This window comes from Notolepis coatsorum, assembly GCF_963971535.1.
Source record: "Notolepis coatsorum genome assembly, contig: SCAFFOLD_406, whole genome shotgun sequence".
Taxonomy (NCBI): Eukaryota; Metazoa; Chordata; class Actinopteri; order Aulopiformes; family Paralepididae; genus Notolepis; species Notolepis coatsorum.
The window spans coordinates 117269-189357 of record NW_028169430.1 but is presented as its reverse complement, the minus strand read 5'-3'; the positions used below and the strand labels follow the sequence as shown (position 1 = coordinate 189357).

The following is a 72089-nucleotide window of genomic DNA, read 5'->3' as shown; positions in this document are numbered from 1 at the left end:
TCCACCTCCCCGCTTTTTACCAGAATATTTTGGATCCTTCGATGTCCCAGCTTTCATGTAGAGATGCGTACATCGGATTCTGTCATAGTGAGCCAAGAGTAGAAGCAGCACATCTGTGTCACGCGCTGACACAACGATTGTTTCTACTGGAGCCTGGATGAGAAAATCAGACGTGTATCAGCTTCCTCATGGTCAGCACTCAGAGAGGAGACTTCAAGATCTGGATCTGTTGACTTGACAGTTGTCGCTTCAGTAAACCTCCCTGATACTACAACTACAGGTTCATAATCCGGGCTGTGTTCTATCAGGTGGTTTGAGAGCGATATCTGATTTGTTGTCTTCAAGGGCCATGAAGCTCGACTAATCGGCAGGAAGTGGAACAGACTTGCTTTTGATTTCATGACGTACTGGTCTATGGCGCTGTTTGCGTTTCACCCTTGTGCCTGTTTTGATGGATTGGTCATGGTATCTGTCAAAGACGACATCTACCCTCTGGTATTTTGCTCCCATCTTCAACACGGTGTCAGTGAACTTGTTGGCATAGTCACCAAATGTTGTAGTGTCAGGTGGCTTTCCGAGTGCCATTACCAGAGCTTGGCCATCAATGACCAGGCAGCTGGGTCCCTGAAGGGTAAGATCGGCAGGGGTTTTAATAATAATAATAATGGCTTGGATTTATATAGCGCTCTTCATGACACCCAGAGCGCTTCACAGAGTCCATTATTCGTTCATACACAGTCATACCGGTGGTGGTAAGCTACAATTGCAGCCAGAGCTGCCCTGAGGCAGACTCACGGAAGCGCGGCGAATAATCATCGCCTACGGCCCCTCCGACCACCACCAACATTCATTCACATGCATACACATTCATACGAGGCAAGTAGGTTAAGTGTCTTGCCCAAGGACACAACGGCGATGGGATGGACATGGGCTTGAGCGGGATTCGAACCACCAACCCTTCGATCATTGGACAACCCGCTCTACCCCTGAGCCAAAGCCGCCCCACAGCCGTTTTAACTTGTTTCGTCAGTATATTTGCTAACACAGACTTGTTGGTGGAATGTAGACTCCCGTTAGTTGTGGCCAGAGATGGCGGGATGGGCATGAGCTCATGCTGGAGGATATTGTCAAGATCTACCTTACGACCTGCTCTGTAAGCTGTGATGAGCCTTTGTAGAATCTGCCTGTCCACTTTGATGGTGTTTTGCTTGTTCTTGGAAAGTTGCACAACTTCATACAAAGAGGCAAATGTCTTGGCTTTGTTCTTTCGAATGGGTGATTTCAGGTTCAGGTGCTGGTCACTATCTGGAGGTTCACACAAATGTTTGTCCACAAACATTTTCAATTGTGCCTGTCCAAGGTGTTCTGCGCCAAGTATGGATTCTTGAATCTCCGGTGTGACTACGTCCTTGTTGATGTATGTAAGAAAACTTACAAAAGCACATTTAATTCAGGTTTGTACCTTGTGTAGGCACACTTAACTCATTAAGCCCCACCATTTATTTTTAGAAAATTCGCCTAAAACAGCATGCTTACATTAAAATGCTTATATATCCAGATTTATAAGAGCTACTTGCATAAACTTGGTACCTGAAGAAAGCTAAGACTTGGGGGATTCTAATGTTGGTGTCCAACACTGTACAGTTATTACCAAATTGCTGTAGTATTCCTGCAAACACTGAAGAAATGTAATTTTTTGTATCCTCGCCTATACAAAGATTACAGTTAGACAGTCAAAAACACCCTGTTACTCATGGTTGCACCCCAGCTATATTCCTACTTTCTTCCTCCATAGGTGCAGATGTTCTGTGCAAAGTTTCATGTCAGTAGAATAAAAACTGTGGGTTTAGCACCTGTTTTTGTGGAGAGAGGGCCTGGTGCTGGCGGCCATGTTGGATTTCTCAATTTTGAGGCCTTATTTGACATTTTTGAGCTTGGTATACAGCATATTTGGATTCAGCACCCCTTAATACCCCTAGAAATGTTGTGTACCAAAAATAAACACGAAATGCCTTCAGCACTTTATACAAGCACATTTTCTGAAATTCTGCCTAGTCTATAGATTTCACCTGTAGTCCCTGGAGCCAAGATGTTAAAAAGGGCATCAACCTAAAGTGATAAAAAAGGTTAGCACACATAACATACATCAAACAGGCCTACACAAAATACAACTCATCATCACAATATACACATTTTAACAAAAATACACATAAAACAGAATAAAGCTGAATTGCATACACACACCGTTAATGAATTTAGCTGTGGGTGCAGCTCTGGAGAGAGAGAGAGAGAGAGAGAGGGAGGAGAGAGAGAGAGAGAGAGAGAGAGAGAGAGAGAGAGAGAGAGAGGGAGGAGAGAGAGAGATAGAGAGAGAGAGAGAGGAAGAGAGAGAGAGAGGGGGAGGAGAGAGAGAGGGAGAGAGAGAGAAGGAGAGAGATAGAGAGAGAGAGAGAGGGAGGAGAGAGAGGGGGAGGAGAGAGATAGAGAGAGAGCCGACCATTTAAAAAGAGATGCATCTCCGCACCTTATTTAAATTATATTTCAAACAATTCAAAGCCCCTCTAGAGCCGCATTTAACAGAAAGGATATACGGCATAATTGTCCAATTAGTGGGAGGAAAAGATTTCAGAGGGATAGAGAAAGAGAGGGAAGAGGGATAGAGAGGGACAGAGAGAGAGAAAGAGAGGGAAGAGGGATAGAGAGGGACGGAGAGAGAGAAAGAGAGGGAAGAGGGATAGAGGGACGGAGAGAGAGAAAGAGGGACGGGAGGGACGGGAGGGGAAGATAAAAAGGATTTAAACCAATTAAAACAGTCTAAAAAAGCATCGGGGCGAGCGGAGCAGGATGGCGGAATGGCTCGTCAGAGTGTGCTTAAGAGCTTCTCTTTATGTGGATCTAGTCAGACAAACAGCGAGGGGCCGAGTTCAAGACGGAAAAGCGACAGAGCGTATTGTGAAAAGGGCAAATATTGTTTGCCCTTAACAAGAAAACGTCAATAGAGAGCAAAGAAGAATTATATGGAGGGAGAGAAAAAAACGCAACTGGCTTTTTAGTCCAATAAAGCTCAAGTCAATGACTCAGGCTCGGGCGGTGCGGGGGCGGGTGGTAGGGCTGAGCCCAAACGTTCGAACGTTCAAACCTTCGTTCGTTACGTTGGCATTCGAATTCTAAATCAACATTCGAAATTTAATTTCTTTTTTTTTATATTGTTTTCTATTAATTCTGTTTAAACCAATGGGGTTTTTCTTCACAGTTGCAGATAAAGGCTACACTAATATTATAAGAAACTGATGAGTTATATTCATTAAAGAAAGTTGATTTAATTGATTTAGTTGGGCTGGGGGGCTTCTCCCTGGGCTGGGTCTGGGGCTGGAAAGTTGATTTAATAAAATAAAAAAAATACTAATTTAATCAGATTAATCACTATTCAAATTGAGGATTTAGTTTGAGGATAGTAAAAAATATATATATATATAACTTTTTTTTATTTTTATTTTTTATTAAAAACGAAGGTTCGAACGTTCGTTCGAAAAACCCTGACGAAGTTCGAATCCCAAAAACAGGGTTCGGGGACAACCTTAGTGGGTGGGAAAATGAGTGTACGCCGTGTCATCTCGGACCCCCGCTCGCGTCTCGGAGTAGTAGATTTAGACTCTGATGCGTTGCCGGGTGTTTGAAAAATCCTAGCCAGGCATTACAGAGAAGCACACGCGTGTGTATCCAGCCAACGTGATGCGATGTTCCTGGCTGCTCAGAAGGATCTATCCTCATTCATACACATGAGTTTATACACAGGGGGGCTCTCCTCGACTGCTGCTTCCCGAGCTCCTGATCCACACACACACACACGCGGAGCTGATCCATCTAGGAGAGCCACGGTGGAGCTCTCTCTGGCCTCCTGACTCACGCCTCCTGTACAGAGACCCGGGGATGTCCTCTGGCGCTCAACACGGGCTCATCAGAAAACGTGAATAAGGTACTAATCTCGACCACGGGAAAGAAGGTACATAATGTTTTCGTTGTGTTATAGCCATACGTAATATATTTGTACGCCTTGTGTAGTGGCCGACTGTCATTCCTGGGTTGTTGACAGTCGTCCACGATGCACCTGCTATTGTGCCTTTTCACTCTGTACCAAAGTTGTAGATGTTGAATGAATTGAATGTCCACAGTTGCTCCTCTTACGGTTTACAGGGTTTACAGTCGTCAATTGCTCCGTGTGGTCAGTTCCAACAGTAAAACAGTAGCATTTTAAGGTAAAACCTCGGCAGGTGCACAAGATTCCAGTGATCACCTTGGCTATTTATAGGAGTGGGCTGTAATGGGTGGTGAGCCCTCTAGTGTCCAAACATAAATAAGACAGTCTAAAGGTTAAGACAGTCTAAACAGTGCATGGTTCTAATATATAATATAATATATATATATATTATAATAATAATATAATAATATATAAATCCACCAAGTCGGTTTCTGCCTCTACATCTTGTATACGTAATCTATTTACGTATCGTATCGGCGAAAGTCCTAAGGAAAACAGTGCGAAACAGCGAGATTGGGAGGTGAACTAACGGTGCTTGTGGTGGGGGACCCATCGTGATTCTAACACAGCAATACTGTGATGGGTAATTTTAACAGGTTAGGGTTATGGTTAGTTTAATATGGTAACAGTGTTGTTACGGTTGGGGTTATGGTTCGTTTAAGGTAACAGTGTGGTTAAGGTTGGGGTTAAGGTTATGGGTAGTTTAAAGTCCGGACGTCAAAACTCAGTACTGCATCCACATCCTTGTAAATCATCTGCCCTTTGTTCATTTGCTTAGATTTATTGTGCACTTGATTGGATGGTGCTACTCACCATCAAAGATGGAAACAATATTCTCTTTTGGTTCATTACAATTTAAATCAAGTAACAGACACAATATTTCTGACACTGGGAATACATTCCATATATGTCACTAGATACCAAGAACATGCAAATGGACCTTGTAGAAGTGGAGCAATCTTCCATTTACTTGGGTATGTACTTTTAGGCAGATTTTCTGAAAATATGGCTAGGGCTCAACAGGTTATGGTTATGGTTAGTTTAAGGTAACCGTGTGGTTAAGGTTATGGTTAGTTTAAGGTAACAGTGTGGTTAGGGTTATGGTTAGTTTAAGGTAACAGTGTGGTTATGGTTATGGTTCGTTTAAGGCAACAGTGTGGTTGAGGTTATGGTTATGGTTCGTTTAAGGCAACAGTGTGGTTAAGGTTAGGGTTAAGGTTATGGTTCGTTTAAGGCAACAGTGTGGTTAAGGTTAGGGTTAAGGTTATGGTTCGTTTAAGGCAACAGTGTGGTTGAGGTTATGGTTAAGGTTATGGTTCGTTTTAAGGTAACAGTGTGGTTGAGGTTATGGTTAGGGTTATGGTTAGTTTAAGGTAACAGTGTGGTTATGGTTATGGTTTGAGTGAGGCTATCAGAAAGGTGTGTCTTGGCGGTCTTGAGCAGCCCGATCTTGTTTAGTATAGTGGCACTCCCATATCCATTAGGGCTGCTTGATTATGGCAAAAATCATAATCACAATTATCCTGAAATCACAATTATTAAAACACGACTACTCATTGACTTGAGAATAATAATTTGATCTTCTACAGGTGACCAATCACTGGAGAAACACGCCTCCCTCTCAAGACGAGCTGAGACTACTGTCCTGCTGTGAAAGAAGGGCATGCTGCGTTTACAACACAAGACGAAATGAGAGCGACGCGGCACGATAATAGTTTTATCTCGATTATCTCGTTTTCATGACCGTGGGAAGACGAAATCCTAATTGAAATTGAATCTCGATTAATCGCCCAGCCCTAATATGCGGCAGGGATGCGGTGTGATTAGAGAGAGAGAGAGAGAGAGAGAGAGCGGGAATCCCACGTTTGCCTCGCTGTCCCCCCGCCCTGCCCCCCCTCCAAACAGGATCAGAGCGGTAATAAGAGCAGAGGGAGAGGGGCCCGCATGCACCGCTTTACGACTTAGGAGGAATTCTGAGGGATTTGCATCTAAGCTAATTATCAGGCACATCAGGGGCAGCTAAGTGCCATTGTCGTGCAGGATGCCGCAGTGGCAGCTGCTGGTGTGCCACCTTGCCTGGCACCTCTGGGGGTGCCGCTTCTTCTCTGGGTGGCGGTTGGACCCAGTTTTGTGTGTGAGAGAGAGAGAGAGAGAGAGAGAGAGAGAGAGAGAGAGAGAGAGAGAGAGAGAGAGAGAGAGAGTGAGTGAGTGAGTGAGTGAGTGAGTGAGTGAGTGAGTGAGAGAGAGGCTTCTTTCTGCGTCTAATGTTGAATATGGATTAAAGCCTTGCCTAGAAACATGTAACATTTTTATGTTTTCATTTCAAAATTACATTCAATTACATTATGACTTGTGTGATCCTGTCGGTAATAAAGGCTACAGAGGAGTGGAACCACCTAAACCTGCATAGTCTACAACGTATATATTGTGTACACTGTTTACTTTTACTCACTCATAGTATTTAATTCAGATTCTAATTCTTTATTGCCTATATTTATTTGAATGTGTAATATAACCGATAGGGCATACAGACCCTCATCTGCACCTTTGTTTATTTTCTCATATTTTTATATTCAGAGTTAATTATATTGTTTAGACTGTTTATTTGTTCTCATATTTCTATATTCCTCAGATGAAATTGTATTGCCTAGATTTACGTCGCCCTGAATTTCCCCAAGGGGATCAATTTTATTTTATTTATTTAACCAGGAAGTCCCATTGAGATACAAGATCTCTTTTGCAAGGGAGACCTGGCAAAAATGACAGCAATAACATTTGCAATACATCAGACAATATCAATAAAGGAATATCTTTTGAATATAAAATTCACAATAGCCGTTTGGATTATCGTCTCGCAAAACAAATAACCGCGTATAAACAATCCATAATATATGTCCCATTCTTCATAGAGCGTTCCACCAGCAGAGACACACAGGCAAACGGACGTGAAGCACAACGAGTTGAAGGCCAGGGGCTCAGCTAGCTTTGTGCTGACCTCCATCAGACTGCTGAACGCCAAGGTCTGATGGAGGCCGGACTAACAGACTCCCATCAGACTGCTGAACGCCAAGGTCTGGTGGAGGCCGGACTAACAGACTCCCCTTCCACCTGATGGACGCATTATCATCTGTATTATTATTATTTATATACATATAGAATTGCTCCATATGGATTTTAATATATCATGCTTTTAAGTACCGTACTTTTCGGACTATAAGCCGCAGCTTTTTCCCCCATTTTCCGACCTTGCGGCTTATATAACGGTGGGGCTAGCTAATCTATGGATTTTTACAGCTAACTGGGCGCGCTCCCTCAGCTCTGTGACCGTCAGATCAGACTCCTAAATCTGCTGCAGCAGTGCACGTCAACCACGTCAACAAACCATTATGGCAAGAGTCTAGTGTATGAGCAGCTCAGAGCTCCTCTTTCAACATGCTGCCTACCTACTGTACCCGGCGCTGCTAACTGGCTAACGTTATGAGAGCTAACGTTGCTACCTACTGTACCCGGCACTGCTAACTGGCTAACGTTATGAGAGCTAACGTTGCTACCTACTGTACCCGACGCTGCTAACTGGCTAACGTTATGAGAGCTAACGTTGCTACCTACTGTACCCGGCACTGCTAACTGGCTAACGTTATGAGAGCTAACGTTGCTACCTACTGTACCCGACGCTGCTAACTGGCTAACGTTATGAGAGCTAACGTTGCTACCTACTGTACCCGGCGCTGCTAACTGGCTATCGTTATGAGAGCCAACGTTGCTACCTACTGTACCCGGCGCTGCTAACTGGCTAACGTTATGAGAGCTAACGTTGCTACCTACTGTACCCGGCGCTGCTAACTGGCTAACGTTATGAGAGCTAACGTTGCTACCTACTGTACCCGGAGCTGCTAACGTTGCTACCTACTGTACCCGGAACTGCTAACTGGGAGCTGCTAACTGGCTAACGTTATGAGAGCTAACGTTGGTACCTACTGTACCCGGAGCTGCTAACTGGCTAATGTTATGAGAGCTAACGTTGCTACCTACTGTACCCGGAGCTGCTAACTGGCTAACGTTATGAGAGCTAACGTTGCTACCTACTGTACCCGGCGCTGCTAACTGGCTAACGCTATGAGAGCTAACGTTGCTACCTAATGTACCCGGCGCTGCTAACTGGCTATCGTTCCTGTTTAAACAAAAATGTTAATAAATGGGAGCTTCCTCAAACAGCCATCTCTTTCCCGACAATCCCCTCTGTGCACAAACCCTTACATATGGTAATTAAACATTAAAACACCTGCGGCTTATAGTCCAGTGCGGCTTATATATGTACACATCATTCAATTTAGCTGCTGCGGCTTATATTCAGGTGCAGCTTATAGTGCGAAAAGTACGGTACTGTAGTTTTAATGTAGTTGGTGTTTTTTTATAGTATTGAGTGTCTATGTATTGTCTGATTCTGATGACAGCAGCAGAGAGGGTAGGATCTTTGAACTGAATAATACTGTGTACATCATTTTGAAGTGTGTGACTAAATTGTGTTGTGGAAATAGTTTGTAATTAGTTTCACCCAGCTGACAGAAACTGGAGGTGTGGCCTTTGTGCATGTGGCTTTTGTAAGTTAAGTGGGCACTTGTGACAGTTTTTCTTTTGCTTAAAGACCAGCTTTTTCTCTGTTGGAATCATTCTGATGACAGCAGCAGAGAGGGTAGGATCTTTGAACTGAATAATACTGTGTACATCATTTTGAAGTGTGTGACTAAATTGTGTTGTGGAAATAGTTTGTAATTAGTTTCACCCAGCTGACAGAAACTGGAGGTGTGGCCTTTTGCTGCAGGTGTCACTCATCAGTAATTAGTGATAGTGATTTAAGGACTTGCTGGCCTAGCGTCAGCGAAGCGTCGAGAAACGAAGAGGGACAAAGAGGAGTTTTCCTGGAGTTCTCAGCAGAGGGATCCACCGATCCACCCAGTGCTAAGCACACCATAATCCTATATTTCCCTCCCACTCTGCTATTTCCCTACTATCTCGCTTCCTCCCTACAACCTTCTCCTTGCCACTCTTGACACCACAATGTGCCTCATACCTATATCCACAATATGCTCCTCCAGAACTGACTCTACCCATCCACGCCAGTTTGCTAGCAACCCGGCAAATCTCTCCTACCCTCCTACAGCCACTAATACACCTGTCACAGTACGGGGAGGCTTATGGAATTGTCAATCAGCAGTCAAGAAAGCTGACTTCATTACTGCCTACGCCCATAGTCTAAATCTGCAGCTCCTGGCTCTAACTGAGACCTGGATAACTCCCAATAACTCATCAACACCTGCAGCATTATCTACAAACTATAACTTCACTCACACACCTCGACCCTCCAGACGGGGTGGAGGCACTGGCCTCATGACATCTCCTTCATGGGCTACAAACCTAACACAACTCCCAGAACTGTCACTATCCTCCCTCGAATATCATGCAATATCTGTCTCTAATCCTTTCAATCTCACCATTGTTACACTCTATCGCCCTCCAGGTCCCCTTGATCACTTCATAGATGAGCTGGACATGCTTCTAAGCTCCTTACCGGAAGATGGTACCCCGCTCCTTCTATTGGGCGACTTCAACCTGCCTGACTCATCTCAGTCGGTCCCAGTGGTCTCCCTCCTACAACAATTTGACCCGACTCCCACTGCCATGCCTCCCACCCACAAAGCAGGCAACTCCTTGGATCTCATATTTTCCCGTAACTCCAGCATCATTAACACCACGGTAACTCCCCTACATGTATCTGACCATTCCTTCATATCCTTCTCACTAACTCTCATGCTTAACCGAAAGGTCTTCACCCCAACTCAAACCGTCTCACTCAGACGTAACCTGGCCTCCCTATCCCCCTCCACCCTCTCCTCTGACATAATATCATAATATCTTCTCTCCTTTCTTTCTAAAACACTTGAACGTGCTGTATCCAACCAACTTACTGCTTATCTCTTACAGAATGACCTCCTAGACCCCAATCAGTCTGGCTTCCGGACTGGCCACTCCACAGAAACGGCCCTCATTGCGGTCACAGAGGCACTTCACTTAGCAACAGCGAAAGGCCTCTCCTCTGTCCTGATTCTCCTAGATCTATCTGCAGCCTTCGACACAGTCAACCATCAGATCCTCCTCGCGGCCCTCGCAGGAATGGGAGTGGCTGGATCTGCGCTGACATGGCTGACATCATACCTCAACGACCGCTCCTACCAAGTGTCATGGAGAGGGACTCTGTCGGCCACCCGCCCCCTCCGGACGGGTGTCCCCCAGGGCTCGGTCCTAGGACCCCTTCTCTTCTCCCTCTACACTAAATCACTGGGTAACATTATCACGTCTCATGGCTTCTCATATCATTGTTATGCCGATGATACTCAACTCTTCCTCTCCTTCCCTCCCTCAGATATCCACGTCTCTGAGCGGATCTCGGCCTGTCTGTCCGACATCTCCGCCTGGATGACGACCAACCACCTCAAACTGAACCTAAGCAAAACAGAATTGCTCCACCTGCCGGCCAAATCCTCCCCCCTGACCGACCTCTCCATCACAGTCGAGAATGCAGCTGTGACCGCGTCCCCGACCGCCAAGAACCTTGGTGTTGTCCTCGACGACCAGTTGAACTTCTCTGCTCACATCGCAGCGACAACCAGAACCTGCAGATTCCTCCTGAGCAACGTCAGAAGGATACGCCCCTTCCTGACAAAAGAAGCCACCCAACTCCTCATCCAATCAACAGTCATCTCCCGCCTCGACTACTGCAACGCACTGCTAGCTGGCCTCCCGGCCACTGCCACCAAGCCTCTTCAACTCATTCAAAACGCAGCGGCCCGCCTGATATCAAACCTACCGAAGTCGGCCCATGTCACCCCACTTCTTAGGGACCTGCACTGGCTCCCCATTGCTGCACGTATCCGCTTCAAGGCCCTCGACCTAGCATACCGTGCAGCAAAGGGAACCGCTCCCGCCTACCTCCGGTCAATGGTCTCTAACTACACACCCTCAAGACCCCTACGCTCTGCATCTTCTGGCCGCCTCAGACCTACTCCTATCCAAGCTCCCGGAGGGTCATCAAAGAGAAGCCGCCTATTCTCAGTCCTTGCCCCACAATGGTGGAATGAACTACCCATCCCAGTTAGGACAGCCGAATCCCGTCCAATCTTTCGCCGTCGACTAAAGACTCACTTCTTCAACCATTATCTGAAATGATTAAAAAAAATAAAAATAAAAAAAAAAATCTAACCCTGACTAACCTTACTGTCATGCACTTGTCCTAATAAACTAACCTACACTGTAACACGCAACACTTGATGAACATTGTTACTCAGCTGATAGAGTTGTACCCTTCTTGCTGTCTTGTCGTACAGAACTTGTAAGTCGCTTTGGATAAAAGCGTCAGCTAAATGACTAAATGTAAATGTAAATGTATTGTGACTAGGGATGTCCGATATTATCGACCTACCGATATTGGAATGTTATGTCAGTCTTTTCATACGGAGCAGAAGCATGGACGCTGAATGAAGAGGCAAAGAAGATGATAGACTCTTTTGAAATGTGGACGCTGAGGAAGATGCTGAAGATAACATGGAAGGATAAGATCAAGAATGAGGAGGTACTGAGAAGAGCGGATATGCAAGGAGGACAGCTGCTGGAGAGGTTGAAAAAGAGAAAGATGGAGTTGTGCGGGCATGTTCTGAGAGGATCCAGCGGGGAGATGTTCAAGAAGGTGGTGATGGGGAAGGTGGATGGAAAGAGAGGAAGTGGAAGACCAAGAAGAGGCTGGGTAGACGACGTCTGTGATTGGAGTGGAGTGAGAGGCGGAGTCACGGAGTTGGAGAGAAGAAGTGGGGACAGAATGGGTTGGAGAGTGATAGGCAACCTTCGGAACGAAGAAGCCACCTAATGATGATGATGATAGTATCGGCAGATATTGGCATTAAAATGTAATATCGGAAATTATCTGGGTTTTTTTCTTTATTTTTTTTGTATTTTCTTTTTTTATTATTTTTTAAACAAACACATAAACAAACATGACAACACACGATAAGATATACAAGCATTAGTTGTCAGTGCACATCCAATGAAATCACATTTTAGTTAATTATCTTATATAGGATATACCCCTAATACCTGTTATCTAAAAACCTACACACATATGCTCCAGCTCGTACCCCCCCCTTCCGGACCCCCCATTGGATAATCCATCCATTTCTTTCTTTTTTTTAACATTTATTTAACCTTTATTTACCCAGGCAAGCAAGTAAGAACAATTCTTATTTTATTAATTGTCAAAAGTATGCATAATGTTGTATGTAATGTTAATTACCTGAAATTATCGGTATATATCGGTATCGGTTGATATCGGTATCGGAAATTAAGAGTTGGACAATATCGGATATCGGTAAAAAAAAACAATATCGAACATCCCTAATTGTGACTGTATGTTGTCTTTTAACCACTGCAACAAATGAAGTTGCGAAAAGGAAAATAAAGTGGTTTTGAAGTTGAAGTTGAAGGGAAAGACTCACCGATCTGCTTGGCGGCCTGCAGGATGCTCTTCAGCTCCCGAGCGGCCGCCTGCTGCCCGGCCTTGTCCTGCTGCTGCTGGGTGCAGAACTGGACGATCTTCTGCCACGTCAAGCCCTCTCTGGCAAACAGCTCCTGCCGCTTCAGCCGCTTGGTCTAACGTGAGAGGGGGGGGGGGGGAAGCAACGTGTTACACACAGCCATCACATAATCACACATTTGCTCAATCATGTGGGTCAGTGTTGTAGTGGTCGAGTCACAATATCTCGAGTCCAACTCCAAGTCATAGAGGTTGAGTCCACTCCACTCTGGCAGTCAAAGAGCCGACTACATTAAACATAAATGACACAGCGGTAACCATTTCTTAGGCAATTTGATTTGTTTTGTTATTCTTATTCGTGACCCGTTCTGTCTAAATGTTTAATGTTGAGCGATTTGCAGTGTAAAATGTCCCTCGGGATAATAAAAGTATTTCTATTCTATTTCAAAGGGAGTTTCTTTACTTTGTGACACAATAGCCACACAAATGCACTAGCCATCAATAGCTTATGCCAAATGATTAGGGCCCATTACAAATTTTTTTTATAAACTGTATTCATCAATTAACAAGTCCGAGTCCGAGTCTGCACCTTCCGAGTCCGAATGCAGTCAATGCTCGAGTCCAAGTCGAGTCATGAGTCTTGGACTCAACACTGTGTCACACACACAGCCATCACATAATCACACATTTGCTCAATCATGTGCGTGTGCACCAGCGGCCGTGACCGCGTGAGGGAGCGTGCTCCTCGCAGCTCTGGTGCGACCGCGTGGGTCTCGACTGGGCATGATCCCATCTCTGCCGCCGCGGAGGGAGGGAGGGTTTCAGAACAGCTGGACCGGAGCCCCTGCTGCAATTCTGTACCGTCTTTGTGTCGCGTTGCACAAATTCCAAGTCTGGCCACCGATCGCTTGTTTTGTCCTTTTTGTTGTTGCCCGTGGCGTATGGCTGTGTTTTGGACTGATTACATGGCTACTGTGTACATGCAGCTGTGGATAATGGGACAGACAGAGTAGGAGCATTTGTCTGAGTTCGTATTATCTACGTCTGTTTCCGTGAGTAATGTAATTGTCCCTGTAGGATAATTCTAGCTTCATATGGTTTCTTTTAGATAACATTCTAGCTTCATATGGTCTCTTTTAGATAACATTCTAGCTTCATATGGTCTCTTTTAGATAACATTCTAGCTTCATATGGTTTCTTTTAGATAACATTCTAGCTTCATATGGTCTCTTTTAGATAACATTCTAGCTTCATATGGTTTCTTTTAGATAACATTCTAGCTTCATATGGTCTCTTTTAGATAACATTCTAGCTTCATATGGTCTCTTTTAGATAACATTCTAGCTTCATATGATCTCTTTTAGATAACATTCTAGATTCATATGGTTTCTTTTAGATAGCATTCTAGCTTCATATGGTCTCTTTTAGATAACATTCTAGATTCATATGGTTTCTTTTAGATAACATTCTAGCTTCATATGGTCTCTTTTAGATAACATTCTAGATTCATATGGTCTCTTTTAGATAACATTCTAGATTCATATGGTTTCTTTTAGATAGCATTCTAGCTTCATATGGTCTCTTTTAGATAACATTCTAGCTTCATATGGTCTCTTTTAGATAACATTCTAGCTTCATATGGTCTCTTTTAGATAACATTCTAGCTTCATATAGTCTCTTTTAGATAGCATACATTTTCAAGGAAAGTGACTTTAACCCTTTCACTACCACACTATAGAAGGTTAACCCTTTCACTACCACACTACAGACAGTTAACACTTTCAGTGCCCAGCAGAGGGCGCACATTTAGTGCTTGAATGCCCACCATCAACTTCAATGTTAGCATTAATATCGCCTAATCTATGTTTTAAATTATGGCTATGTGTCTAATCTGCCCGTCGCTTATCAATGACTCATTTCCAGTCAACATTGTCGAAGCGGATTGTTTTTTTATCGGTTCATTTCCGTTTTATAGCATTTTGAAAAACCCTCGTTTTCAAGGGGGAAAAAAAGAATCTGTGATAAACGCCCTGTACTGTAATATTCTAGAACGTTGTCATTTTTCGGCCTATTTATGAATAGTTTTCAAATAAACGCTAGATTATCGATAGTATATGTGTACGTATGCACGCTGGTGCCGCAAGCTGAAAATCGATTCTCTTAGTTCCTGATCGCTCTTACAGTCAAACAGCCATATCACATATAGGGGAAAACCTTATATCTCCGTGAAAACAGGTCTGAAGACTGGTAAAATAGATTCCTTACCTGAGATCAGATGGTATCCAAATGGATTATTCCAATTCCTGATCGCCATTCCAAAAATCAATCCTTTTATTGATCCAACGCGTATACTGTAAAACACATATTACACGCTGTGCTGAGGGTCCAGAATGAATCTGATCGGCTCCGGTTACATGCGTGAGAAGTAAAATGTGGATTCCGGAGTTTTTTTTTCTCATCCATTTTCATTGAGTCCAATCCAAAAGGGTGCATTACCATCTGGGAGACGATAGGGGGCGCTCTTTTCACATCTGAGCGCCTGGCGGGGCAGGTTTACCAACGGTAGACTCGGTTGATGAAATATGAATTCAGATCGCTAATAAAAAAAATAAAACAAGAATTCTCGTGATGGGCATTCAGGGGGCGGGCTGATAACCCGAGTTATCTCGTGATGGGCATTCAAAGTGTTAAGGGAAGTCACAATTTCTCAAGCACGATACAAATGAGTTTGTTGAGTATTTGAAAGTTTGGTCACTTTCAAATACTCAACTAGACAATTACCTGTGCCCGTTAAATTATGGTATGGATAATATCTCATCAGTTACCAACTAGGGATGGGCAAAACTCACAAAATTACTATTCGATAGTCACTGGGAACTATACGAATACTAATCAACCCCCCTCCCCCGCCCCCCACATTAACATATGATTTTGTTTTGACTTAATAGCAAACGTAACATAATCAAACAAGCGAGCTAGCCGGCTGCGGTCATTGCTAACAGCTAACATTAGCGGACCAGGCAAACGTATTTCCGGGAACAAAAGCATTCGTTCTGAAAGTTACATGACTGATGCTTGAAATGTGTGAGCTTAGTGAAACAACATGGTAACATCTCTGGTCCCTCTTTCTTCATATTTATTTTATGTTCTCCTAGCTGTTAACAGACTGTTATGCTACCTGGCTAGCTAGCTACCTGTAACCTGCATGCCATTCAGCCGTGTAATAGTTAATAGGGTCTACTACACAGTGTAGGTGCTGGTAAAAACAAGGGAAAATCAATGTCCATCCCTAACAATTACATAGTGTGCCCGTTAAATTATGGTATGGACAATATCTTATCAGATATACCAACATAGCCTTGTACGTCAATTATGGAGCTCCGAAGCAGGTAGATGTCGTTGTGTTACATGGCTGAGTGTATGGCGTTCATGAAAGCCTATAGACCTAAATGTAAATGTAATCAGCACTGTGGAAATTAATCATGTTGGACATTCATCCACTTCACATCAAATGCCGGCTCCGCAAGCAGCGACTGTGCACTAATCAACAGCAACGTCAAGCATTCACTATGTATTCCATGTTGTGGCGAAAGGTACAGTAGGTGTTGTTGTTATATTAATGTCTGTTAATGCATGTTAATGAACGTGTCGCGTGAACGAGGTTGCACCTGGGGAAACAGCGGGCGTACGAGTGGCAAGGTTGATAAATGTAGAGTAAGGTTTTAGCAGGGCTGCATTTTACAAACATACATACGAACAACATACGAACGGAATGATAAATGAGACCAAATGAGTGGCACACACAACCTATATGCACACGTACGCACCCACACAGTCATCCATAATTCAAGGGAGTTAGCCCTAGGTTCTTCAAAGGGAACGTGGCTTATGGTTATTGTCAGTCAAGCAAAATGAGATTTAATGTAATGGATTTCTCGGAACAACAAGTTCAGTGCAGTGCAGTCTATGTCTCTTTATGCTACTGTATAGGCCAGGTTTCTGTTTGTGGGGTGACTCTCTGGAATAGATATGATGACGAAATTAAACTGAAATTACAGTTCAAAATGAAACGCAAAAGAGCGATTCTAGAAAGGAACAGTAAAGAGGGAGGTTGTAACTCATTATTGGAGATGTTGAGCCTATTGATTGTAAAATAACTTAACAGCAATGATATAACAACAAACGTGATTTTGTTTGCAGATGATTTTGTTGAACACTTAAAGGGTTTATTCATTTATTGCAATAGGACATGTAGTACCTGATAAGGTAATTGCTTCTTCCTATTCCTTTTTGGACAAGACTGTTTTGTTTATTATTTTATTTATTTTTCATAGCAAAGTATCTTTGTTTTAAAAAATAAATGTTACTTGTGTTACACTTTTGAGTGCATATAGTAGTATAGACATTAGCATGATAGGTAGTAGTATAAGGATATATAGCACAGTAGTAAGGTACATAATAGTAAGTAAGTAAGATGTTTTCTTTATATATATATAAATTATATATACACATTTTTATATATATCTTTTTTTATATATTTTTTATTTGAGATATTGTTTGAAGAGGTGTGTTTTCAGTCAACGGTGGAAAATTGGCAGGGTTGACTGTGGTGGCAAAACTAACAAGTGAAATAACAAGTAATACTATTCAACAAGCTTTTTCTTTGTAACATTTAATTTCAAAATCGCTTTTAGAGCCATCAGACAAACACCATTAGGAAGGCACAAGATAAATGGTGTGTCCGGCACAGTAACAAAGCAAACGTTTTTAAAATGCCATGTGCACATTACGATTCCACCCTCCCGGGTTCAATTTAATAACACATCAGAAAATAAATTATACATTTAAACTACTTAAATTTTTTTGGTGTCGCACCATTTAAAATTGTTTTCAGGGACATTATTTTGTGTGATCATCAAAAGTCCCCCCCCCCCCCCACCCCCTGTGGAATAATGACAGGAAGGTTGAAAGGTAATAAAATATTTACTTTATATTGTGGCGCAGCATTTTGGATCAACCGCTATGCCATTTGGTGGGCAGGTTTATCCAAAGCTCACTGAGGAATCCTAATTGCATAAACATGTAGCCTATTTTGGTGTCCGCTGGGGGCGTTGCCCGAGGCAGACATAACATTTTCAGTCGCGTCCGTGAGAGTGTGTGTGTGTGCGTGTGCGTGTGCGTGTGCGTGTGTGTGAGTGTGTGAGTGTGTGTGTGTACTACTACCGGGGCCAATCAGCCTGTGCTCGGGTGCAGAAAGTCACAGCCGTGCCAAGGATGAGCGTGTGGGAATACGCTTTACATCAGGAAAACGAGAAGTCTTTTTTTGGCCTACATACAGTTCCGCGGAGAGTTTACCGTATACACCTTTTTAACGGCCAGAGGGACGACGACGACGATGACAACAACAACGGCTTCTAAATGCTGCCACAGAGACTACTTCCGCTCCCTCCGCTCCCTCCGTTCCCTCTGTTCGCTCCCTTCCCTGCTCTACCACAACGACTCGCGCAGAAGTAACATTAGCTTAAATCAGGGGTTCCCAAACCTTTTCAGCTCGAGACCCAAAAGAGAAATTTGGTGTTTCCCCGGGACCCAAACTTACAAAAATACATCATGAATTGCCATAACATACATTTATAAACTACTGATAAAGAACACAACAAACCATGAATTTCAAATGTATATGAAATGTATTTATTTAATTATAAAAGTACATCACAGCAATAATCAGAGTGTAATGTTAAGTTGCTCACCACATAAGATACAATTTTGTAACACTTAAATGAACAAACATGTTCTAATCTCCTTTCCATTTCTTACCCCCTCCCTCAGTCCCTCAACCTTAAACCCCAACATTGAGCAACATTCTGATTAATTTGTACTGACTTATTTTAAAATTCTACTGACCTGACATCATGATAGAAGGGGTATAATATTTCATCTATGGCACAATGAAATCTAATGAGAGGTATGTGGCTGGTTGAAGTTTTCAACCAGCAGATCTATTCTGGGCCTGGTTTTTGAAAGTGCTATTCTGAGGTCATGCTGAGCATTTAGTCTGTTTCTGTATTTGTTTTTCAGGTATGCTAGAGTAGAAAACCCAGATTCACATAAGTATGTGGTGCCAAACAGAATCAACACATCTACAGCTTTTTAATCAAAAATAATAATAATACAAAATGTAATATATCTTTTTGTTTTACTTTTGATTGGCGACCCAATAAAAACGGGACCCAGAGTTTGGGAAACGCTGGCTTAAATTATTGCGGGAGGATTCGGCTGGAACAGAATATAAAAATACCAGAGGGATTTATAAATGGTTGGAACAATATCAGATGTGATGGGGGGGGTGCTATCCTTATGGGTAACGGCTGCTAACTTAGGCTACGTTTAGACGGAGAGAGTCTGAACAGAAACCGCAAAAGTCGTCTTACGGTCTCACTTTTAATTTTGCGTTTAGACTAGCGTTTTGGGATGGAATTCTGCGTGCAGACGACGCTGTAACGACTCGAGACGACTGAGCCCCACTGTAACACGATTGGCGCATATGTCACATGACGTGCTGTGAAGACCCGCCCTACTCTGCCTCTGATTCGCAGACTGTGGGTGGGGAATGTGATTGGACCAAAGCAGAGTCACTCACAGACAGTGGGTCCAGTACTAATAGTTGTGATAGCCGCGGGACAGATTCTTGTGTATTTAAAAGTACTGCCAATGTAGCCTTCAGGTGATCGCCATGGATAGAATCAGACATGCTTTGTTTAGGCTACTGGCGCATGCCTGTGATGTAAGCAGTACGCGTGACGAGAGCCTTGACAACCCTTTCGTCATTGTTTTATGACGAAATGAGATGATAGCGCAAAGGTTTATCGTTTCTAGGAATTCCACCCTGGAAGGTGGTCTCACTTTTTTACGGTTTCACCCCGTAAAAACGCTGTGTCTGTATAAACGAAAGGCACATCCGAAAAAATATTTTTGCGGATTCACCAGCTAGCGTTTCCGTCTAAACAGGGCCTTAGTGTGTAGCTGTCTCGTACATTTGTTGCTGCACAGATGTTACGTTAGCACTAGATAGCCAGTCTAACCGGTTAACGTTAGGTCATTGGCAGCTTGGTCTGAACATCGCTGACTCTATGTTTGGGGAGCCAGTGGCTCAGGAGGTAGAGCAGTCGTCTGGTAATCAAAAGGTTCCCGGTTCGATTCCGGCTCCTCCCGGGCAGCGTGTCGAAGTGTCCTTGAGCAAGACACTTAACCCCTAAATGCTCTCGATGAGCAGGTTGGCACCTTGCATGGTTGCCTCCTCCGTTGGTGTGTGAATGTGTGAGTGAATGGGTGAATGTGAGGCATACATTGTAAAGCGCTTTGGATAAAAGCTGCTATATATAAATGCAGTGCATTTACCATTTATTTATTAAGAGCAGCTAACGTTAACGTTAACGTGTGTTGGTCAGCTGGACAATGCTATGGTGTGACTTTTATTTGATACAACACAGCATTGGAACTGTGGTCACAGCAATGTTAGCTAGTTAGTGAGACTAGCATGCCATGTACTACCTGGGGTGGACGGTATGGTCTAAAATTTATATCACGGTATAATTTGAAGCAAATAAAAAAAAAAATTATTTTATATAATTTTTTTTTTTTTATAAAATATATATATTATATAATTAGACTTGTACTTGTATTATCTGCGAGACATCGCCACCACGCAACAAGCTCACTGTCTGTGTGTACTCTAGTAGCCTCCAGCTACGGCCAGGATTCTCCGGAGCTGCACCTGGACCTATACTCGAGTAGCCTCGAGCAGAGCTACGGCCAGGATTCTCCGGAGCTGCACCTGGACCTATACTCGAGTAGCCTCGAGCAGAGCTACGGCCAGGATTCTCCGGCGCTGCACCTGGACCCTATTGGCATAACGTTACTTAACTGTGCTCAGCAAGCCCTCAGCTCGAATACGCATCGAATCAGTGTTATAAGACATTGATATCAGGAGCTATCTGTAGCTACTGCTAGCCGGATATATAACGTTAATACAACGCCTCAGTGAATTATTTAGTTCAATGGGACATTTCGTTTTGAACGGTGAACTAACTTGCGCTAACGTGAGCTAACAGGTAGCATACACGTCTCTACTAGACTTTGTGGAGCGTTTGTTGATGTCAGGAGCTATCGGTAGCTGGCCGACTAGATACCGTTCGGTTAGACAATGCCTCATCATGTATTAAACTAAAAGTGAATAGTTGACTGGGTCTAGGCCTGCCACGATAACACATTTTGCTGAGCGATTAATTGCCCCCGAAAATATCGCGATAAGCGATATTATTGCGACCGGTTAGAGAATTTTTTTTTGAGAAATTTATTTCACAAAACTTTTATTTTGAAGCCCACCGCTCCGTCTTTTCCGGTTTTAGACTTTTATTTTGAAGCCCACCGACCGGAGCGGAAGTATTGTTGTTATTATCCTAGCAGCATCTCGTCCGGTTCTGTGTTTTTGAGCTAATGATAAAACAAATGTTGAGATTGTTGGTGAACAACTAACTTTAGGTTAGTTTTAACGTTAGCTACTAACGTTAGATGCAGCTACTACAGGCAATCAACGATGAGGAGGAAGCGCCAAAGCCGTATAGAATAGAATAGCCCTGTGGTGCGTAGGCACGGGAGCGCAACTCGATTACCTGTTATAATAAATGTATTCATGTTTAACTTGTCCCCGTGTCCAGTCCTTTGACTAGTCCCACCCGTTCATTGTAAACAATGATGCATGTAATTGTATTAACGTTATTCTGTGTTGTAGCTATGCTATACGTTGTATTTCGCTTGTTAGCTATTTAGCTAATGTTGTTGGCATTGAATGAGCATCAACACTAGATCTTTAATCTTTATTTAGCAGTCCAGTTTCTCCGGGCAGTAGCGAGTAACTACTTGGGTCTAAAAATAGCTAACGTTACACTACAAAGAACGCTATTTGGTTAAAAGGAGCAACACTATTGAGAAATGTAGTTAAGCTATATGTGGCGTTGCTAGTGCCCCACGGAGCTCCCGTGCTGTGCTCTGTAGTAAGGCCAGCGGCCCCCCACACGGAGTGACTGACGAGGGGTACTGGACTGGTTCCGCCTCATTAAAACAAACTCGCAAATAGCAATTAATCGCGCCCGTCAAAATCATTGCATTAATTTTAATTATCGCGGCAATTAATCGATTTATTGCTTATCGCGGCAGGCCTTGTCTGGGTCATTTTGTAACGGTAGCTAAGCTAACGTTAGCTCAGGGAGACGCTGCCTTCCTCCCGTGTCCCATCCCACTAGACTACTAGACCCGTGTTTACATGCGTGCGGTAGGGGCTGGCACGCCCACTGCGCGAAGCCTCCTAAATAACTTTTTCCAGTTCGCACATATCTATTATCTATGACTAATTCTATCTATTTTTAGGGGCAAATGCGAGTGAAATAGTCGCGCTGTGGTTACATGACGTCATTGCTATTTTAGAGCTGCCCAACCGGTTACACGGTATAGTCAAAATCCATACCGTAGAGCAAATTCATACCGTTTATACCTTATACCGTTTATACCGTCCACCCCTAGCAGTGGAGCTACAATGCTACCATTAGCTGTACAATGCTATGGTGAAAACAACTTATATTTAATGCCTCACTAACTGCAAACCATGCAGCTTACAGTTTATGCAGGATTAGCTATGTTACGTTATATTGTACTGTCCTAGAGCTGTATATAAAACATGGTAACATTAATGTGAAAACCGTCATAAGGATTGCATCTTTTGCTATGCCCACATTGTAGATAAAGGCTACTCATGAGTAATGTTTGTTGCAATTCTGGTACTCCAATCTCGACACAACTTGAACTGCACTGGTTGAATTGGTTTTGCAGAGCAATGAGGATGGAAACAGCTAGTGTCTGGTAGGGGTGTAACGGTATGCGGATACGTACTGTACCGCCTCAATGTGGTCCTCCGGTACAGTACGCGCTGTGCACCGCGATTGCAACGGTATGGAACCTTTTTTTTTTTATTAAATCCCCCCGGCCCTAATATAACGTGCACAACTAACCGGATGTTGTTTGTTCATCCCACGCAGTGCGCAGCTACACTGAACGAGAGCTGTAATTCAGCATAGCATATTAGCCTTAGTATGGCGAGTCAATACTAACTGACCAGCCAGAGCTAGTATGGTATGGTATCATTAAACCACTACCGCTTTATGTACTTTAACTACTGGCCATACAGTACACGATATCTAAATATGATGAACACTTTCCACAATGAAATCGGTTCCAGTCAAAGGTAATAATCAAATATTTAATGGAGCAAAAGGTACATAGAATATTTATCTTACATTTATCATTTGAATGCACTTGTAAGGCAAATGAGTACTCGTAGGCAAATCAACACTGAATGTCCAATCTCTGGTTACGCAGGAAGCAAGTATACAACCTGGCTCTTAGGGAATTATATCTATGGTACACTTAATGATATAGCGGGATATTCTGGAGGGGGTCCTCCCGGTTGTAAGCCGGTAGGGGGGGTAGGAGAGCCGTCGGTAGTAGACCGTCTGGTCAACGATATCTATGGAGACTTCAAGTACAGAAGACAGTGCAATAGACTCTTGATCCGCAGATGAATACACCTTGGTTCTCTTGTAGGCTGTAGCTCCACAATGAAGAAGAAGCTAGGCGACCTCAGTCTCTCTGAGCGCCGACTCAACTTGACTCCTCTCGGGGGTAAATCCAACACTCACAGGCGTCGGCGATTATCCGCTCCACAAATCACAGTACCAAAGCAAATATATATTCCAGCCGCATAGGGCTCAGCAGTCGTCGGGTAGGTAATCCAGTGTACATGTCCCTCGGTCCTCGCCTAGATCTCCTCGGATGAAAGCGCCATGTGGTCGGCCCAACCTGGATAAGACTCTAGATAACACGAGGAAGCGTTGGAGATGCTGGTCACTTTAGAACTCTAACCGCACGATGCACCATACACGATAGACTATTATTACTTGATAGAAATACGTCGCACTCGACGGTACAGTGCCAAACTCTGACAATTCAGTTATTAATTCGCACGAGGTCTCAATGCTATTCTAAGGCCAAACAGGCCATACTTCACCGCACGTCGTATCGTGGGTGAGGCTTCGCGTTCTGTTACTAAGTTGGGAAGAAGGGTAAGGGACTTCTACATTTACTTGCGCCATATTTATATGCACGGTGAACAAATAGTGCCACTCTCATTTCGGTAGCCGTATCCCTGAGCGGAGCCGGGGCTAGTACGGACATGTCTCGTCGGTACCTTTGAACTTGACGCCAGGGGCTGGTCCCCTGGCGCCTGGTCCTTTGTCCAATAAGAGAATGAACTATTATGGGCTATAGTAGGCTAAAGGGATATTCCGTGTATATGTACAAGGAATATACAAGGGATATCAAACGATATACAAATACTATTCAATATATATCCATAAATAAATATATATATTCGGTTTAATCTGATCCTTCGTAACAGTGACTGTGATGCACAATTGTGATGCGAGCCTTGCATCACAGTCACGAAAGGGGCTACACGTTGCCGGCATTGTTCAACTTTATTGCAAACTTTATCACGCATTTGAAACGGCATCACCCTAATGTAAATATCACTGGTACACCGAAGAAGCAAACCCAGCTCCCCGTGGCATTCAAGCAGCATCTCGCTATTAATTAAGACCGGGCCAAAGCAATAACAAACACCATATGTGTTTTTATAGCAGCAGATCTGCGACCATACTCCGTTGTCGACAACACAGGGTTTAAGCACATGTTAAAAGTAATAGAGCCCCGCTACCTAGTTCCCTCTCGTCCGTATTTCAGCCAGCAAGTCATACCAGCTCTGTATAAACTAGCCCCTTTCGTGACTGTAGCAAGCCCTGCCCCTGTATTCAAGCAGGGCTTGCTCATGAAAGGGGCTCTGTATAAACAAGCACACGCTACAGTTGTCCAAGGCATCCGCTATATAATAATCTTCAGATTTACATTAAGTGGTATTAGTAGGTTACAGCAGTAAGCATTAGTTTTGCTCAGTAAATTATGGCCAATTCGTTTTATATCGTTTAATACAGTTAAATAAATAAATAGATAAATGAAGCAATTCTTTTTTACTGTACCGAAAATAATACCGAACCGTGACTTCAAAACCGAGGTACGTACCGAACCGTGGATTTTGTGTACCGTTACACCCCTAGTGTCTGGTGAAGGAGCATCAATCTCAATGAAAAGCCACAAGGACTGCATCAGCAGTGGTGACAGACGCACCCTAGAGACACAGCAGCGGAAGACATGTGCTCCGCTCCAGACTAGCGTGCGTGTGGTGGTCCATTTGTAGATCATTCTGCTAGTTCACCTTGGGGTCTAGCAGCCAAACTAGCAGCTGGTGCTGTGGAGAGAGAGAGCTGAATGGATCCCAGAGCTAGTCATAGTAGATGGTAAATGGTGCACTTTACAATTTTGTTCCTCACTTTCACCCATTCACACACAGATGGCGGAGGCGACCATGCAAGGTGCCAACCTGCTCATCGGGAGCAATTGGGGGTTAAGTGTCTTGCTCAAGGACACTTCGACACGCTGCCCGGGAAGAGCGGGATTCGAACAAAATAATGCCATTTAGAGAAACTGGCGTACATTTGTGCTCTACTGAGCACACTTTCTAGTAATAGAATGAAATTAAACCTTGGCAGCACTGGTATCATGTTCTACCATTGAGTTAAGGATCGCAAAGACTTTGTGACTTTTAATTGGCTTTTAACATGCACTGCTGTAGTCCTTATTTTTGGATTCAACGTAATTACCTTTGTAAAACCTCAGTAATTCTCTCTAGTGCTCTGTCCTCCAGGAGTACCAGTGTTAGGTCAGGTGGTCGGCTGCACCAAAGGACGGTGTGGCCTGGTATACAATGGCTTCTGGGTCGGGTCTCTTGTTTGCAGAGTAGCCAGGATTTCCTCATGGCCTTTCCTTTTGATTCGTTTGTTTTGATTTATACACCCCACACTTCACCCGTTGACACACGCCTTACACCACTGATACTAGGGACGGGGAAAAACTCACAAAATGTGTTACTATTCGATAGTCACCGCCGGAAACTATTCGATATTCGAAAATCGCTACCATGTTACCATGTAACATCTCCAGTCTCTCTTTCTTCATCTTTCTTTTCTGTTCTCCCAGCTGTGTTAACAGACTGTTATGCTACCTGGCTAGCTAGCTACCTGTACCCAGCATGCCGCTCAGCGGTTTAACAGTTAACATGCCGTTCAGCGGTGTAACAGTTAATAGGGTCCCCTCTCAATACACTACACATTGTAGGTGCCGGTAAAAACAAGGCAAAATATATTTTTCAAATAGAATAGAATATTTGATTATGCAAAAATCAATGCCCATCCCTAACATTTCGGTAGAATTCGGTTAAATAAATATTTTTTTAAACTTTCACCAGTGTGTGGACTCTCACTCATTTGTTTCAACTCCTAAGCCTAAAGGTTTGTATCAGAGGAAAGAACCAGAATCACGATTCGCTTCACCGATGCCGTAAAAAAGAAAAACCCACATCATGTCACCCGGCCCATACGCCACATTAGTGCAGCGCGGTGAGAGGATTTGATATAAGCCTTTCCCTTTTGCAGTGAGGTATTAGAGCTCATCAGGTCAGAAAGTTGAGTCTCGGGGGGAAGGAGGGGGAGATTTAATACAATGACTCCATTACAATCTGCACGCTTGTGCCCTCTAAAACTAAGCATTTTAACAACGCGCTCTCAGATAATCTCGGAGAAAGTCACGGCCTGTTTTTTTCCCTGGAGCGGCGGTTTTACCCACAGAGGGTTTAACGTGGCGGGGGGGGGCAAGCGGGGGGGGGGGGGGGGGGGGGGTCAAAGGTGACTGCCAGAGGACCAGCCCCAATTTCCTTTCGAGTCACCAGAAGGACCCTGTAATCACAAAGAGGGGGGGGGGGGGGGGCATGAGGACCGGAGCGGCGACATGAGGAGTTAAGAGAACAGAGATACGAGAGAGGGGGGGAGACGGGGCGACGGCCGGAGAGCTTAAAGCGTGGCGGGAAGAGAGAGAGAGAGAAAGGGAGAAAAAGATTTAAGACAAAAAAAGTGTAGAAGATGGGGTTTTACAGCGTATGAAGACTGGAGTGACCAGAACAAAGGAACACAGAGATGATGGATGTTCAGTCAAAACCTACAGCAGCGATAGCAATTACGTTAGCACATTTGTAATATAAGCAAACCCTTATTGGCTTAGTTGGATTTTGTACCCAAATCTACATTTACATTTAAATGTATTTAGCTGACGCTTTTATTCAAAGCGACTTAAAAGTTCTGTACAACAAGTCAGCAGGAAGGGTACAACTCTGGCAGCTAAGGGTCAGTATTGTTCGTCAAACAGTGTTGAACTTGGGTGCTACAGTCTTGAGTGCATAGTAGTATCTAATATTAGCATAGTAGGTCGTAATATAGGCAAAGTAGACTCCTTGGTAGCAAAGTGCATAATAGTAAAAGACAGTATTGAAGGTTAGTACTGGAGTGTTACTTTAAGGTTATAGAATAGCATAGTAGTAAGACTAGGTCTACATGTGTTTTTGATGAGGTTATTTGTCTGAACGCAGTAAAAACATCTTGTTTGTTGATTGTTTTGTTTTTACTGTGCCTCGGTGTGTGTGTGTGTGTGTGTGTGTGTGTGTGTGTGTGTGTGTGTGTGTGTACTATTTCAGGAGAAAAAGGAGGAAGTTGTGCAAGAGCCATGACTCAAACTCAAACATGGATGACTGACCAGGTGCCCATCAGTCAACCTAATCATCCAAGCACCACAGGAAACTCCCCTCAATCCATTCAGCAGCACCATCCCGTCTGCCAAGGGTTTGTCGTTATCGTCCCATCAGGACGTGGAGGACGGCCATGTGACCCGTACTGTTTAGGGAAAAAAAGCTGAGTGCCACTCGGGTGGCGTGGAGCGGTGGCTCTACTGCCACACTGGCGCCCCAACGTGGGGCCTTCCAGCTCTGGGCAGGGATGAAGATGGGCAGCGCCAACGACCAGCCACCTCACAACAGCAGCAACCAAACCCAGGGGCCCAGCTCAGCATCAGGCAGGGGTGACCAGCAGAGGATGGGGGAGGCAGTGGCAGCAGGTGGGTGAGAGAGCAAGCATGTGCAGTTAGCTACCCCTCCAAGCAACGTGCAGTTAGCCACCCCTCCAAGCAACAAGCAACAAGGAGGCCAGCTGAGTGGTTTCCCCTCCAAGCAACAAGGAGGCCAGCTGAGTGGTTTCCCCTCCAAGCAACAAGCAACAAGGAGGCCAGCTGAGTGGTTTCCCCTCCAAGCAACAAGCAACAAGGAGGCCAGCTGAGTGGTTTCCCCTCCAAGCAACAAGGAGGCCAGCTGAGTGGTTTCCCCTCCAAGCAACAAGCAACAAGGAGGCCAGCTGAGTGGTTTCCCCTCCAAGCAACAAGGAGGCCAGCTGAGTGGTTTCCCCTCCAAGCAACAAGCAACAAGGAGGCCAGCTGAGTGGTTTCCCCTCCAAGCAACAAGTAGGCCAGCTGAGTGGTTTCCCCTCCAAGCAACAAGCAACAAGGAGGCCAGCTGAGTGGTTTCCCCTCCAAGCAACAAGCAACAAGGAGGCCAGCTGAGTGGTTTCCCCTCCAAGCAACAAGGAGGCCAGCTGAGTGGTTTCCCCTCCAAGCAACAAGGAGGCCAGCTGAGTGGTTTCCCCTCCAAGCAACAAGGAGGCCAGCTGCCTGGTTCCCCCTCCAAGCAACAAGGAGGCCAGCTGAGTGGTTTCCCCTCCAAGCAACAAGGAGGCCAGCTGCCTGGTTTCCCCTCCAAGCAACAAGGAGGCCAGCTGCCTGGTTTCCCCTCCAAGCAACAAGGAGGCCAGCTGCCTGGTTTCCCCTCCAAGCAACAAGGAGGCCAGCTGCCTGGTTCCCCCTCCAAGCAACAAGGAGGCCAGCTGCCTGGTTTCCCCTCCAAGCAACAAGAAGGCCAGTTGCCTGGTTTCCCCTCCAAGCAACAAGGAGGCCAGCTGCCTGGTTCCCCCTCCAAGCAACAAGGAGGCCAGCTGCCTGGTTTCCCGTCCGACCAGCCAGCAAAATGGAGGCACTTCATTTATTCCAATCTTCTCCAAAAACTCACGAAAGACGGTCCAAAGCTCCATAATGAATTGTTTGTTCACCAGCTCTCAGCTTTGTGACCACGAGCTTCTGATCAAGCTGGCACACGTGCACTACTACTAAATAATGCCCTACACCTGGCAAAATCTGCAAAACAACGCAGGTGTTGGGCATTATTTTGTCACAGTGTGCGTAATTACACAATTAGAAGCGTATGGTCACGAAAACGCTAAGCTGGTGGAAAAAACTATTAATTATAGACTTAAAAAGCTCCACTATTTTTGGGAAGAGGAGGCTTTGGACTGTGAATTTTATTAAAAAACTATTTATGAAGCGGTTGCAGACTCTGCAAACAGCCCCTGTGGCACACAGAGTCGGGGTCACGCGGCACGACTCCAGGGCGCTGAAGAGGGCAATAGGGGTGCACCGATGTATCGGTCGGGTATCGGTATCGGCCGATAAGTGCCTTGTTGACTGCAATCGGCCTATCGGCCGATAAGCTCAAATGTGCCGATGGCAGTAGCCGATAAATATCCATCAATTTGTGTAGCGTCAAGACAAAAAAAAGTTCACTCGCGACCTGCACAACGCCATCCCCAGTCCCCCCCACACACACACACACACACAAGCTACTGCATCAAAGTTACTACTTATGATTAACAAGGCATTCGTTTTGTGGCATTAACGTTATATAGTTAGTGTTACACGTTCAATAACATCAGCATATTATTTACCCGAACGTAGCAAGCATTCATACTAGCTCAGTTCCTTCCGTTGCTCACAGAGCCCTGAGTTTGACCCATTCTGCAATCTGTTAATAACGTTTTCAATCAGACACATGTATAGAAAGGCTTTGTTTTATTATAACATTAGTTGCAGTAAAATCATTATGCCTCATTTAAGTCATCCTGCGGAGCTAAAAGCTAAACGTCAGCCGCGCCGCCATTGTTGTTGTTGTAGAAAAGCTCTCGTCAAAATCAATGGCGGACAAAAGCCGAAGTAAAAAATGTATACGCGCTTGCCGATTGGTGGTAACAGCAGAGGCGGGTGCAAGCGGTCACGGTGTGTGATGTAATTGGCAGAATCGACTGTCAATCAAAATTTCATTGGTTGAGACAATTGGATCTAGCTGCAGCCCAGCAGGTAGACCATGCTGGGAGAACTAGTATCTAGCTGCAGCCCTGCAGAACATACTGGGAGAGAGATAGTGCTATTTCTTGATGTTTCCTTTTTTTAAGTAAGTAAAGAGGCCTATGTTCATATCGGTGAGCACAATTTGTAACACAAATATACAGTAATTTCATAAAAAAATATATATATTACAAACAAAAAAAATATTACAAAAAAAAAAAAAAAAAATATGAAAAAATATTTAAAAAAAAAATTGTTGCCACAAATATCGGTATCGGCCGATTGTGTTAGTTGAACAATCGGTATCGGTATCAAATTTTCATATCGGTGCATCCCTAGAGGGCAAGGAAGATCATGGCCGACCCCTCCCACCCCGGACACAGCCTCTTCACCCTGCTCCCCTCTGGGAGAAGGCTGAGGATCCCAAAGGCCGTGAAAGCTCGTCACAGACTGAGCTTCTTCCCCCTCAGCCGCCAGGCTCATCAATGCCTCAGGTCCCCCCTCCGCCCCCAAGTGACACCGGCACAATGACACTGCACTGCGCTGGTCTTTACTGCATTCCTGTGTGTTAGTTGGTTGGATCCACTACACTTCCGGTTGCTGCTGAACGGACGTGTTTTTGCGGACCTCCCAAACTTTCAAACTTTAGACTTCTTTCTACGTTTTTGTTTTCTTTCTTTCTACCATTTTTTAACCAGTGATCTTAACTGATCACAGTGACTTTTGCTCTTATCGTTTATGCTGTTGGATTTATTGGTTTTATGTGACTTTTTACTGGACGTGACCTAAGCTATCGGAGCTTGTTGTTGCCATAGCTACAGCTACACGCTACAGTACTCACAGTGCTAAACTCCCCCGAGGAAATGGCTCCAACGTCAGATGTCAAAGAAAATGCGAACGGAACTGAAGTCGAACGGAGCTCATGTCCAGGCTGGCTAGCATGGAACAAGCGGACGCAGGCTGCACCAGCAGTCCCTCCTGGGCGACAGTGGTGAGGGGCCGAAGGAAGCTCTCCCTTCCTCTATATGATCCCGTTGATTCACCTCAACTATCAAACCGATTCAATCCTCTTTGTAATGATCCCAGCCTCCTAGGCTCTCCCTCGTTTCCGTCTCCTGCTGCTAGTACTGTAGCTTTGCTCAAAGACTATCCGATGCTAGCTACTAGCCAGGCTCCAAGCGAAGCTGCCAGGACGGCGGCCCTCTCCAGCTCACGACTCAACCATGGAAATATAGCTGCAACCCGGAGCAGAAAGCGCTCTGCCCTGTTTGCTCTCGCATCGCCAAATTCCCCAGACTCACGCGATGGGTCCGACTCCCCAAAGTTTAAACGTCCTCGTCTGCGGTGCTCTGCAGCCCATGCCAGTACGATCATTCAAACGGCGAGTGTTATCGATAGAAATGCCGCTGTGAACGAGCCCCTCCACACGGCGCTGCTGCCCGACCAACCGTCTAACCCCACCAACAATGCAGACGCTACTCCTGTGGCTTTTCACCATAGAAACCTGGCCATCTACGACGGGGAATGCATCCATGAACAGCCAGAGATCCTACTCATCGGAGATTCCATCACCAGGTTTTTGCAAATACCACACGGCATTACATATTGTTTTTCCGGTTTAAAAGTTACTGACTTACTTGAGTGTAGGGCTGCAACTAATGACTAATTTGGTAGTCGACTAATCTGCCGATTATTTTTTCGATTAGTCGACTAATCGAAAACCAATGTAAACAACAACAACAACAACAAAAAATTTAATTACCTATCTTTGTGAAAGTGGCTTCTCAGCTCTGGTCCAGCTGAAGACAGAGCAGAGGAACAGATTGGACATTGAGCATGACCTCAGAGTTGCTTGTCTACCATCACCCCAGACTTTGAGACTCTTGTCAGGACCAAACAACAACATCATAACATGATGATCCCATAGCAAATTAAAATAATGACTCATGAAACATTTGAATTTGGATCTTTAAGCCACTTTAAATGAAAATGTATTTGAAGAACAATACAGCAATCACTCATAACAAGATAAATAAATTAAATAATACAAATTAAAGTGGAAGTGTACTTTAAATAACTTTTGTTTACTGTGTGTGAGAGGAGTCCGTGTGTGTGTGTATGCGTGTGTCTTACTCTGATCGCTGTGTGAGTGAGAGGAGTGTGTGTACTGTGTAATTTGTGTGTGTGTCTTACTCTGATCGCTGTGTGAGTGAGAGGTGTGTACTGTGTAATTTGTGTATGTGTGTGTGTCTTACTCTGATCGCTGTGTGTGAGTGAGAGGAGTGTGAATGTGTGTGTGTCTTACTCTGATCGCTGTGTGTGAGAGAGAGGAGTGTGAATGTGTGTGTGTCTTACTCTGATCACTGTGTGTGAGTGAGAGGAGTGTGTATGTGTGTGTGTCTTACTCTGATCGCTGTGTGTGAGTGAGAGGAGTGTGTATGTGTGTGTCTTACTCTGATCGCTGTGTGTGAGTGAGAGGAGTGCGTGTGTAATGTATTGTGTGTCTAGTCTGATCATCATCTCCTGCAGGGGAACAATGTTTTCAATGTCCAAAATTTGCTATGGGATCAGCATGTTATGATGTTGTCTGGAACCCTGAGAAGCCACTCTCACAAAGATAAGTAGTGCACACAAAAAAAAAAAAAAAAAATCGACGCAACAATTTCTCGTCGACGATTTTTTATAATCGACATCGTCGATTATGTCGACTAATCGTTGCAGCCCTACTTGAGTGTACTCCCGAAATCATCGACAGATATCCGTCCGCCCACACCGTTATCATTCATATCGGAGCAAATGACGTAATGGCTAGACAATCCGCTAAACTCCAATCTGACTTTGAATCACTAATACTCACTATTGAAAGCCTGGGTAAAATATGCATTGTGTCTGGCCCCATTCCATCCATAGGTCATGGATCTGAGCGATTTAGCCGTCTGTTCTGGTTGCACAAATGGCTACAGACCTACTGTACTACTATAGGACTTTGCTATATAAATAACTTTGATCTGCTCTGGTCCAGGAAAGACCATTACAGACCCGATGGCATCCATCCAAACATCAGGGGTAAATGTGCTAATACATAACGTCATACAAAGTGTAGCATAGGCCTGCCGCGATAAGCAATAAATCGATTAATTGCCGCGATAATTAAAATTAATGCAATGATTTTGACGGGCGCGATTAATTGCTATTTGCGCGTTTGTTTTAATGAGGCGGAACCAGTACCCCTCGTCAGTCACTCCGTGTGGGGGGCCGCTGGCCTTACTACAGAGCACAGCACGGGAGCTCCGTGGGGCACTAGCAACGCCACATATAGCTTAACTACATTTCTCAATAGTGTTGCTCCTTTTAACCAAATAGCGTTCTTTGTAGTGTAACGTTAGCTATTTTTAGACCCAAGTAGTTACTCGCTACTGCCCGGAGAAACTGGACTGCTAAATAAAAATTAAAGATCTAGTGTTGATGCTCATTCAATGCCAACAACATTAGCTAAATAGCTAACAAACGAAATACAACGTATAGCATAGCTACAACACAGAATAACGTTAATACAATTACATGCATCATTGTTTACAATGAACGGGTGGGACTAGTCAAAGGACTGGACACGGGGACAAGTTAAACATGAATGAATTTATTATAACAGGTAATCGAGTTGCGCTCCCGTGCCTATGCACCACAGGGCTATTCTATTCTATACGGCTTTGACGCTTCCTCCTCATCGTTGATTGCCTGTAGTAGCTGCATCTAACGTTAGTAGCTAACGTTAAAACTAACCTAAAGTTAGTTGCTCACCAACAATCTCAACATTTGTTTTATCATTAGCTCAAAAACACAGAACCGAACGAGACAAGTTGGCCGCTCTTAGATGCTGCTAGGATAATAACAACAATACTTCCGCTCCGGTCGGTGGGCTTCAAAATAAAAGTCTAAAACACCAGAAAAGATGGAGCGGTGGGCTTCAAAATAAAAGTTTTGGGAAATAAATTTCAAAAAAAAAAAATCTCTAACCGGTCGCAATAATATCGCTTATCGCGATATTTTCGGGGGCAATTAATCGCCCAGCAAAATGTGTTATCGTGGCAGGCCTAGTGTAGCATCACTGGCCTGACAACCAACCATTGTGGGGCGGCGTGGCTCAGGGGTAGAGCGAGGCGTCCAATGATCGAAGGGTTGGTGGTTCGAATCCCGCTCAAGCCCATGTCCATCCCATTGCCGTTGTGTCCTTGGGCAAGACACTTAACCTACTTGCCTCGTATGAATGTGTATGCATGTGAATGAATGTTGGTGGTGGTCGGAGGGGCCGTAGGCGTTGATTATTCGCCACGCTTCCGTGAGTCTGCCTCAGGGCAGCTCTGGCTGCAATTGTAGCTTACCACCACCGGTATGACTGTGTATGAACGAATAATGGACTCTGTGAAGCGCTCTGAGTCAGAGCAACAGTCAGTCAGAGAAGAGCGCTATATAAATCCAATCCATTATTATTATTATTATTATCTAGCTCTGTAGACTATATACAGAAGCAGCCTAAGCTACAAAGAAACACGTTGAGTGTCATCCCGATTCTGATCACCAAAAGACTAATCAATTACTCATTATCACGTCCCATATGTAAATCGAACCTTATCAATATCAGTGTTCAACCACAGACTATCTCACGCCCCACTACAGAACCCGTACAGCTAAAACTAGCACTGTTCAACGTTAGAGCGCTGAAACAAAAATCATTTCTGATAAATGAACTCATAGTAAAACATGGTGTACATTGTATGTTTTTAGTAGAGACATGGCTAGACAACATCACTGGTGTAGCAACACTGATTGAGACCTGCCCTTCCAATTTTAAATTCTATCAATCAAACAGACAGAGTGGGAGGGGAGGCGGAATAGCAGCAATCATCTCCACTCAATTTGTGTGCAGTGATATTGACCTGGGAACATTTTTATCATTTGAATACCTTGCTATTGTATTGAAAACAGAAATGCCAGTAGTATGTGTGACATTGTATCGACCACCAAGGTACTCGCCACTCTTCATACAGGAATTTTCAGAACTCATATCGATCTGCATTACCAGGTATGATAGAATCATTCTTAATGGAGATCTAAACATTCATATCAACAAAAAGGATGACCCCAGGGGTTGTGAGTAGAGCTGCCGCGGTATTGATTATTTCCTTACCGCACAAATTTGCAAAATATTTCCTACCGCCGCGGTTATTACCGCATGCACACAAAAAATAAAAAAAATAAAGTTTGAATGCATTTTTTTTTTAGTAGTAGTCTACTCTTTATAGCATATAGCCTGCCTCTAGTCTAAATGTCTATTTTTAGAGGATGACTTTGCAGCATGAATATTGTTTGGGATTCGGCAAGCACGCATTAGTTATTGAAAGTGAAACACGGATTCGAAGTTTACCCTCTGGTCGTGCGCCGTTCACTCGGTGTCGCGGGCAGGGGTGGTTACCCCTAACCCCCCCGACCCTTTCTTATTATTATTACTATAAAGTTACTACTTTATAATAAAGGCATTCGTTTTGTGGCATTAACATTATATAGTTATACGTTCAATAACATCAGCGTATTTACCGGACAATAGCAAGGCAAGCAATACTCTATTCATATCTCAGTTCCTTTCTTTGCTCAGAGCGTGCCGAGTTGTCCCATTCTGCGGTCTGTTAATAAAGTTTTCAATCAGACAAGTGTATAGAACGAAGGGCTTTTATTATAACATTCGTTGCAGACAGTAAAATCATTATGTCTCGTTTAGTACTCCTTAGGAGCGATCGTAGTCCACTCCGGCGGAGAGTTAAAGCTAACGTTATTAGCCGTGTTGTGATGATCTGACATTCAGGAAGTAAAAACCTAATACGCGCTTGCCGATTGGTGGTAACACACTGCATGACGCTACAACGTGTGACGCGTCTCTCTTCTGACCAATCAGTGGTCTGCAATGTTTCACGTGACTTTTCTGGTACCCAATAGGGTCGCTTGGAACCTCGATAGATGAGTAGGGTATATCTGCAGAGCCGCAAGCCCAACGAGAGGAGGGTAATTTATTATTATTATTATAAAAAACAGCGGTGACGCGGTATTCAGCCTACTCTGCGGTGGCCGTGATGTAACAGCGATACCGCGGTAATGCGGTAATCGCGGCAGCTCTAGTTGTGAGTTTCTGAACCTACTGGACAGTTTTGGACTGATGCAACATGTTCACGAGGCCACCCACCAACATGGCAACACTCTGGACCTACTAATAACAACAGGGCTAAACATTGAGAATGTATCAGTAAAACAAATTCCAATTTCTGACCATTATTGTGTGTTCTATGGTACAAGCCTAATATTACATAAGACCAGAAGCGAATTCCTAGTTCACAGAAGGCTTCTGGACGCTAGAGCTGAAGCAAAATTCTCTAGTATGATGAAATCATATGACCAATGCAGTGAATCCTCCTTAAATCAGAAAGTGCAAAACTTCCACAGCACCTTGTCAACAGTGTTAGATACTGTTGCCCCTCTGAAGGTTAAAAAGGTAAAAACTGATCTGAATCTCTCCATGGTTAAATAAAACCAATGTTAAAGATAACAAGAGAAAATGTAGGATAGCCGAGCGAAAATGGAGGAAATTCAAACTCACAGCTCACTTTAATTTATACAAAGACGCCATGGGCGCATACAATAAGGCAATACAACTTGCGAGAAAGGAATATTTTTCCAAAATGATCTCAGAAAATATGGGTAACTCCAGGGTACTTTTTTTCCACCATCGACCGGCTGATTAACATACCACCCCCCCATATACCGCAGCAATCAGCCACAAAATGTGAAGAGTTCGCAGTTTTCTTTAATGAAAAAATATCATTGATTAGAGCAAGCATTACCTCTGATATAGATCTGGCTGTGAGTGAAAACCCACCCGAGATAACTATGGGGGAATTCACATGTATTACATTACCTGACCTCTGTAAGATTGTCTCTGAGTGTAATTCCGCCACCTCCTGCCTCGATCCTATACCAACAGCATTTCTCAAGCGGGTGTTCGATAGTGTCTCAAATCATGTCCTTGAAATCATAAATATGTCGCTTCAAACAGGCACTTTTCCAGATGCATTTAAAACGGCTGTAGTAAAACCACTACTAAAGAAAACAAACTTAGATGTAAATGAACTAAAAAGCTATAGGCCAATATCGAACCTTCCATTTATCAGCAAGATATTAGAAAAGATAGTCTCAGTACAAATAAACTCCTTTCTCAAAGATAATAACATCATGGAGGAATTACAATCAGGTTTCAGAACAAATCACAGCACTGAAACTGCCCTTACTAAAATAGTTAGCGACCTCAGGCTAAACTCCGATGCTGGCAAAGTCTCAATTCTTGTCCTATTGGACCTTAGTGCAGCGTTCGATACGATTGACCATAATATCTTGATCAGTCGTCTTGAAAGACTGGTTGGCTTTTCCGATCATGTACTAAATTGGCTCATAACATACATTAAGGGGAGAAGGTTCTATGTTAAGCTTGGAGACAATGTATCCGAGGAACATGACAGCAGCTTTGGAGTTGCACAAGGAAGCTGCCTTGGTCCATTACTCTTCTCACTATATATGCTGCCCCTCGGGGACATCATTCGAGACCACAATGTATGCTTCCATAGTTATGCTGATGATACACAACTATATATCTCCGCAGAACCAAATAACACTACAGCCATACAGTCCATTACAAATGGTCTGTTAGCAATAAACAAGTGGATGAACAATAACTTCCTAAAATTAAACGAAAGCAAGACCGAAATCCTATTGATCGGCCCAAAAGCGAAAAGGGAAGTGCTGTGTGAAAACCTGGGGAGTCTGTCATCCTATGTAAAGACTGAGGTTACAAGCCTAGGTGTCATCTTGGACTCAGACCTGACCTTTAAGTCTCATATAAATAAGGCCATGAAAACGTCATTCTTCCACCTAAGAAACATAGCGAAAGTAAGACCTTTCGTAAATAAAAAGGATGCAGAGACACTTATTCATGCTTTTGTATCAAGTCGGCTTGACTATTGTAATGCACTGTTCACTGGTCTTCCCAAAGCAACCATTGGGAAGCTTCAGCTTACCCCAAAACTCTGCAGCTCGATTACTAACTCATACAAGGAGAAGAGAACATATCACTCCAGTCCTAGCCACTCTGCACTGGCTTCCAATAACTCATAGAATTGATTTTAAGGTCCTTTTCCTAACATATAAAGCTCTTAATGAGCAAGGCCCAAAATACATAGCAAATTCCCTAGTTAGTTATCTGCCCTCAAGAACGCTACGGTCATCCACTACAGGTTTACTAGACACGCCCAGAAACCAAAAGAGGATAGGAAGTATGGCATTTGCCAACTATGCCCCAAAACTATGGAACACACTACCAACACACATCAGAAACGCCAGCTCCATACACATTTTTAAAGGAAAATTAAAAACGTACCTATACAGTCTAGCTTACAAATAGTTATGGCTTGGAAAAACCTGATGGATCCATGAGGCTAGGATAAGCCTTGTGGACCCAACTTTTTAGATGAAGGAACGGGTACATACGCACACAATACACGACCACTGATGGATCCGTAAGGCTTGGATAAGTCTTATGGACCCAACTCTTTAGATGAGGGAACGGGTACATACGCACACAATACGCGGCCACTGATGGATCCATGGGGCTTGGATAAGTCCTGTGGACCCAACTCTGACCACTGACCACATGAGGGAACGGGTACATACGCACACAATACACGGCCACTGATGGATCCATGGGGCTTGGATAAGTCCTGTGGACCCAACTCTGACCACTAATAAAAACGTAACTACACTAGCGTTATAAGAGCTAACATTGCTACCTACCGTACAAGTGCATTGGTTTAGTGCATTTCCTACTTCCGGTTGCTACTGAGCGGACATGTTTGTGCGGACCTGTTCTCCCAAACTGGTAAGCAAATGACTGTTTTCATGTTTTCATTTTTACGTTATTTTCATTTTTACGTTATTATTATTATTATTATTATTATTATTATAATTATTATTATTATTATTATTATTATTATTATTTTTTTTTTTTAAACATTGATCTTAACTGATCACTGTGACTTTATTGCTTTTATCGTTATATATGCCTATGTTTGTGTACAGCACTTTGAGCTACATGACATGTATGAAAGGTGCTTTATAAATACTTACTTACTTACTTACTTACTTACTTACTTACTTACTTACTTACTTTACTGGAACTCTGCACTTTACACTTATATATATATATATATATATATGTATTTAAATTATTAATCCTCCACTGCACAGTCTTTTGTCCTGTGTCTGTGTTGGTGTTGTTGTTACTGTGAAAAAAAATGAAAAAATGCATATACACTGTAATGCCGCAACAATTACCAATGTGTTTTTACATAAATGGCTTAATAAAGGAATCTGAATCTGAATCTGGAGGTGCGGCCGGTAAACTCAGCAGCCGCACCTTCAAGCAGCTGCCGCCAAGGTGCCCCTGCTGAGCCCCATCACGGTGATGTAATCTATAGGCACGCTGCGCTGCGGCATCCATCCTTACATCCTTACATCCTTGGACTCTGTCCATCACTCTGCCCTCAGATTCATCACTAATGATGGAGACGACACTCATCACCGTGTCCATTATGAGAAGGTTGCTCGTTGGTCCTCTCTGACGCTCATTTCTGTATATGTGCACCACTGGACAACGTGACCGTGAATTAGGCCTGGGCGATTAATCGATAGTATCGAATAATTCGAATGAATGATTTAGGACGATTTTGAAAAATGTAAATCGATTTAAAAATATATATATATATATATTTTTTTAATAGTCACCTTTTATTTTACAAAAAGTGATGTTTGGTGAAAGTTAGATTTTCACTTTCTTAATCCCAATAGGGAAATTCATTCTTGTTTGATGACCTTTTATTTGTTTTAAAGGAAAACTCCAACATTTGAATTTCCAACATGAATTTCACTATTTTTTTGCTGTAAAGTACTGAATGACGTGACAATAAAAGGAATCTGAATCTGATTCTGAGCCCAGCCCAGCCCCCCCCCCCCCCCCTCCTCAACAGCAGTTGATAAAGTGCTGAACACTTTACACAGAATTCAAGATACTATACTCAAACCATATCAAACAATTAAAACATAAATCATACATTAAAACTAAGCGGATGCTCGGCACAAGGGATTTAGAAGGCCATGCTGGGTTTAAAGCAGCGATTTTAAAAGTGGCAAGTGACCCAATATCAGCAGGTAGACTGTTCCAGAGGTTAGAGGACCTCAGAGCTCTGGACAGGGGTGTGGGAAAATGCAGGAGATCTGCGAGGTAGGGAGGGGCAAGGCCATTTAGGGCTTTAAAGACGATCAATAACAGTTTAAAATCAATGCCGCACTGGATGGGAATTCAGTGAAGGGGCGGATAGGACAGGTGTAATATGTTCTCGCTTCCGTGTTCCCTGTCAGGAGTCGTGTACAATCTGTAGGCGGTGTGAGGTGGACTGCTCTAAACCTAAATAAAGGGAGTAAAGGGACTATACTAGGGATGTCCGATATTATCGGCCGATATTGGCATTAAAATGTAATATCGGAAAATATCGGTATACATTTCTTTTCATTTTTTTTTTAAATGTATTTAACCTTTATTTACCCAGGCAAGCAAGTAAGAACAAATTCTTATTTTATTTATTGTGAAAACTATGCATAATGTTGTGTTTTGGGGGGGGGGGGGAACCCCTCATATATCGGATATCGGTAAAAAAGCCAATATCGAACATCCCTCACAGGACTGATTTTTCAAGTTTCAAGTTCTGTTTTATTTGTAACATATAAGGTGCATGTACATTATAGTGAAATGCTTGGTTCTGTATGACCCTCCTGAGTTTGTGCTTCATACAGGAAAAAGCTAAGACCAAAGACTATACAAAATATACAATATATAAAACTAAAATGTACTAAATGCAAAAAAGCTAAATGTAAAAAATGAGGACCAGTAAGTGAGTATTTAAGGTGAATGTTTGAGTGTGTGCATGTGGATGCTGTGTGCAACGAATGTAGAATGGATGAGTTCATGTTCCATTGGGTCCACATTGAGCAGCCTGATGGCCTGGGGATAGATTCATGTCATGGACACTTTTGTTGATTGATATTTTTGGTTGTTTTTAAAAAGGTACGGCAAACCTGCTTCAGCGTCCGTTTTTTTTCTTGTGGCCGTTATTTTAGTTAGGTATTGTAACCTAACCACCCAGTCCTTTCTTCTGTTAAAGGAACATGCCAACATTTTGGGAAATTAGCTTACAGTCTTCTCCAGAGAGAGACAAGAAGATAGATACCAGTTTCCTCTCTGTGCGTTCAGTAGAAAGCTATCTGGCTGCACGTTAGCCTAGCTTAGCACAATGAATGGAAGCAGACAGTGCCAGTTAGCCTAGACATTGTCCAACTAACACCTCTCCTGAAGGCTAACCGGCACTGTCCGCTTCCATTCATTGTGCTAAGCTAGGCTAACGTGCAGCCAGATAGCTTTCTACTGAACGCACAGAGAGGAAACTGGTATCTATCTTCTTGTCTCTCTCTGGATAAGACTGAGTTAATTTCCCAAAATGTTGGCATGTTCCTTTAAGAGTATGGGAACCCTGGGCCAGCTGTTCAGTATGTGGCAAAGACTCTGCTGTTTCAGTTATTAGACCACATTTACCAACTTTTTTCTTTGCTTCATGCTTGGATGAAGGGGGGGGGGGGGGGGGGTATATGGTGGTGTGGGGATTAGGGATGGGTATCGTTAGGATTTTATCGATACTGCTTAACGGTTCGGTACTTTATCGATACTCTTATCGGTTCTTTTAGATTATTATTATTTAAAAAAATATATATACATTTATTATTTGAATGGCTTAAGGCCATATCTGTACTTGATGTTTGTTTGTTATGTTGCATATTTGAAATAAACTTCAATCAAATCAAACCCCCCCTCTTAAAAACAAAAACCTGTGTTTAACCTAGCCATCTATAAAACATCATGCTAAAACTGTGAAACAAATGTCCTACTCCCCTAAAGAAAGAAATACATAGCAAACATGACTATTTTGTTAAAATCTTTTAGTTAATAAGACTAAAAGACTACAATATGACTACAAGGATATCATGACGGCTTCCTGTCCTTGCGTTTCCGGTTTCCGGTGCTATGCACGGAGATTTTTTATGTTACATTTTCAACAACAGATTGCTGCTAATTAAACACGTCATGGAAACAGAGTAACGTTAACGTTACGCCAAGTTCATACGTGTAGTGTAGTATGAACTCGACATACCGTTAACGTTACTCCGTTTCCAGTGTTGCTGCCACCGTTGCGTCGCAGATGGATGGTACACTCTGTTAGCTCCGTAGCTAATCCGCTCCTAGACTACCGATAGCAGTACCGATAACGTCGGAGCTTATCAATACTCAGTTTTTTTCTAATTTAGTACCGGTTCCCATTTAGAACCGGGTTTCGGGGGGCATCCCTAGTGGGGATGGCTTGATTTAAGCAGCCACACTTGCCCTGGGTCAAGCAAATTACTGCTCTACTGCCACAGGGCTGTTCTTGCAAAGTGAGGGGTCCTAGTTAGTAAATAGAGTGGAACATTTGTCTGTCTATTACAGGTTCGAAACTGTCAGGTAACAAACTGTGTGGGTATCAAACAAGAAAGACTATCAGGCTTTAAAACTGTGTAGGACCGGGCGGCTACGTGGCGTAGTGGGCAAGGCGCTCGCCACGAATGCGGAGACGCTGGGCTCGCCTGTTCGAGCCCAGCGCTCCACATTGCTTTCAGTTTAGCTGGTCGTTCATACTAATACACATTGGCCGTATTAGGGGGTGGGAAACTGATGGGTGGGGATCGGGCGTTGTGGACAGCGACTCCTACAGGTCGGTTGGTGCGCCTGCGCAGTAGAATCAGGAAGTGTCGGGGGCAGCGTGAGCCTCCCACGTGTTACTCCTCGCCACTGAGAGATCGAGCTGCGCAGGTGAAAAGATGCGACTGCTGTTACCTCGAGTATCGGAGGGGACTCGTGCTATGTATGACTTAGTCCACATTGCAGCCGGCTTGTGGGAGGCAAGAAACAGCGTCCGTGACAGGGGAGGGTTGAATTGGATGATACGAAATTGGGATGGGAGAAAATATAGAAAATGGGAGAAAAAAGTGGATAAAAAAAAAAAAAACTGTGTAGGACCCAGGCCTAGAACTGCGCCCTGAGAGAGGGAACTGCGCCCTGAGAGGGAGGTTTGCCCTGAGAGGGAGGTTCGAAGGGTCAAAGTGGGTATCAAACTGGATGGAAGACTGTCAGGTTTTAAACTGTGGATACCAAACGGAGAAGGTAAAGATGACTTTAAACTGTTAAACAGTAATCCAGAACAATTTTATTGCATTGTAAAAAACTATGATTGTACAGTATATGTCTGCACTTTATGTGCTCATTTCATGTATATTCTATTCTACTACTTATTGCACTATTTTACTCTGTCAATTCTATCTTACTCCTTTTATTATTGTCTATTTTTAAAACGGAATCAAACCATAAACAAGGTGGCCTGTTGGGATGTTAGATCCTAATGTGAAAAACTGTGATTTTATATGTCTGCACTTTATGTGCTCATTTTATGCCCATCTTTTTTCTGCTCACCATATCTCTATAACACCAGAGCTGCTCACCATATCTCTATAACACCAGAGCTGCTCACCATATCTCTATAACACCAGAGTTGCTCACCATATCTCTATAACACCAGAGCTGCTCACCATATCTCTATAACACCAGAGCTGCTCACCATATCTCTACAACACCAGAGCTGCTCACCATATCTCTATAACACCAGAGCTGCTCACCATATCTCTATAACACCAGAGCTGCTCACCATATCTCTATAACACCAGAGCTGCTCACCATATCTCTATAACACCAGAGCTGCTCACCATATCTCTATAACACCAGAGCTGCTCACCATATCTCTATAACACCAGAGCTGCTCACCATATCTCTATAACACCAGAGCTGCTCACCATATCTCTATAACACCAGAGCTGCTCACCATATCTCTATAACACCAGAGCTGCTCACCATATCTCTATAACACCAGATCTCACCATATCTCTATAACACCAGATCTCACCATATCTCTATGACACCAGAGCTGCTCACCATATCTCTATAACACCAGAGCTGCTCACCATATCTCTATAACACCAGAGCTGCTCACCATATCTCTATAACACCAGAGCTGCTCACCATATCCCGCTAGATGTTCCCCGTCACACTTCCTTTGCTCCCAGCAGTTGGAATGAGATGCAAAACACTTTGAAATGGACAAATTGATCCCCCCTCACTACTTTTAAAGACTCTATGGCAGTTGTTTACACAAACCTGCAACTGTCACCCAGCCTTAACTGTACTTTGTCTGTTCCGCGTCATGTATTACATACCTTGTACTTTTATTTGGTTGTTTGATGTGTGTTTTAATAACTTCCCTTACCTCTGTGATATATGTGTCTCTTTTCTATTTAATTCTTAATTCTTTTTTGTCCCCTTTCCATGTTGCCCTTTGGTCCTCTCACCATGGCACTGTAAATAAGAATGTGTTCTTAATTGACCTGCCTGGTTAAATAACTGTAATTTAAATACAAATAAAATCCTCATAATTTGCCTTAAAAAAAATGCTTCAGCAGCCAATGCAGAAGCAGAAGCAGAAGCAGACAGACAGACAGACAGACAGACAGACAGACAGACAGACAGACAGACAGACAGACAGACAGACAGACAGACAGACAGACAGACAGACAGACAGACAGACAGACAGACAGACAGGCAGACAGAAGGAGCACAACCATAGCGGTCGATCGGCGGTCACGTTTCACCGGGAAGGCTCTGAAGGGTTTTTAATAGGTTCGATGTTTACATTATACTTTGTGTCAAACTCTGGAAGGTGCCCAACGTAGATATAAAACTAAGCCCTTGTTTTTTTATCCGGTCAAAGGCGAGTTGCACCTTCATATTCCTCCGACGTGAGCTACATTACACCTAGAGGCACTATGTCAAACACTGAATGCCAAATACCTGAAGTACCTGCTGCATTGCAAGCTAAATAAGTTAAGTCCATAATCAGGGGTGGAGGTGGTAAAGGCCTAACATTTCACAGGACGACAGTGGCTCAGGAGGAGTTAGAGCGGAAGGTTCGGATGGTTCCCGGGTTCGATTCCTCCTTCTCCTGGCAGGGTGTCGGGAGTGTCCTCGAGCGAGACACTTAACCCCTAACTGCTCCCGATGAGCAGGTCGGCACCTCGCATGGTCGCCTCCGCCGTCTGTGTTTCAATGTGTGAGTGAACGGGTGAATGTGAGGAATAAGTCGTATAGCACTTTGGACTAATAATGAGATATATAAATATGCAGTCCGTTTACCATCGCGGTATATTTGATTTTCTTAATAATAATAATAATAATAATAATAATAATAATAAATAATAATAATAATAATAATAAATAATAATAATAATAATAATAATAATAATAATAATAATAATAATAATAATAATAATAATAATAATAATAGAAAATGCTTTAACCCTTTCACTGCCGCACCACCAAACTGTTAACCCTTTCACTGCCACACCACAGCCGGTTAACCCTTTCACTGCCACACGACAGAAGGTTAACCCTTTACTATCACACAACCGACGGTGACCGTAGAGCAGTACAAGACTCTGGGATGGTAACAATACATTCCCGGGGGGTTAACTATGAGGGTTCTACTGGGCTCCATTAGTATTCTGTAAGGTCAATTGACATTGAACTTAAAGTAGGGATGTCCGATATTATCGGCCGATATTGGCATTAAAATGTGACATCGGAAAATATCTGTATCGGTTTAAAAAAAAAATTACATTTCTATAATATCCAGGCAAGCAAGTAAGAACAATTTCTGATTTTATTTATTGTCAAAAGTATGCATAATGTTATGTTAATTCCACAACAAGACATATGTAATGTTAATTACCTGAAATTATTCTGTTTTTTGGGGGGGGGGAAACCCTGCATATATCGGTATCGGTTGATATCGGTATCGGAAATTAAGAGTTGGACAATATTGGTATATCGGTAAAAAAAAGCCAATATCGAGCATCCCTAACTTAAAGTGTTAGTTTAGGTCATTGAACGGTCCGCTTGTAGGATATAATCTTTACTCAGATCTGCTCCTAAATGATTTTATAGGCAGAATCACTAACACAAAACACACACAAGAGAGAGAGAGAGAGAGAGAGAGAGAGAGAGAGAGAGAGAGAGAGAGAGAGAGAGAGAGAGAGAGAGAGAGGGGGAGAGAAAAGAGAGACAGGGGGAGAGAGAAAAGAGACAGGGGGGAGAGAGAAAAGAGAGAGGGAGAGAGAAAAGATAGAAAAGAAAGACAGAGGGAGCGACAGGAGAAAGAGAAAAGAGAGACAGGGGGAGAGAGAGAAAAGAGATAGACAGAGACAGACAGAGAGAGAGACAGAGACCGAGACAGGGGGAGGGGGAGAGAGAGAGAGAGACAGAGACAGAGACAGAGACAGAGACAGAGACAGAGACAGAGAGAGAGAGAGAGAGAGAGAGAGAGAGAGAGAGAGAGAGAGAGAGAGAGAGAGAGAGAGGGTATCTGGCTCAGAAGCCCCTCCCATTCCTCACTATTTGAGCTGGAGCTCACAATTATGAAACTAACTTGCCTCAGAGAATTACTCCGCTATGGGCAGCTTCAGGATTCGTTTAATCAGTAAGAATAGTTAGATTTGTTTTGGGACTAGTTTAGTTGACATTAGCAGCTAATGTTATTTAGGTCATTGAACTGTCAGCTCGCACATGTGCTCCTAGATATTCCCTCCTTATTTGATACTTGTTAAAATGGTCATCTACTTCCTGTAACACCAGAGCTGCTCACCATATCTCGCTAGATGTTCCCCGTGTTAACACTTCCTTTGCTCCCAGCAGTTGAAACGATATGCAAAATACTTTGAAAATGGACAAATTGATCCCCCTCACTACTTTCAAGGACTCTATTTTAGTCGCAGCTGCGAGTCTTAAAACCCTGTTCGCTCAACCGTTTGTATGGGCACCATGTCCTTACATAGGTACTCCATTATGGAATTTGTAATGTCTTTCCTCCACTTGCCGTCTTGTCATACGGACACTGGAGAATGACTCAGCTAGCGTCGTCTGTGTCGTGGTTCTTCATTTCGCACCACCTGTGGAGAGGCCGCCCGTGTCTGCGCTCATCCCGCAACAACCCTCGCTCCACATTACTTGCAGACAATAGTTTTCCGCTCACAGTCACTCCGGATTACCAGACAACTGCTCTACCTCCCGAGCCACTGCCCCCCCCCCCCCCCCCCCCCCCACAGACAATACATCCGATATGTCACAGCTGGACTTCCAGACATGACCCGCGTGCAATGTTTTCACACACAGCCTGAATCTTGAACCTTGCAGAAAGCACTGAAATCGCCCAACAGTGGCAGGTCTAGTCGACGAGGCGTGATGTGACCTTCTTTAGATGCAGCGCTGTAAGCCAGCCACGAGCTTAAACAGAAACGAACAGGAGAGACCTGCTCCGGCTGTCACAATCCCAGCTCCGGCCGGTTGATCGCAGACGTCATCACAAGGTGGAACAGCTCTTATGACACGATAGAACAATTTTTAGAACAACCGCCGCCAGCCACCTCTCCGTCTGGGCAGAGGTCAGAGCGAGTGAAAGGGATATCTTCACACTGGGCACCGTGCTGACTCCAGACAACGAAGGAGGCCACCGTGGTAATGTCAGAGGAGGAGAGAGCGTGCCCACACGGTCTATCAGAGCACCGCTGCATGCCACATTTTTATTACACTCACATTTTGTCATTTAGCAGCGGACGCTTTTATCCAAAAGGGACTTACAAATTCTGTACAACAAGTCAGCAGGAAGGGTACAACTCTGGCAGCTAAGGGTCAGTTGTTCGTCAAACAGTGTTGAACGAACTTGAGTGCTACAGTCTTGAGTGCATAGTGGTATATATTAGCATAGTAGGTAGTAATATAAGCAAATTCGATTCCTTAGTAGCAAAGTGCATAATAGCAAAAGACAATACGAAGGTTAGTCGTTTTTAGTCCCCCCCCCCCCCCTAAAGTGTGTTTTTAGCTGTCCTGACTGTGGTGGGAAGTTCATTCCACCATTGTGGAGTAGGGATGCACCGCCGATATCAGTAAGATAGCTGGATCGGGTATCGGTAAAAAAATATATATATATCGGATTTTTTTTTTTTTTTTTTTTTTATACGGTATATATATAAATAATAAATTAAATAAGAAATAACCATTCAGTACATTTATATCTATGTGTTCATTTGTTACATTTAGTTTCACTAAGTTAGGAAAGAAATGTTTTAAGTCAAGCCTGATGTTGCTAGGGCTGACCTTCGAAGATTTTTGTTTTAAGTCAAGCCTGATGTTGCTAGGGCTGACCTTCGAAGATTTTTTTGGCAATCGAAGCTTCGGGGCCGAGCTTCGATTTTAATTCGAAGCTTCAATTTTTTTTTTTTTTTTTTTATATATAATATATATATATTTTTTTATCTTATGTTGTGGGACTTGTACAGCACTTTGGTAAACTTTGTTGTTTTTAAATGTGCTCTATAAATAAAGTGGATTGGATTAATGAATTAAGTAGCCCCTTTCGTGACTGTGACTGTGTGAAGGTTTCACTCGGCTGTGTGATTTAATTCAAGGTGGATCGCTGTTGTCGTTTGAACTTCAGATTTCATGGGAACTACCAATCCCCCAAATCAAGAATGTTTAATATGAATGAAGTAAGATTTTGATTATTTGAAATATGGCCTGTGTAGACTAAACTATGCACAGAATTATGTCAGTCTACAAGGTCCGGATTCTACATGGTCCGGCAATGTAGACCTTGTAGACTCCACTACAGACCAATTATCAGTGAATGTTCATGCATTTTTAAGAAGGGCTACTTCCACAAAAAAACAAAGAACTCACCAAAACATCTCAGTAGCACCTTATCTAAATGTTCCATTTCATATATGGAGATTCATATTTATTTATGTATTGCATGCATTTCTACATTTTATTTCCTATTTTGTTTATTCATCCCAGTATCTTTCTTTCTTATGTGTGGAATACAAGGCATTTACATTTAGTCATTTAACTGACGCTTTTATCCAAAGCGACTTACAAGTTCTGTACGACAGGTCATCAGGAAGGATACAACTCTATCAGCTGAGTAACAATATTCATCAAAGTGTTGCGTGTTACAGTGTAGGTTAGTTTATTAGGACAAGTAGTGCATGACAGTAAGGTTACGTAGTTAGGGTTCGAATTTTTTTATTTATTTTTTAAATTCAGATAATGGTTGAAGAAGTGCGTCTTTAGTCGACGGCGAAAGATTGGACGGGATTCGGCTGTCCTAACTGGGGTGGGTAGTTCATTCCACCATTGTGGGTCACCCTGTAACCCTAACCCTAGACCAGGCCCATTGCAAGTTGCTGTACTCTGTCGTCTACTCTAAGCCATCCTAGGTTGTCAAAGTGGGCAGGGGTGAGGTGGGTTCTAGGGGTAAGGTCAAGTAGAAGTCTGACTAGTTTGTTTTGTGATGTTTGTAATCTTGTTTTTAGCGCCTTTGAGGTGCTTTGGTACCATGAGGTGCAAGCATAGTCGTAGTACCCTTGAATGAGTGCTCCTGCCAGAGTCTTCAGGGTATTCTTGTTTACCAGAGAGGAGATCGGGTACAAGAATCTAGTTCGTTGGTTGACTTTCTTTATTACATTGGATGCCATTTTGTCACAGGAAAGATTTGCCTCTAGGATGGAACCCAGGTAGGTAATTTCATCTTTCCTTGTGACAATATTGTCACCCTTGATCTCCAACAGTTGTCAATCAAGTTCTATGTATTTTAGTTGATTTGTTATCCTTGCTTTTTGCCTCGTCTTGTTGTCTTATTGTGATGATTTTATATGCTTTTCTTTTTTGCTCATTTCTGTATGTACACTCGATGTGCTGTGTAAAAGAGGGATATATTTTTTTAGGAATATATTGCACATCTTTACGCCAAAAACAAAAGTTGTCCTCACCCTTAAATCGTAGACCTCTTCAACGAAGTCGTCCTTCTTACTGACGTTGGAGAAGGAGCGGAGTGCACCGGTGAGGCGCGGTGGCGGAGACATTGTCCTCCGACTCTCTGGTCCAATGGCTGCAATGCCAGGTTATCTAGAACAGGAGAGAAACTAAATCTGTCTCAACGTCGTCCTTCAACCAAGGTGCATGGACTGGAAAGAAAGATTCAGCAAATCTTTGGAGGTCGATGGATGTTCTAATAATAATGCACTTTATCCTGTGGAGGCCATTTTATATGGGTATACAAGATCCATTGTTCTTTCTAGGTCATGTGACCCTGATGAAGGCATGTTACTGAAACGCGTTGGTTTAGATTGTATGAATAAAGAGCATTATTTTTTAGAACGTCCATCGGCCTCCAAAGAGTTGCTGAATTTTTCTCCCTTGATTAGGTTATTAATAAGAGACAGACAGACAGGCAGGCAGACTAATTACACCAGACTTCTGGTGGTATGTTAAAAAACTGTCATCTTGCTGCTTCCGAATTCATTGCATGTACTACAGACAAAGTATGTCTACATCATACAACATACTGTTGGGGCTGTCCAGTGCAGTATGTGTGATATACTGCAAACAAAATATGTGGAGTACACCCAAGTGGAGGTGGCCATTCTAATACCAGAAGAAGACAATTCAGTCACAGCTGTTTCCACTTGTGCAATCAGGAGGATATAAGCTACTGTCAGTTTTGCCAAAAATACAGAGACATGATGTTTCAGTGGCCAGTGTATTGGGGTTGTTTGTTTGGTAAAGTTCCGCTGACCTGCAACTGGAAAGAACACCTGACCTGGCGCAAGACATGTGGGGTTGAAACGATCGTGTTGATTGATTGATTGAAAATTGTATTAACAGATTGCAGAATGGGTACAATACAGTACGGCTCAATACACACAATGGACCTATCTCAAACCCTGCCCTCTTTTCTTGATCCTCCAATCACAACTGTTGCTTACCTCGGACAAACAAAGTTTGACCCGACTCCTAGAACCCACCTCACCCCTGCCCACTTTGACAACCTAGGATGGCTTAGAGTAGACGACAGAGTACAGCAACTTGCAATGGGCCTGGTCTACAAGATACACTACACGACCAAGGTACCCATGTACATGTCAAAATACTTCCCAAAGGTCAGTGAATACCACGATCACAACACCAGAGGGAGCTCCACAAATCATGTTAAATCCAGATTCGGCTCAAACAAGGGACTAAACACGTTTCGCAATTATGCCACATCAATGTGGAACACCCTACCCAAAGCTGTAAAGGAATGTGAATCACTACCCACCTTCAAAAACACTCTAAAAAAACACCTACGGGAGACTGCAATTCAAAACTGGCCCCTACAAATGTCCTAACCCAGTTGTACAGTAAATGACCAAGTATGGCTTCGTCAGTATTCCAGTGTACAGTGTCTCCCCCCCCCCCCACCTCCAATGTACAGCCCCCCACCCACCCGCCCAACCCCACCCCACCTACCCAACGTCCTCCTCCAATGTACAGTTTCTACGTCAAATGTATATACTCTTTTTCTGGACACTTTTCATCATTATCACAAAAAAAGACTAGAAAGACCCCAGGCGGTCAGGGTGGGGGGTCAGACCTCCAACACCATCACCCTGAGCATCGGGTCCCCCCAGGGCTGTGTTCTAAGCCCCCTGCTGTACTCACTCTACACACACGACTGTGTGGCCAAGTTCAGCTCCAACTCCATTGTGAAGTTCGCCGACGACACGGTGGTGGTGGGGCTGATCTCGGACAACGACGAGAAGGCCTACCGGGAGGAGGTTGAGGTACTGGAACGTTGGTGCCAGGACAACAGCCTGCTCCTGAACATTGGTAAAACCAAGGAGCTGATCGTGGATTATAGGAGAGGACAGCGGGAGACACACACACCACTGAGGATTAACGGGGCTACCGTGGACAGGGTGAGCAGCTTCAAGTACCTGGGGGTCCACATCTCAGAGGACCTGACATGGTCAACACACATAGGCACAGTAGTAAAGAAAGCGAAGCAGCGCCTCTACCACCTGAGACAGTTAAGGAAGTTCAGAGTATCGGGGAAGATACTCCAGTCCTTCTACTCAGGAGCTGTAGAGAGCATCTTGACCGGAAACATCACTGCCTGGTATGGGAACAGCACGGCACAGGACAAGAAGGCCCTACAGAGAGTGGTGCGCTCAGCCGAGCGTACCACGGGTATTGCGCTACCTCCCCTGCAGGCTCTATACAACAAGAGGTGCAAATCCAGAGCCTGCAGGATAATGAAAGACCCCCACCACCCCAATAACAGCCTGTTCCAGCTGCTGAGGTCAGGCAGACGCCTGCGAATTCTAGAGACTAAGACGGAGAGGCTTAGGCTAAGCTTCTTCCCCCAGGCCATCAGAGCCTTGAACAATGAACATTGAGAGACACAGAAACTGAACTATCCACACACAAGTACATACACGACACGCACGCTGAGCACGCTCACACACTAGCAGCCACTTTAACACTCATGCCGCACACACGCACACTTATGGCCAGAGGAAAGGCCACTTAAAGTAGTATAACATCAGGAACAGTGTATTGCACTACTAAAGCTAACTAGCATGTCCTATATGCTCTGTAAATACTAATGTACAGATACCGAGATGGCACACCATGTACCTGTTTATTGCACTGTTTTATTGGATTCTATTAATATGTTGTACCACTGTATTTTTATTGGATTCTATTATATGTTGTACCACTGTATTGCACATCGTCGCGGGCAAGACCAGCCGCATTTCATTGTATACCTGTATGCCGTGACAATTAAAACTCTTGAATCTTGAATCTTGAACCGTATTTGCAAATCTGGTATGTCATAAATGTATAGATGTCATATGTTATGATGAATTGGAAATGGGGGACCCTGATGTAAACAAGACGAAAGTCTTTCTCTGGTCTGCATCCCCTTAACAATTGTGTATATTGAGCCGTACTGTACTGTAACAATTCTGCAATCTTAATAACATTTTCAATCAATCAATCAACCATTCACTGTCTCTGAGCCATCGTTAGCAGTGTTCAGCAACATTAGCTAACGCTACATAGCTGCACTGCACGCCCCCATAACGTAACACTGTTGTTAGATAGATGTACAGTACTTATCCTGGGATATACAACTTATACAAAGTGTAATAATGTGTATAAGCTAACACCATTAGCTGCTAACTAGCCAGCTAACTGACACAACGTTACCTGACAGTAGTCACCAGGTATAATGATACTAAGCTAGCAAGCTAACGCTAACAGTAAGCCTGGCTGCCACGTCTCCAAATCGTGATAATATAAAGGTGTGGAAATGTGACAACAACACATAACGGATGTCATATAGACTAACTTGTAACAACGGTAATAACTCACATGTTAATACGTTCAGAGAAGAGTTAATAATGTAACAAACACTGGCGGCTGTGAGGATCGTGTGTGGTGCCGGTGGATGTCAACAGTGGCAGCGTGTGTGCTAAGGATTGTGGGTAATGTAGTCATACTCGCGTCGATTTAACCACCACTTATCGAAAATAGGACTACAATGTCCATGATCCACAGGCGGACACGTTTCACATGGAAGCGAGAGTGAGTGAGTGTGTGCGTGTGTGCGCGCGTGTGTGTGTGTGTGTGTGAGTGTGAGTGAGAGAGAGAGGTGGAGAGAGAAGAGGGGACTCAGGGGAGGGAGCAAGAAGAGAGAGGCGGAGAGAGAGGGGAGAGAGAGAGAGAGAGAGAGAGAGAGAGAGAGAGAGAGAGAGAGAGAGAGAGAGAGCACTGCTGGTCTCTGACAAGAACAAGTTACAGGTTGAAAAAACCCTCAGATCGGAACTAGGCAAAATCTGCATATGGCTCGCTGATAACAAACTATCATTACACATGGGCAAAACAGAGTCCATTCTCTTTGGTTCAAATAACAAACTCGGCAAGACCGACGGCTTCTCGGTTACAGTGGGTGACAATATTGTCACAAGTGTAGCAGGGTGGATTATCCCTGCTTCGTGGGAACGGGTGGGCACAATCACTGGGTAACGAGACACAGTAGAGCTCTGTCTGACTGCACCTCCGTCTTTGAGTCTGGAGCTTCAACTGGAGGCTGGTAATGTGAGTGGATGAGGCCCGGGATTTACCAACCTGGTCGCGTGAATATTAAAGGCAACCAACTTGTGTTCGGCTTTTCTCTGATTGGCCGCGCCCCCCCGCCCCCCCGCCCCCACGCGCAGGTAAGCGCACGTCCCAAATGAAATCCAAGGAGCAAGCGAGCGGCAGCGCGGCAACCAACGCGTTGGGCTGCTGTTCCAAGTCCAACCAACTTGTGTTCAGCTGCGGTAGCAGTGGACATACAGTCAGGGCCGCCTCAGGGGGTGTGCAAGCAGTGCGGTCGCACAGGGCCTCGCGGGAAGGGGGGCCTCGCAAAAAAAAAAAAAAAAAAAAAAAATTATTTTTTTTTTATTTTTTTTTATTTTTTTTTTTTTTTTTGCGAGGCCCCCCTTCCCGCGAGGCCCTTTTTCATCACAGACCTAAAATCTAGTTTTGCTTATATGCTTATATATTTCACATTAGACACGTTTGTAGAATGACTTGTTCCTGGGTCTGCACCTGGGTCACTATTGGAGCTCTGGTGCTCTGCAGCAGGCATTGGTTTCAATGAGGGGAGGGGTTACACTATTCTAAAGCGTCTGACTATTCCGCGCGGCGCGCGTGCAGCATTGGAGTTTATCCGAGCCAAGGTGAAGAGGACATCGTTCGGCAGATGGACTGAAGATGAAAGTTGTTGCATGTTAGACAGTTCAGTCAGGCTAGCCATCCCGGCTAAAGACAGGGACAGCTAGTTAGCTTTAGCTACGTTATAATATTGAGTGCTATCCCGTGTGGTTCAGTCGGGATAGCCATGATGCTGTCGCCGGCTAGTAGCTAGCTTAGCTAACGGCTAACCTATCCAGAGGAGCGAGGCGAGGCGAGTGGATGTCTTTTCAAAAGAAGCAATACGTCGAAAGGTGTCCAGTCTGCCGGAAAGTACTCGAAGAAGAAGAAGAAGAAATTACACCGTGGGGCCAAGAAAGGCTCCTTCCACGTTGATACTGCGTTATGGTGAGTGACCGTGAGTCAACATATGATTATATACCCGCCGTGGATCTGTCTTTCTCTCTCTGGAGCCAAACTGGTCGACTACTGTAGCTAATACTACTAGTAGCTAACGCTAACGGTGTGTGCCTGGTGCTGGTGGTGAGAGCACCTGGCTGTATGCAGCTACATAGAGCCACGTGCCTGATTGAGCTAACTGTTAGCCAGACGCCATGTGTGGGCTGGCTGGCTGGCTGTCGGCCCACCACGTCCTCCCCACACCCAGTCTCCTCGGCCGGAGCCGTGGCCCCCCGTACTATACCAGGAGGGAGGGGTGGGGAGCGAAGGTGGAGGGAGGCGCGCTGAGGCCTTTCGTCAACGTGGAGACCTGTGTTGCGGCCTTTCGCCCTGCGCCCTCGTGCAGGTAACTAAGATTAATGAAAATGTCATGACATTACCCCACTCTTACTTCCTTCCCCTCCCGAATGTTTTGTTAATAACGATGTTTTTTTCCAGGCAAAACATATGCTACTTCACAACATTTGGAGATACGACATGTGCTGTGTGTGAATGGTGTAGCTTGTGTAGCTTGTGTAGCTTGTGTAGCGTTGGGCCATTGGCCAAAGCTGTGTGTGGCCTGGTGTCACAGAGTACCTGGCTAGCCTATTTAGCTGATGTCGGCCATTGGCTCCTTGCTTTGGTTTCTCTGGTATACCCTGCTCTTCTTGTTGGATTTAAGTGTTGATCTTTGTCCTTTTGAATCTGTCATACATGCTCTAGTCTCTAACACACACACACATGACAAACACACATGTTCTCTCTCTCTCTCTCTCTCTTTCTAACACACACAGTCTGCCTATGGCGGCCTTTCTCGATGGCTAGGCTGTGCTCAAGGATCTTCAGTCACAGTGCTCAGGTATTCTGCCACTGTGTACTCTCTGTTTAGGGCCAAATAGCATTTCAATTTCTTTCCAATGTGTCTCTCTCTCTCTCTCTCTCTCTCTCTCTCTTTTGATCTTTGTCCTTTTGAATCTGTCATACATGCTCTAGTCTCTCTCTAACACACACACACATGACAAACACATGTTCTCTCTCTCTCTGTACACTGTATATTGACTGTAGAACGGGAGCTCTCTCTCGCTCTCTCTTTTGCTATATGTTGACTGTATCATGCCCCGCCTCGGGCAGCGCTATTATTTAAGAATATGTTGACTGTATATATAAAAAAAAAAAAAAAAAAAAATATATATATATATTTTTTTTTTTTTTTTTTTTACCTTTGGGGGGGGGGGGGGGGGGGGGGGCTCGCGTTAAATCTCGCACAGGGCCTCGCATTTCGCCCAGGCGGCCCTGCATACAGTACACCTCCTATCTATGTTGGGATTATGTTTGGTCATGACAAAACAATAAAAATCGCTACTGTTCGTAATGCTGCCACCACCCACTTCAATGACAGAGCTCTCATATAGTTTATGCATTCGCAAAATATGAGAGCGCGCCGCTGTCGTTGAAGGGCTTCTACAACAGAGCACCGCCGCTGCGCTGCTGCTGAAGCTGTATCAAGCCGGCGGCGGTGCACGGACGCCGGGGAAAAACCACCGCGTCGCCCCGCTGGCGCTTCAGGCTCAGAAGCCTCCACGGGCGAAATAACATATAACGTTACAGTTCCACACTGATGTACAGTGACTCGTGAGTGTCTAATATGGCTGTCGCGAAGTCATGCCTCTCCCTCTGAAAGCCGATCCACGCTGTGTATCATAGACTACCAGATTCACTCGTGTATAAAAGCCCACACAGTTATGAAATGCGCTGAACTAGAAAGCGTAATGTTATTATGTTTCGCGTTCCATTGATTAACGCCATTACCTGCTGTGCTGTAGGAAGCAGAGGTACAGTAAGTTACAGTAGGTGTAGGTTACATGTTTAATCAAAGCCCATACAATTTTTTAGATGAATGATTGTGGATATAATATAGAAAACACATCATTATGATATTGTCAGAGGGAGAGGCATGACTTCGCGACAGCCATATTAGACACTCACTGTACATCAGTGTGGAACTGTAACGTTATATGTTATTTCGCCCGTGGAGGCTGCTGAGCCTGAAGCACCAGCGGGGCGACGCGGTGGTTTTTCCCCGGCGTCCGTGCACCGCCGCCTGCTTGATACAGCTTCAGCAGCAGCGCAGCGGCGGTGCTCTGTTGTAGAAGCCCTTCAATGACAGCGGCGCGCTCTCATATTTTGCGAATGCATAAACTATATAAGAGCTCTGTCATTGAAGTGGGTGGTGGCAGCATTACTAACAGTAGCGATTTTTATTGTTTTGTCATGACCAAACATAATCCCAACATAGATAGGAGGTGTACTGTATGTCAAATGTCGGTCATGTGGTGGAAGTGTTTAGTACAGTCACACAACAGAACACCGCTGTAGAGTACAGTCACACAACAGAACACCGCTGGTTCGACCAGCGCTTTTGCCGCGTCTCTCTTTGCGCGAGGGCGTGTGCTAGTGGATTGATTGATTGGCCGTGTGGCCAATCAGAGAAACGCTGAACGAAAAGCTGAACACAAGTTGGTTGCCTTTAATATTCACGCAACCTGGTCTGGCACTCTGGTCTTCCTCCCCTGCAGCAGGGCGGTCGCAGTACTCCAGGTCAATATCGCTGTAGGGTGCCTTTTGGTGTCCTGTACATAAATAATAAATTTGTCATGTCAATTTAACATAAAAATGACTATGAAAGGGTTTGGTATATTTGGTATATTTGGTATATAAGTCTTTATATTAATAAAAAAGCATTACCTGGCTCTTTAAATACATTTTCCAGATTTTTTTTCAGTTTTGTATAAGAGGATGCATGCTGTTTTGCTATGTCCCATGCACTGCTCATTCAATTTCAATGTGCGTAAAATATAGTAAAATCCAAAAAAATATTAATTTTCATAATATTATTTAGTTAAATAAGATATTACTCAACTTAAGTGTATTATCTTATTTAACAAAATAAATATTTGTATTTATACTAAAAAAAGAAGAGTTTGTGTGTGTCCTTTAAATGATTGTCCACCCTGTCATATTGGGGAATCTGCCCCTTTAAGAAAAGGCCATCCACTCTAGTGACATCACAACGACAGTTTTTTCCTCTCTTCAGTGGCGGGAAATTCAATGGCTGAGGTGAATGAGTAGCTGACTTTCCTATTGACACATTTTCGTTCTATAAGTTTGCTTACTTGCTCTGACGAAGCTTAACATGTCCACCCTGTCAGCATAAAATATGGTGGAAGTGATTAGAATACAATATTTTCAAAATATGTAAGTTTAACTATACCAAATTCTCTTCAACAACCAGACTAGCTAGTTAGCTAGTCACAGTTTGTTGTAAGCTAATATGCTAACTGAAGCTCAAAATGTCCACCCTATCGTTGTCCCAAAATGTCCACCCTGTCGGCCACTTAGACCCGACAGGGTGGACATACACATGACAGGGTGGACATATAGTTCATTTGTAATTTGTAGATGGATGTTAATTTATCATCCCTTTGATAATGGACTCAACCACACACACACACACTAGGTCATATTAGTCTATATTATTGCTTATTCCTTGTTGGGTCAAGTTGTATATTAACGACAGAGGACAATGTAGACAATGTGGGAGAGCGTGGCAGTGGCACAGTAGAGATGAGAACTGTCCAGCTAAAAAGTCCACATGTAATACCTGCGACAAAGTAGGGCACTGGAGCAAAGTGTGTAGGAATAGGAAAGCAGTACGTGAGGTCAGAGAACAAAATAAAGTGCAGCAACAACAGCAGGACTCCGGGTCAGAAGATGGGTACTACATGGGGGAAATGAGTAAAGCAGGTGGGTCACCAAAGAAGTGGGCCGTCAAGGTGTTGATGGGTTCCACACCGGTCAAGTTCAAAATCGACACTGTGAGCATCTTTTGTGAGGAGACCTACCACTCACTCATGCCAAACAGACCGCTGGAGCCTGCGAAAATACCACTGGACAGCCCAGGTGGCGAGCTGCAGTGCATAGGACAGATCCAGAGCACTGTGACCTACAAGGGTAAGACACACCCACTCACAGCTTATGTCATCCGGGGGCCTACAGTAAACAACCTACTCAGCAGGCCAATATCAGTGAAAATGAATCTAGCAGCGGGAAAAATTTATATTTGCAGGCAGGCATGGGACATTACAAACTGAACCAGTAAGAATACTGCTGAAAGATGGCGCCCAGCCGTACACTGTATACACAGCGCAACGTGTACCTCTCCCTATGCTGCAGAAGGTCAAGGAGGAGCTCCAGAGGATGGAGGGGAACGACATCATTGAGAAGGTGACACAGCCTACCGATTGGTGTGCACCCATGGTGCCGGTCCTGAAGAGCACAGGCAAAGCCTGCATCTGTGTGGATCTCAAGAGGCTGAACGAGGCTGTTAAAAGAGAACAGTACACCCTGCCCACTACCGACGAGATCACAGCAAAGCTAAGCGGGGCCACAGTCTTCACGTCACTCGATGCCGCCAGTGGATTCTTCCAAATCCTGTTGCACCCAGACAGCTGTAAGCTCACCACCTTCATCACGCCGTTTGGCAGGTTCAACTTCAAGCGACTGCCATTCGGAATCACAAGCGTGCCTTAAATCGTCCAGAGGAAGATGATGGAGACCCTGGATGGGTTAGAGGGCGTCGACATCTTTATGGAAGACATTCTCGTCTACGGGCCACAGAAAAGGAGCATGACAGTCGCCTGGAGATGATGCAGTGCATAGAGACGGCTGAAGCTGAATCGAGAAAAGTGCTCCATCAAGCAAAGTCAGCTACGGTTTCTTGGGCACATCATAGACCAGTCCGGGATCCGGCCTGACCCAGCGAAAGTGGAGGCTATCCGGCAGCTGGCGCCGCCAACAGATGTGCAGGAGCTGAGGAGGGTGCTGGGAATGGTGAATTATCTCAGCAAGTACGTCCCAGACCTCTCAACAGGACAGCCGCTGTATGAGCTCCTGAAACACAAGAATGCATGGGCATGGAATCATGCCCATCAAACAGCTTTTCAGAAGATCAAAGAGCTGTTGACCACAGCACCAGTACTCGCCTTCTACGACATGAGCAAGCCCACTGCCGTGTCTGCCGACGCAAGCAGTTACGGGTTAGGGGGCGTGCTACTTCAACGTCATGGCGAGCAGTGGAAACCTGTGGCGTACTGCTCAAGATGCCTCACCGAAGCAGAAACGCGCTACGCCCAGATTGAAAAAGGTCTGGCGGGCGTGTGGGCGTGCAAGAGGTTCGACCGGTACCTCAGTAGCCTGGGCCAGTTCAAGCTAATAACTGACCACAAGCCCCTTGTACCTCTCATTAACACTCGCAGCCTGGACAATGTGCCTCTCCGATGCCAGCGACTCCTCATGAGGCTCATGAAGTTCAATGCGGTGGCAGAGTATGCTCCTGGAAAGACTCTGGTCGTCGCAGATACTCTGTCACGCAGCCCAATGGCCAACATAGGTGCAGACTTGGACACACAGCGTGAGGTGGCATGCTATGTGGCTAGTGTAATGGAGGGGATCCCAGCGTCCACAAGCAAGATGGACGAGATCAGAGCGGCCACAGCAGCTGACGCCGAACTGCTGTCAGTCGCCAGACTCATCAAAAAGGGATGGCCTGAACACCTAGCCGAGGTGCCTATCGAGGCGAGACCCTATGTCCCAGTGAAATCAGAGCTGTCAGAGCTAAATGGACTTGTCCTAAGAGGGAACAGGTTGTCATGCCGAGACCGATGAGAGGAGAGATCCTTCAGAGAGTGGTATATTCTATGGTATGTTCTATGGTATGTTCTATGGTATGTGTGTGGTATATTCTATGGCATGTGGTATGTTCTATGGTATGTGGTATGTTCTATGGTGTGTGGTATGTTCTATGGTATGTGGAATGTGGTATATTCTATGGTATGTGGTATGTTCTATGGTATGTGGTATATTCTATGGTATGTGGTATGTTCTATGGTATGTGGTATATTCTATGGTATGTGGTATGTTCTATGGTATGTGGTATATTCTATGGTATGTGGTATGTTCTATGGTATGTGGTATATTCTATGGTATGTGGTATGTTCTGTGGTATATTCTATGGTATGTGGTATGTTCTATGGTATGTGGTATGTTCTATGGTGTGTGGTATATTCTATGGTATGTGGTATGTTCTATGGTATGTGGTATATTCTGTGGTATGTTCTATGGTATGTGATATGTTCTATGGTATGTTCTATGGTGTGTGGTATGTTCTATGCTATGGTATGTGCTATGTTCTATGGTATGTGATATGTTCTATGGTATGTTCTATGGTATGTGGTATGTTCTATGGTGTGTGGTATGTTCTATGGTATGTGATATGTTCTATGGTATGTGATATGTTCTATGGTATGTTCTATGGTGTGTGGTATGTTCTATGTTAAATTATTTATTTCAAATAGATTGAGAATGTACCCATTTTCAAAGTTGAATAAATGTTTCATTTTCAAATGTTGTGATGCTTTGTGTGTTCTGCTTTATGTGTCCACCCCGTCATGTGCTGGTCCACCCTGTCATGCACTGGTCCACCCTGTCATCTTGATAGTTTTTAATAATAATTCAATCATACTGTGAGATATCTGTTTAAATAATCTAGTGTGTTCAACAGCTAAGTGGGGGGCAATAATATGCAAATAAAAAACTGCATCCAAATATCACAGTTTTCTCCTAATTATAAAATATAAGATAAGATAAGATATTCCTTTATTGATCCCCTTGGGGAAATTCAGGCATCATAGCAGCATGGGGGGGAGGGGGGGTACAGGTAGTAAAACAACACAGTATACAGGTAGTAAAAAACAACACAGGCAGTGTAAACAATTTGATCAATATGGTCAATATAATTTACTATCTGACTAGCTGAGGAATATTCACATTATTCACAGTGTCACATAAGGTGCAGTATGCATGAGGTAGTGTTATAATTTACTATCTGTATATCTATATATGTGCGAATTGTATGTGTTTCTTTTAAAAACAGATGGTTTACATAAAATCTTTTATTTATTTATAATTTAAAGCAAACAAATAACCCTGTTCAGGAAAGGGACATCATACCTTTCTGAAAAAGTAATTTTCATCTTAATATTGCAATGAAAACATATTTAACAGTAATGTATTATGTGTTATGTCCATGACAGGGTGGACATATCTCATGGTTTATTCTCTGAATATATGCCCATAATTATCTGAAAATATGTGTGGGAGCTCAGCTTATATATATTTCTACAACTTCAGTATCTACTATTTATGATAAGACATAAATGGAATGGGAAATTAAGATTAACATTTCTGAGTATTGTGAGGGTTGAAAGGCACTCTATGGTGATATTGACCCCTCCCCAACACGCTCCCACTTCCCCCAATTACTCGTTCAAACCCTCCCACACCTAGTGACTGAATTGTAAATAAATACCCTGGTTCCCCCCGCAAACAGTACCCTCGCTCAGTGACACTAGAAACCTTACAATAACAAGGGAAAGGTGGAATAGGAAGGGGTTAATTGTATTAACGTTACCCACACCAAAAGAGTTGTTAAACGGCTCATGAAGGGACACGCACACAGAACTCCCATCTAATTCTTTAATACTAATTATACTGGTCAGTTACAAAGAGTTAAAAGCACTGGGTCGACTAGAATGGAATCTTACTATTACCCAATTTGTAACTCAATACCTTATGTCTCACTATATTCTACACACACCTCTGTGTTAGTGCCAGGAATAATATACTTAAATGCATGTGACTCATCGCCCACGTCTGGGTCAGTACCATGTATAATACCTCTAACAGGCTTTAATTATATGGTGAGAATAATACCTCTCTGGGCTTTACTTATGATGCCCCAGGTCTGTAACCTCCCCACAGGGAAAGGGTTAATTAGATGGGAAAATATTATTAAAGAACCAAACACGTTATCACACTCAAAGGAAATCAAAAATGTGGGCCCACAAATACCTAACAAAAGTCCTATGCTAATGCCGGCATATATTGTTGATGGGGTACCCCGAACTGTAGTTAGCAACGTTAGCTTCGCCCGCAGGCAGCACCACACTGTGTAACGTGCAATAGAATCCTGGGCACCGAAGCCCTAATGTACTCTACCAAAATGGCGGCCTCGCCGCGCCACCGTCGTCCGGATAGCAAGATGGCGTCGAACGTTCTCGGCGTGGGCGCTAGCAGGCGGGGCTGGAGTAGAGGGGCAGTGTTGGGCTGAGAGCGTGTGCTGGGTGATGGCGACCTCTGTTGGTCGGGACGAACTCCCGTGCTCTGAAGACAGCCTGGTGCAGATCTGGTTGTAGACAGCCGGAGCAGACTGGTTGTAGACAGCTGGTGTTGGGTCGACGCGCATACTTTTTTTTTTTTTTTATATTTTTTTTATTATTGCAAAACAAAAATTATTAAAAGTCAGTACTCAACACATAATGCATAATGAAACTTTCAGTCAAGGTGGTTAAAATTACATGCAAGTACAGAAACAAGATAAAACAAAAATAGTCTATAATAACATTTTAACCGTATACAGTGTATATCCAGCGAAATTACAATTATATAAATGTTAGTATAGAATATACCCCTAATACCTATTTTCTAAAACCCTACACACATATGCTCCAGCTCGAACCCCCCCCTCCCGGACCCCCCCTTGGATAGTACCTCCATTATCCCTCACTCCTAACCAGACACTACCATTATAAGCTAGCTTTTATTCTCTCCACCACTTCTACCCACATTGACATTTTGGATTCATTGAGACCCAGAATTCTTGCTGTAGATATTTCTTGATATATCACATCGAGATATGTAAGAAACCAAACTTTCCGGCAAATTTATTCCGGTTGAAACCAGCGTGATGCGATCAGCTTTTTAGCTACTGTGATACCCGATAAAACCAATCTCTTTAGCTGTGGATTCACTGCAAACTCAAAAACATCATTCAATAGTAATACCGAGGGGTGTACAGGTATATTCCAAGATACGAGTTTTGATAATTGTTGGGACACATCTTTCCAGAATGCCTTAACTGGTGGGCAGTCCCAATACATGTGCATAAATGTTCCTTCGTCCCCATTTGTACATTGGGAGCATTTGGAGTCTTGTTTAAGCCCCATTCTGCACAGTCTTATAGGAGTCAAGTATGTCCTGTGAATATAGTTCAGATTGATTTGTTGATGATCCGGGTTCCTTGATGTAAGTCGGACATTTGCCCAGGCTCCTTGCCAATCAAAGTCATTTTCCAGGTCTGGTATATCCCTCCTCCAGACAGTGTCTAGTTGAAGGGTTTCATACGAGGACGTTAGTAATTGATAATAAAAACCTGATACAAAACCTCCCAATGTTTCTCTTTCATAGACAAATTTGTGGTATCTGTGGTGTTCAATTGGTATGAGTAATGGAACACCGTGAGACCTCAGACATAGTCGTAACTGTATGTAAAAAAGCCATGTGGACTCGGTGAGGTTAAACTTTGTGCATATTTCGCCATAACTACAGAAGCCCTGGTTATTAAAAATATCCCCTAATGAGTGTATGCCTTGCTCTTCCCATATAGGGAATCTTATAGGGCGTTTTCCCATTAAGAGTGCATTGTTATTGAATATGGGAGTGTGATTATGCCATTTTTGAGGGTTAGGATATTTCTTTTGTGTTTCCCGCCATGTTCTGATTGCATGGGTAATTATGGGGCCAAATTCCCGCTCACAATGCTTGATTGAAAGTTTAGTGTGTGCTATGTCTTTCAGTCTCTGTGGGGCTACTATGTTTTCTTCCAATTCTCTCCAAGATACCAAAGCCTGGGGATCAAACCATATTTTCAATGGTCTTAATGTGAAAGCCTTAAAATATTGTAAAAAATCTGGAACTGCCATGCCACCGTCTGCTTTATTTCTCTGTGCGGTGGATCTTTTTATGCGAGGTGGTTTGTTATTCCAAATAAATTTGTATGTGGAGGATTGTAATCTTTTCCAGTAGCCCTCTGGAGGAGGTAACGGTAGCATTGAGCTGGTGAAATTGATTCTTGGTAATACATCCATCTTAACTATTGATACCCTTGCCTGTACTGAGTTTTTAAGTTTTGCCCACCTGTCCAGGTCGTCTTTGATTTTGTTCTGTATTTTTGTGTAATTGTGCTTCACCGTTTGTCTTATGGTGGGAAATATTTCCACACCCAAGCATCTAAAATGTTTAACCATGGGTATCGCGCCTGGGAGGGTTGTGTCTTTTTTTGCACGGATGTTAAGAGGAAGGAAAGCCGACTTCGGCCAATTTATTTTAAATCCCGATAAATCACCAAAGTTCTCTATCAACTTGAGTAGATGCGGCAATGTGGTGTTGGGGTTTTGCATGAACAATATTACGTCGTCCGCATATAAACAAATTTTATGTTGTGTGCCCTTGATTACGATTGGTTCTATGTGTTGGGATTGTCTTATAAATTGTGCTAAAGGCTCTAATGATAGATCGAATAGTCCGGGACTAAGAGGGCAACCCTGTCTGGCTGAGCGTGATACCGGAAAGATTTCGGAGATGAATGTGCCTGTTGTAATCATGGCCGATGGGTCCTTGTATAGTACTTTAATCATATCAATGAATCCTTTTCCTAACCCCATCCTTTCTAATACTGCCCATAGAAACGACCATTCCAGCCTGTCAAATGCTTTCATAGCATCCAGGGATAGCATCGCCTTAGGTGTGGTGTCCTCTTTGTCTGCATCTAGTACGTGCAGTATTCGCCTTATGTTATCATTGATCAGGCGACCTCTTATGAAGCCAGTTTGGTCCGGATGAACTAAAGACGTCATATGCTTTTGCAATCTGATGGCTAATATCTTAGAGTACAGTTTGACATCGGTTCCGAGGAGGCTTAAAGGTCGGTAACTACCGCACTCAGTGGGGTCTTTGTCTTTTTTGAGAAGGACTGAAATGAGTGCGATATTGTGGTGTTTATGGAAGCTCCCCTCCTTGACTGAGTATAAGATCATATTTAGTAATAAGGGTCCAAATATGTCCCAGCAAGAAAGGTACATTTCTGATGGGATACCGTCTTTTCCCGGAGCCTTACCGTTTTTCATTCCGGATATGGCCTTCTTGAGTTCTTCTAATGTGATCTGTGCTTCTAACTGTTTAGCGTCGTCCTCCGAAAGTTTAGGGAGAGTAATTTGATTAATGTAACTGAGGGGTACAATTCCCTGACTGTATTGATAAGTATGGTATCATTAAACCACTACCGCTTTATGTACTTTAACTACTGGCCACACAGTACATGATATAGATATGATGAACACTTTCCCACCATGAAACCAAGTCCACACAAATGTATAAGTCGAATATTTAATATATAGCAAAGGGTATATACAACGTTCACTTAATGACATTTATGATTTGAATGCACTTGTAAGGCAAATGAGTATTCGTAGGCAAATCAACATTGAATGTCCAATCTCTGGTTACGCAGGAAGCAAGTATACAACCTGGTTCTTTAGGGAACTATAGCGATGGTACTTAATGATTATAGCTGGATATACTAAAGGGGGGTCCTGCTGGTTGTAAGTCAGTAGGGGGGGGGGGGTTAGGAGAGCCGCCGGCGATATCCCATCTGGCCAACGATTTCTTGGGAGAATTCAGAGTGCTGAACACGGTGCCCACAGAACCTTGGTCCACAGATGAATACAGTTGGGCCCTCTTGTAGACGGTAGCTGCCGGTCCACAACGAAGAGACGTGAGGCGACCTCACTCGGGGTAGAGCGCCGTCTCACCTGGACTCCTCTCGGGGGGTAGTTCCAACACTCACCAGTGTTGGCTGTTATCCATGGCATAAATCAAAGCACCCAAAGCAAGTAGATAATCCAAGCCGTGTAGGGCTCGCCGTCGTCCGGGTAAGGTAATCCAATGTGCAGGTCCACTCGTCCTAGCCCAGAACTCCTCGGATGAAAGCACCACACGTGGTCTGCCCAGCCTGGTTAAGACTCTAGATAACGCGAGGAAACGATGGGGGTACTACTCACTGTATAACTCTAACCGAACGATGCACCATACATAATAGACTATTATTAACTTAATAGAAATACGTCCCACTCGACGGTATAGTGCCAAACTATGACAATTCAACTATCAATCCACACGATGTCTCAATGCCATTCTGAGGCCAAGTTGACCATACTGCACCACACGTGTATCGTGGGTGAGGCTTAACGTCTTGCCACTAGGTTGGAGGGTAAAGAACTAAGGGCTAAGGGACTAAAAGAAAATTCTACTTTACTTGCGCCATATATATATGCGCTGTGAACAAATAGTACCATTCGTATTTCGCCAGACGTATTCCTACACGGAACCGGGCTAGTAACGACATGTTCGTCGGCACGATTGAACTTGAACCAAGGGGCTTGGCTGCTGGCGCCAAGTTCTTGTCCAATGAGAGAATGAAACTATTATGGGCTGTTAGTAGACTAAAGGGATATTCAGTGTATATGTACAAGGAATATACAAGGGATATCAAACGATATACAAATACTATTAAATATATATCCATAAATAAATATATATATTCGGTTTAATCTGATCCTTCACAACAATTAAGATATGTGTTTAATTTGTTTTGATCAAAGGTCGTTTCTGAATTATACAAGTCGGAGTAGAATTCTTTGAATGTATCGTTTATTATTTTGGGGTCTGTTACAAGTACTTGTTGTTTTCTAATGGCAGTTATATCTGCAAATTTTGCATTAATTCTTAATCGCATGGCTAATAGGTGACTAGGTTTAGAACCTTGGAAATACTGCTGTTGTCTTGTGCTGCGTATTTGCATTTCCGATTTTTGTCTGTATATTGCTTTGATCTCTGTCTTTAGAATGTTAACTTGGTTTTCTAGTCTAGTAGAGTTGTTGTATTTTAAAGAATTAAAAAGCGTTGAGTAAAGCGTTTCCATTTCAGACAGTTTTGTGCATTGATTTTTGCGCAATATGGAGGAAAATCTATCCGTGAAATCCTTGATCATACCCTTTACCGACATCCATAATATTCTGGGGTCTTGCTCCGCGTTTGCATTATCCCGTAGGAATACTGTGAGAGCTTCTTTAATTTGTGTAATGAATTCCTTGTTGTTAAGCAGCATAGTATTAAAACGCCATCTTGGGGCCCGGGAAGATAGTGTACCAAATGTTGCTTTCAGGATTAAGTAACAGTGATCTGATAGCGCATTGGGTATCATTTCCACTTCATATTTATCAAATATTCTCGGGGATGCAAAGACGTAATCAATTCTGGATAATGTGTTGTGTCTCGCCGAACGACAGGAGTACTTACGGGTCATGGGATTAAGTGAACGCCATAAATCAATTACCCCTGTAGACTTTGACCAATCTTTTAATGCTTTAGATGAATTTTTTTGTTCGCTGGAAAAGGCAAGGTAAGATTTGTCCATCCTTGGATTCCAAATGGCATTAAAATCCGCACCTATTATATATGAGTACTCGGGATGGTTTAACATTTCTCCGGTTAGTGAAGTGAAGAAACCTACTTCGTACAAATTTGGGGCATATACCGCTGCCAACGCTATTTTCCTGTTATTATGTACAATCCTAGCTATAGTTATACGCCCCTCAGCATCCGACCATACCCCTTTCAATTCGATATTTAATTTACGTCTGACGACTATGGCTACACCTCTAGTTCTCGTACCAAAAGAAGAGTGACTAATATTATGGTATATGTTATCCGCTAACGTATTTATGTCTTCCTCTAAAATGTGCGTTTCGCTTAATAGAGCCACGTCCACATGTTCTTTTTTCATCAGTGTGAGCACGCTTTTGCGTTTGTGTTGTTTGTTTATCCCACCGGTGTTCCATACCATTATATTCAAACTAGCCATAATCTATGCATGTTTTTGTGTAGTTTTTGGTAATGCTTCTGGAGTGCGAAGCTACAATAGATGTACATCCAATTAATGAGGTCTCGTTGAGAGCCGAGCTTAAAAACATATATATATACAAATAAAAATCCCCTATTTTCCCCTCGCCCAGAGAGTCGTACAGGCCTGTGTTCCAAAAACACATCCTCCGCGAATGACTCTCTCCCTTAGTCCACCGGATTGCCCAAACTGAGCATTGTAATCCTAATCTTCCTATGCTAATTGCCATAGGATCTAACATTTTCATTCTAATGCAATAGAATGTCGCTTTTGGTCTTGCACCTTCCCTTACTGTAATGAAATATTGTGATAAATGACAAAAAATAAAAAAAGAGAATAAACTTTCATCGACATATTCATTTGAACCCTCTACTAACATGTAGGAAAGTCAGGAAAAAGGAAAAGATTGTAGAGAAATATTGACACCTTAATGTGAAGAACAATGGAAAAGAACAATGTAAGTTAAAAGATAGAGATAAAAAATAGAATAATAAGAGAGAAAAAAGAAAGAAAAGAAAGATATAGATAAGGAATGAGAGATAGAATAATAATCAACGTGGAGAAGCCACTAGAACCGAATCGACGCGCATACCTAAACTTGCCCTCACTAACACTGCAGCTACACTCTGGGTCCCCAAACAGCCCTCCTGCTAGCCGGGATATATGATAACGCAGGGTGCCTCTAAACACCGGTCCTCTTCACGCCACGCTGGCGGGGCACCTCGCTAGAGGGAATAACTTTAACTTAAACCCCTCAGGGCGATACCGCATTTCTTCTAGGATAACTCGTTGTATCGCTAGGGTATTCAGTAGGGAAACATGCAACACGCTTCTACGTTTACTGTTATAGGATAACCCGTAATATACTCAAGTTCAATACGGGGCTCTGTCCAGACACGACCGAACCGATCCAAGTCCAATGTCGAAGAGGCTGGTTCCTCGCACTTCCGTCTCAGTTGGCTTGCTTCCTTCTCCGTCTCTCTCGTACGCTCTCTGCCTGCCACCGGCGCCCCCTGCTGGTACCGCCTACTAGCCCCAAAGGGAAACACTGAGTGGAGAATATGATCCAGGGTTATTGTGTATAATCCATATTCCAGATGGGCAGGAGAAGGAGAAACCCGCGTCCTTGATCAAGGGGATATTTAAGGGAAACTAGTTAATACGTCTTGGTGTACCAGGGGAGATAAAAGGCAAGTCAGCACTTCTGAATAATAGCCATATTTTCCAGGGTGCTACACAAGGAAAGATGAAATTACCTACCTGGGTTCCATCCTAGAGGCTAATCTCTCCTGTGACAAAATGGCATCCAATGTAATAAAAAAAGTCAACCAACGAACTCGATTCTTGTACCGGATCTCCTCTCTGGTAAACAAGAATACCCTGAAGACTCTGGCAGGAGCACTCATTCAAGGGTACTACGACTATGCTTGCACCTCATGGTACCAAAGCACCTCAAAGGCGCTAAAAACAAAATTACAAACATCTCAAAACAAACTGGTCAGACTACTGCTTGACCTTACTCTTAGAACCCACCTCACCCCTGCCCACTTTAACAACCTAGGATGGCTTAGAGTAGACGACAGTGTACAGCAACTTGCAATGGGCCTGGTCTACAAGATACACTACACGACCAAGGTACCCATGTACATGTCAAAATACTTCCCAAAGGTCAGTGAATACCACGATCACAACACCAGAGGGAGCTCCACAAATCATGTTAAACCTAGATTCGGCTCAAACAAGGGACTAAACACGTTTCACAATTATGCCACATCATGTCATGGTTTTTGCCTTATTTCACCTTTCTGTGAGGGACAGCTGTCTATTTTTGCTTTATTTCACCTCTCTGTGAGGGATAGCTGTCAATCCCTGTTCCCTGTGGTTAATTGCCTCATGGGTCGGCAGGTGTGTGGGATTGATTGCACGTGATGCAGTGCAGCTGTGCCTATGGCCATGTGGAGACTATTTAAGTTTGGAGATCGCAGTGTCAACTGCTTTTTCATTTCCTAGTGTTGGCTGTCCTTTTGGTCACGTTCATTATATTGAAGTGTAGTCTGATTTCTGATTCAGAATTGTGCTTGTGGTAACCTTGACTGGATTTCATAACTAATATGTGTGAATAATTAGAGAATCATAATGTAAAAGCCAGGCTCAGCCAAAGGTAATAGTATTGGTGTTACAAAGGGTCAGATTAAACCGAATATATATATTTATTGCCTGAGATCCCATGTATAATATTTGTATATCGTTTGATATCCCTTGTATATTCCTTGTACAATATATACGGAATATCCCTTTACCTGGTAGCAGGACAGACCATAATATTCGTTCTCCTATTGGAAGCAACCCCTAGGCGCCAGCGCCATACCCCCCTCGAGCTGACTTGAAAGCTACCGCCAGGACTTGCCCAAACATGCCCGCTTTCGCCCAAGGCTACGAGACAGTGAGCAGGCTGGCACCATCGTTTACCACCGTGCACATAAATACGGCGCGGCAAATACAGAACCCCCCTTGCAGTTCCTTTTCAGTTCGTCTTCAGTTCAGTCTGGTTCAGTTATCCAAGCAACGTCTCACCCACTACGCAACGTGGGCAGAGCAGGGGCTCGCATTGCCCCAAGATAGAGCCTCGTGTTATCCTAATACGTCTGTTTGTCGTATCGTTCTTTATTCATTAGTAAACCTTCATTACGAGTCAAAGACCACGTGGAGTGAGTAATTGTGCGTCGACATAGAACACTTATTGCCCGTGCTAATAGTATAGTAACGTCAAGTTTAACCGTGCATTACCGCACCGGAGGATCTACACCGGAGCAGCAGCACCACGGGGGATTTACACCCCGCCCGCAGTGCCACTTCTCCGGCAAGGATTATTATTCTTCATTCTTCACCAAACTGCTGGAAGCAGAGAACCGTCTACACCCACTGCTGTGGGACCCACGTGCCCGTG

At 43.7% G+C, this 72089-nt stretch overlaps 1 protein-coding gene across 1 annotated transcript; it reads right to left on the bottom strand.

Annotated features, from left to right (window-relative positions):
* Positions 1-12582: 12582 nt before the first annotated feature.
* LOC311248723 (activating signal cointegrator 1 complex subunit 3-like) lies at positions 12583-53571 on the bottom strand (the record flags this gene model as incomplete). Its single annotated transcript, XM_084339558.1, has 3 exons — positions 53485-53571; positions 50055-50190; positions 12583-12736 (listed from the first exon to the last, which is right to left on the bottom strand). Coding segments are annotated over exons 2-3 (247 nt in total), but the record flags the coding sequence as incomplete, so codon positions are not given.
* Between the last annotated feature and the right edge of the window lie 18518 nt (positions 53572-72089).